At 38.7% G+C, this 53,076-nt stretch overlaps 5 protein-coding genes, 1 long non-coding RNA gene and 1 pseudogene across 6 annotated transcripts; 3 read left to right on the top strand and 4 right to left on the bottom strand.

Moving 5' to 3' along the window:
• Positions 1-222: 222 nt before the first annotated feature.
• Positions 223-4,127, bottom strand: LOC121327390 (uncharacterized protein C2orf72-like). The gene is made up of 4 exons (XM_041271412.1): positions 3,058-4,127; positions 2,542-2,549; positions 1,623-1,735; positions 223-844 (listed from the first exon to the last, which is right to left on the bottom strand). The coding sequence occupies exons 1-4, from the start codon at positions 3,910-3,912 to the stop codon at positions 738-740; spliced, it is 1,083 nt and encodes a 360-aa protein (XP_041127346.1). The 5' UTR covers positions 3,913-4,127; the 3' UTR covers positions 223-737.
• Positions 4,128-5,117: 990 nt separating this feature from the next.
• LOC121326501 (mitochondrial ubiquitin ligase activator of nfkb 1-A) lies at positions 5,118-8,141 on the top strand. Its single transcript, XM_041269806.1, is given in 6 exon segments — positions 5,118-5,236; positions 6,204-6,321; positions 6,454-6,541; positions 6,969-7,089; positions 7,198-7,448; positions 7,451-8,141. Coding segments are annotated over 5 exon segments (822 nt in total). The 5' UTR covers positions 5,118-5,236; position 6,204; the 3' UTR covers positions 7,696-8,141.
• Positions 8,142-10,105: 1,964 nt separating this feature from the next.
• Positions 10,106-17,196, bottom strand: LOC121326611 (annotated as a pseudogene).
• Positions 17,197-18,122: 926 nt separating this feature from the next.
• Positions 18,123-23,268, bottom strand: LOC121326610 (receptor-type tyrosine-protein phosphatase eta-like). Its single transcript, XM_041269939.1, has 12 exons — positions 23,085-23,268; positions 22,614-22,871; positions 22,143-22,400; positions 21,672-21,929; positions 21,191-21,448; positions 20,720-20,977; positions 20,249-20,506; positions 19,778-20,035; positions 19,557-19,564; positions 19,085-19,334; positions 18,864-18,955; positions 18,123-18,453 (listed from the first exon to the last, which is right to left on the bottom strand). The coding sequence occupies exons 1-12, from the start codon at positions 23,266-23,268 to the stop codon at positions 18,373-18,375; spliced, it is 2,421 nt and encodes an 806-aa protein (XP_041125873.1). The 3' UTR covers positions 18,123-18,372.
• Positions 23,269-23,661: 393 nt separating this feature from the next.
• On the bottom strand, positions 23,662-24,710 carry LOC121327044. Its single transcript, XR_005951524.1, has 3 exons — positions 24,493-24,710; positions 24,022-24,279; positions 23,662-23,808 (listed from the first exon to the last, which is right to left on the bottom strand). It is a non-coding gene; the product is annotated as an uncharacterized LOC121327044 (long non-coding RNA).
• A 16,300-nt stretch (positions 24,711-41,010) lies between these two features.
• On the top strand, positions 41,011-42,694 carry LOC121327315 (lysophosphatidic acid receptor 6-like). The gene is made up of 2 exons (XM_041271269.1): positions 41,011-41,039; positions 41,661-42,694. Exon 2 carries the CDS (start codon positions 41,669-41,671, stop codon positions 42,623-42,625), a length of 957 nt encoding a protein of 318 aa, XP_041127203.1. The 5' UTR covers positions 41,011-41,039; positions 41,661-41,668; the 3' UTR covers positions 42,626-42,694.
• A 2,514-nt stretch (positions 42,695-45,208) lies between these two features.
• Positions 45,209-47,208, top strand: LOC121327161 (G-protein coupled receptor 35-like). The gene is made up of 2 exons (XM_041271008.1): positions 45,209-45,854; positions 46,250-47,208. Exon 2 carries the CDS (start codon positions 46,261-46,263, stop codon positions 47,170-47,172), a length of 912 nt encoding a protein of 303 aa, XP_041126942.1. The 5' UTR covers positions 45,209-45,854; positions 46,250-46,260; the 3' UTR covers positions 47,173-47,208.
• The last annotated feature ends 5,868 nt before the right edge of the window (positions 47,209-53,076 follow it).

Raw genomic sequence — 53,076 nt, 5'->3', positions numbered from 1 at the left:
AGATTATTTTGGCCAGCTAAACATGGTAACGTTAAATATTGCATCACAGCACAATAACACAACCTTTACTGTTACCTAAATGTCCGGAACAGAAGAATGCTAGACTCGGTGTAGAGCCGCTATGACAGAAACACAACACATTCCTACTGATAGACCTACCTCACATGTAATCATGATCTGTCTGAACTAATATAGCTCATAAGGAAAACAAGAAACAAAAAGTAGTGCAAATACTTTTATAGACCTCCTCTATGTCACTATTTGATCTAACATTGCTGTTGCTTTTAACAGCATCACTTTACAGTAAATTGACCGGTCCAATGCAGTCTAGTAGTGCACAGTAATTCATAAAACATAAGGCAATCACGGCCACACCAAAACCATGTTTTCCCTTGTAAAAGTTCACCCTGGTAAATCTGCATGGTAAATTTGCAGTTTTCCTATGTTTACAGTATACTATGCATTTATCAAAGTTTCCTATGGTTTGTCCTGGCTTTTAATATGCATAACTATACCTCTCTGGGCTTTACAATGCTTCCCAATGCTTAATCATGCATTCATTATGTGTTGCTACACTTTGCAGTGGGTCATTTTTATAAGGGTTTACTGAGATCTGGGTGATTATCACAGAAAGTTTTAGTACTGCTGCAGGGCTTGGCTCCAGCGGTATGAAGACTGCCAGGAGGCTGGATGATGAGGAAGCAGGCGTGAGAGTGGGAGTGGTGTGGGGAGCTCTATCAGGCCTGGCTCTCTTGCTTGCTCGCGATGCAGGCAGGGTTCAGGGGCTGAGCGACAGGGCTTCTGCTGTGCAAGGGGATGGCTTCTTCCCTGCTCTGCTGTACGCCTGGACAAAGGGACGTGAGACATGTTAATGCTGGTTTCACTCCGAGTCACGTTAATATCAAAGTGAAAAGTTTTACTTAACTTTCAGTCCTGCAAACAAGAGTTCTAGAATATTGATACACATACCTACGTTGCATGTTATAGTGATGGTTGTGAATGATCAACACATGGTATATGCATATTAACTGAAATTAATACATTTCTGTTCAAACGCATTGACGTTGTGAGCTTTACAATGAGAATTAATCCACAAAGATATTTGGTGCGACACAATCACAGGCACAAGCATTAGGGTTAGAGGTTAGGATTACATTACTTGCTGTGCTTAGCAACTAGAGTCCATGTACGTTTGACTAACGATGCCATATTTTTGCTTACAGTATGCTTACAACTTACTAAATATGGGTCCGGAAAGCTTAAAACAATAACCCAGTATCTCTGACCTTTCCATGAAGCACCAGTCATGGTTCCAGTCAAACAGATCCAGAGTATGAAAGAGTAGTAACCCTTTGTGAAGTGTAAAGGCACACTTGGGACTGGGTGCAGGTCTGCACAGCTCTCCCTAGCTACTGGACTTCTTTACCACTCTCTCAAGGGCATGCATTGTACTGCACGGAATAAAGGTTGAAAACCACAAGCTTACACTGAAAAAAAGCAACTACAAAAAAACAGATTTATACTAAACTGTTAGTGTTAAAGAAAGTGGAGAAAGTGAAAGGGCACGCAGCTCCGCACACACACAGCAGGCATGTCTTTATCCCCGTGGTTGAGAGAAGTACCTTGCCGGCTGGAGCTGCAGTTGGGTTGCCGCCTCCTGTTCTCTCGTGCCTGCCAGGGGAAACACTGCCGAACCCAGGACATCGTGCCTCCTCTACCGCTGCTGCCCCCTGTGACACACACACACAGACACACACTCTGTTTGAATAAACAGCAGTTTAGGCAACTCTAAAGCTGAGGGAACACAAAGCCATTTTTTCAGGAACAGTGGCTTGAATCCTGGTACTAAGAGACCTAGTAGGAGATAACTTTACTGTATCAAAATCCAAGTTTCCCTTGGTGTGCCATGCAAAGGCCTGAAACCTAGTCTCCTGAAACCAAATTCCAAGCCACAAAGTGGCTTCGTGTTTGCTCATCTTAATAAAGCAAGTTCCATGCGAACATTATCAGATTTACATTTAAATTCAGACAATTGTGTTCCCCAGTAAACGAGCACCTGTAACTTGAAGGGTAGAGAGTAACTACAACTACTGCAGTAGCATGCCTGTACTCTAAAGCTGGTTCACGGGATAAGACAGTTCAGGCCCCCCTGCTGAACACACTGTGGGTAATGGAACATGGCCCCAGGGATTCAGAGATCACAGCATGCCTTGTGACATAGTGGGTGACTTTCATTATCTTGATGTGGTGATGATGAGTCGGTGAAGTTCTGCATTACTCCCAGAGGTTTGTATGTGTTCAGGCACATACTTACATATTCATCACTAACATTTGCTGAGCCGCATATAAAATGGGGCAAACAACAATGCAAGCTCCCACAATGCAAGCTTGTGCCAACTTCCTGGCAATTATGGAGAATGTGAGAGGCCACGTCTCAACAGGAAATGCTGAGTTGATGGTGCTGCCAATAAATTTACAATTGTTGGATTATTTTCTAATGGCTTTCAACTTTCAGTTCCAATGGCTACCAATCACAAACAGTCTGTGCAGTACACTAATTGCATTATTAAGGGCATGTCGATTTATAATGTACGATTTTTTCCCCCGTCCTATTAATTATTTTGTTATAACTGAATCTTTTTTCTCATATAACGATACCGTTATATTCTTTACTTTACACAGCTACACTGTACAAGCGTCTTAAATGGCCTGATTTTTTTGTCTTGTCATTTATCTACACTGTCACTAGAAAACAGAACTGGAAAGTACTCCTTTAATAACCTAGTTATGCAGTCTGTAAAACATGTTGCGTAGCAACTGATTATAGGCTTACTGTACATTTTCATGATAATTAACTTCAACAGCACAATTAATTCTGGCACATGTGTTTCACTGCTAGCATGAACAAGTGTTATACAAATAAATGTTATTAAATATATTTAAAAAAAAAAAAAAAAAAAAAAAAAAAAAAAACACCACCACAAACATTTTTGGGCGCCTGTTTTAAACCAGTGTAAAAATTTTGTCACACTTCAACCCCAAAAACCGTGGCACCGAAAGCGAGGCTCGGATGGCTTTGCAGGCATTTCTCTTAATTTCAAGTGTGCACGCCGGCTTCTTCGGTATGAAGTGACCAGCCCACATCGCCTCGCCGGGGTGCCCCTTGAAAACTCTCTGCAGCAGCTGCTCCAGCAGCTGCACGGACTGCTGGCTGTCCCCGCTTTCGCTTCTCAAGTGCACCAGCCCGAGCAGAGCCGGCTGGACACCGGCAGCCCGACTGCGACCCCTCACGTCCTTGAGAATCTCCTTCAGACAAACCCTGTTCCGAGGCTGAAGCAAAAAGTCGTGCCTGAAAACAAAAATGATTAACGGGCGGTCTATAGCTCGCTGTGTGCCTTTGCATGCTTTGCCATACGCCCTGCGTGTTTCGACCGCTCCTTGCTGCTGTGAGCACTTAACCAGCCAGGTCGCCGGCGTGGCAGTACGACAGCCGGCGTTGTCCCCGGAACATTGATCTGCTTCGTCTTTAAGTTTTACAGCTGGTTGTATTTCCTCACAAGGAATACCGGCACAGCTGCTTGCACTGACGTTGCAGATAACACTTGGCGTCCCGTCACGTCCCCCTCCTGCTGAAATTGTACCGTTTTTTATCTCAACGCAAGTTTCATCATCACCAGTATCTGCTACAGTATTTAATCCCGGCGGGAACATCTCATTCAAAAACTCTTCTAGCGAACCGGGTTCGCTCCCGTCGCTTTTCTCCAAAACATCGCTCACCAGGAAAACCCTTTCCCTGCCGCCTATATCTTTTAAAACCTGCTGGAATTCCTCCTCTACCGGGTCATCGTCTCGCTGAGATTCACCGAAGATCTCAGACTCCGAGCTGTAACTCTCGCTGTCTTTCTCCCCCATCCCTGTGAAGCAAATGCGCCCTTATTTGCTTAGTCTTACACTGTAGAACCACCGCTACACTCTAACCCTGCACCTCCTCTGGAAAAATGAACGCCTCAGGGAGATCCGAGTCACGAAATCCTAGCTCCCTTGTTCGCGGAGCACCTTACACGTCGCTGGAAATGGCATAATACCTTTTCACAGACAACACAGACACCACCCAATCGCTGACAGACAATTCAGTCAGTTGGGGGGGTGGGGGGGGGGGGGGGGGGGGGGGGGGGGGGGGGGGGGGGGGGGGGGGGGGGGGGGGGGGGTGGGGGGGGGGGGGGGGGGGGGGGTGGGGGGTTGAATGACCAGAGAGGTCTCTCCTCCTAGAGGAGGATCAGATTATGTTAGTCTTTACACAGGCTGGCAAACAAACGATACAAGTTGCACGATTTATTTTTAGTTAAACTTTCATCTTTCGGTGTTGGATTGTTACTCCACAAGCCGGTTTGTCCACATCATGTTTCTAAGTTACTTATATGATAACAACGCAATGTTTTGGCAAAATTTCATTAGAAACGTGGCAGATCTGTAAACAACTGCTGCAAATGATGCGCACGTACGCTTTGTATAAAATGCTATCCCTATCTTTGAATAAGAGTAGCAGAGTATTGTCAGTAGTTAATAATTTACTCTAGGTGGTTCAAGGGCATTGCTGCTTGGCCCAAACCAGCCATACACTGGTTAAATGTCTCATGTCCCACAGCACTGTCTGGAAGAGGGACAGAGATTAGGCAAAGTTTTAGCATGCACTCTCGCGAGAGGAATGTGCTAAGCGTTTGGTTGGTAGCCATCTGATAGAATATACAGCGTCATCAAGACCATGGGGCTCAAGGAAGAACTTAAAAGTTAAAAAAAAGAGAACTAAAATAAAGTTGTTATTCTTATTATTTCTGTATTGTATTCAAGGTTTCCACAAACACACCTTTAGATAGGCGATGAAGGGGCAGGAGAACCAACCACACAGTCTCCGCTCTCCACTACTCTTTATTCTCATTAAACACTGGTGTGCATGCAGGTGGCCTGTGTGGGCGAGGGCAGTTTTACAGGTGAGACCAATATACCTGAATCGTTGCATTATGTGATTTACAGCGATCCCTAGAGGTGAATATATGCTATCCCAACAAGGTCAGTGCTTGTTTTTTTTTTAAAACCTTTTTAAAACCGAAACGAGGAAATGGGAGAGCGGTGTCTGCAAGGGTTATTCAACTTTTAGCTTCGGATACTGCTCGGGAAGGGTCGTTGTTTTGTTACAGTGTTGTTTGACTGCATTTACAGCAATACAAAGAACTTGCACGTAAGTAAATGAAAAAAAACTTGCCTTTTCCCGTTGGGTGTACCGTAGAACACATATTGGGGGATAACCCAGTGATTAAGAGAAATATTTTTCTTGCAAAAGAAATGGGTTTTCTTGCATGTTTTTCCCGTATGGAAAATGAATGCAGTGACCAGCAGTGGTCAGAGCTGGTGCTTTTCAACTGGTCATACTGGTTCGACAAAACAAATAGAATAGACCCACCTAACACCAGTGTAACTCGTTGAACTATAATACATTTTACAGTTTATATTCTATTGTTTTTTGTATCTGTACAGTAAGTGTGTGTGTGTGTGTGTGTGTTTAAATACAGCAGGGACAGTGTGTTTCCGCAGCACCTGTTTGCCACTGAAGTCATTCACAATTGATAGTAATCCAAAATTACTGAATGTTCTTGTGTAGTGGACAGCGTGCTGGCATGCAGAGGGAACAGTTGCATTCCTTAATAAGCATGTAAACATGACGTACAGCGAGACTTCTTTGGTACTGAATCTGTTTAATGAAACAATCCTGTTTGTGCATATTTAATAAACGCAGTATAATGGTTTGCTACTTTTCGATATTAATCGGTAAATCTCTAAATGTCGAATTGCCAAAAATACCTTGTAAAGATAAAGATACTACACAAATGTAAACATTGTTTCAAATAAACCCTAGAAAACGCTCTAACCAAACGTTATTTCAGTTAGAATGTTGACGTTTTTGGAGACGTTTTTCAATGGCATAACTTTTTTTTAAGCATAGAGGTCCATTTTACCCATTCTCTGCTTGAATTGAAAAATAAAGATAACCCACCCCCACCCCCACCCCGGCAAATTCTTTCTAAAATTAATCGTCGATTTGGCAAATAAATAAATAAATAAAAAGGAACAGAAAATCGAATAGTAGCAACCCTAGGTGTAACCCATTAAAAAAGTAAAACAGCTGTTTTGTGATTTTTCTCTGCTAGGATGAGTGATAGTCCGGTTAGTCCCTTGACTCTGATCTGTGTGGGATCCAGCTTTGCATTCTCTGGGCTGTTTTACCATTTGTACCAGCAGAAGAAACAAGAAATACACAAAATTGAGGTAAATACAGTAGTTTGAACATTGTCTCCTCATCCCCACACCCTCAACCCCAGGCCTCTCTGATCCATTATAATTGTCTAAAATTTCATGAGGTGTAATACTTATTATTATTATTATTATTTTCATGGAAAGGAAATCCCGAAGGTTCAGCTGAATAAAGACCTGATAAAGATATTGGCTGCTTCGCGCGGGAAAAGGCTCGGCTATGCAGTCGTAGAAGGTTAGTGATTTATTTACTGACTGATGTTGGTAACATGTTTGTAAAGGAGATTTTTTTACACTGAGGTTCCCAGTGTTCACAAGAACCCACGTGGAGAGCAGCAGTACTCAGGATACGGTATATACACAGAACCGCGTTAGAGGTATTTTGGTCCTTTGTTTGTGTTTTGTCATGGAATTCTGAATATTCAGAGATCTCAATCCCAGTTTTTTTCAATTCCAATTCCTTTTTAAAACCAATTCTCAGTTCCAGTTCCTTCAAAGAAGAATATTTTAGAGACTTAATTGTTGTGATTGTTCATATGCTTCCATTTGAAGTCAATTTCATTGAGCAACGGTGACATAAATGTAAGTAATTTGCTTGTGCTGCTGGGTTGCCCTGGGTAAGAAGGTTAGCTTTTCATTCCTTCGCTTCCCTTCCCTTCCAGGAATCGTTCAGCCACAGGGGGAGCCCCTGGCCAGCCAGTACGTGCCCAGATGCTTCGGAGTCATTCAAAAGGTCATTGTTCAGGAGCACAAGAAGGTCTGGAGCAGCATCACAAACAAGTGGTTAGTGTGTGTGTGTGTTTGTGCTACATGTGGAAATACTAACAGATTATAAAGGAACAAAAGTGAAAATCCTACAATGAACGACATGTTTTGTTTATGCACCCCCAGGAACGACAGAAAGCAGAACACAAAGGAGAGCACCAACACTGTCCCCTTCAGCCTGGTCCCCCGTGGAGGTGACGGAGGAGATGGGGTCTCTATTCAGGTGGTCTCCCCGCTGGAGGCCTCCAACCTCTGCCTCGAACCCGTGTATCGCCGCCTGCGCAAGGCCCAGGAGGGCTTCGTTGACTACATAGCACAGGGGCTGAGTGGGGAGAAGCCAGTCGGGCTGCAGGAGACAGAGGAGATGCTGCGGGTCGGGCCACCCTGACCGGATTCGGGGAGTTGGTCCTGGAGCCTGGGAGAGTCCTGAAGCTGCAGCCCCCGCTGGACGGACAGGAATATCTCCTGCTCCTCTCTGACTACAAGAGCTTCCTACAGCAGCACCAGGCGTCCCTCAGCATGTGGAAGGTTCTAACGGCTCTCTCTGGGCTCGCAGGAGCCACTCTGCTGGCCTACATTATTTATAGGAAGTATTGGAGGCAAAGAGACAACAGCCAAGCCTGAACCCACTGGCTTGTATTTTCCAATCTGTGCAAACTGCAGGCAAATTACCTCTCCTTATTGAACGTATGATATGGGCAGTTTGCACACAGTGGAAAATCAGACCCATCAACTGTATTGCGTCAATTGCAATGGACTTGAGAATTATGACCTTGGTTCTGTATTAAGTTGGGTGCTGGCTGGGAGAGTGTTTAGGTTCATTGCAATTGATAGTTCTGCAGACTGTCATGGGTACTGTCCTCCACCTGCATCAACCCTGTGCTCAAACGTTGGACTGTTTACACCACTGCTGGCTAATGGATAGGACTCCCATTGTGTAGCAGTTTTAAGCCATTTTGCTATAAAGCATAGTCTTCTTTAGGAAAACAATCAGCTGACAAAAATTATACAACAGGGCACAAACAAACATTCTTGTCTAATAAAGGTGTACGTTGTTAACAAAACAAAAACATGGTTTCCTTGCTTTTGTTTTACTTAAAGGTGACTTCTGGTAATATGACAGGTGAGCCTGCCCCTATAATCTCATTGTGTGCATGTTGAGTGACAGAAACGCTCTGCTCATGCTTCACGGAGTGCTTCTCCTCATAGAGTGGTCATGATGACACTCGCACCCTGTAGGGAAACACAATGCAGCTAAACAGGCTATGAAACTCTGTGTTGAAAAGGGTTTATTAAACATGTTACAGCAAACGCCCATTTCCCCCCATGGAAAATATGCAAGTGTGACGCCCACTGTTATATTCTAAATGCACCTGTTCCACAACTCACAAATTAGCTGGCGACTAGGAACACCAATATTCTTTGGAACACATATATAGATATATGTTCCAAAGACATAGACAAAGACTTCTGGTTTCTTTTTAGCACTGCTGTGTGATGGAGTGAAGTCACAGAATGCCATCGTTGTGTTAGATTGCAGGAGCTGCTGTGGTTATCTGACTTGTGCTCACCAGTTACCTTGAGGGAGCATAAAGAAGCAGCCTTGTATACCTCTTAATTATGGGTAGGACTTTGAGTTTAAAACTCTACAGTGCATGTCCTCTACTCTGGTTTGAGAGGGATGGAGAAGCGTGCAGTAATGGTTATGGTTGTGTAGGCTGTGTTTGCTGTCAGCTGAAACATATTTAGAGAAGTGAAATATGGTAGTAATAATAACAAAATAAGTGATGGCTATTCAGTGTACCAATATTAAATAATTAACAAATATGTTTATGATGTGTTCCAGAAGTGCAACCCGTCCAGCTGAATGAAGAGATATTGTACATGAGGCAGTGTAGTCCAGTGGTTAAAGTCCAGGGCTTGTAACCAGAAAGTTGCCAGTTCTAATCCCGCCTCTGCCACTGTGTGACCCTGAGCAAGCCATTTAACCTCCTTTTGCTCCATACTACGGATGAGATCTTAAATCAGCGTTCTATTGTAAGTGACTCTGCATATAATGCACAGTTCACAGCCTACCCCTGTAAAGCACTTTGTGATGGTGGTCCACTATAAAAGTTGCTACATAAAAATATATTATTATTATATATAAAACCTCAGGAACAGGTTATGCTGCTGTCAAAGGTAACATGCTTGCTTCATGTATTTATGGTCCTAAAACTCAAGCCGCCCCAGAGTGGAAAAATTTACATTCTGGTCCTCTCTGACTACAGAACCTCCCTGAGGCAGCACGAGACGCCAGCGACGAAGTGGAAGACTGGTGATTATTTTTGTGCAAGTGCCACTCTGTACAGTATGTGCTTGAGAAAGAAAGCAAGAGGCGGGAGGCAGGGGCTCTGCTAAAATCAGTAGGAACATGCTTATACTGTCGCGATCCCCATGTTTGCTTGTCTCTATAAACTGATGCTGTGTTACAGTCCTGTGCCTCAATGTTTCTCATCACTAGTTAACAAGGTGGCAGAGACACAGTCTGACATTCGTAAAGCTCCCTGCAGTTTGTAATCCTTCATCTGGTGCACTGTACTATGTTTTCATTGAAAGATAACCGCAATAAAATGATACTTTGAACACCTGTCATCGCTTACTGTACAAGTCTGAAACTAGGTCTAGTCTAGAGAAGTTTTTTTCTTTTATTATTATTTTTTGTACTTCTATATGCCATCCATCTGATGCTTGATACTATGGTTTTCATCAATTATAACAAGAATAACATTTAAATTGGGTCTTGTATGCAACCAGTCACTAAAGTTAAGGATTTAATCATGACGAGCAGACTCCAGTTTTGCATTCTTGCTGCTTCGACCATTATCAGCGTAATCACATGGTTCTAAAGTGCTATTCACCCATTAAACTGACTGGCTGTACTGCAGTATTTGAAGGGGCTTTCTCATCTAAAAGCACGATGCAAAATATACAGTATAAAAGAAAAAGACAACACTGCAACAACATTCATTTCAAAGTTTATTTTTTACCGGTGCTTTGCTTTACTGAACTGTCTACAATAATCCAATTTGATAAAGCTATAAACCAAACTATATATAATTGCAAAATAATTAATACAATCATTGCTGATCACACACCACTGTAATAAGGAATGCAGACAGTGACAGTGCATGCTAGTACAGAATTCCCTCATGCATTGTACTGCACGATGTCTGTGGATTGTCCCAGTATGCACTGTACCATGTCCTTCAGTATTATACTAGCATGTATGTTTTGTTTCGTGATGGCAACAATTATTCCACGGTAGCTAGCCAGCTGTGTGAATATAAAGACAGCTCTGACAGGAGACATGCAGTATTATCCAACTGTGTTGGTGGATCTGTACGTTCTCACCAAAGCCATCTAGGATCATTTATTTGATTTACTTTGCAAAGGCACTAAAAATAAATTAATTTGGGGATGGATGGACGGATCTTATAAAATCAAATATTTAAAATAAATAAATAAATAAATAATATGTAATGTATTTTCTGCCACAGCACTGAAATAAGCTTGTTGGTTTCATGGCAGAAGAAAAAACTTCCTGTAAATGACTCAATTCGCAATAAATGATACCAGCACACTGTATTGAAGGCAGATTGGTGTACCGGGCTCAGCTGGGATATTCTCGTCACTTTTCATTTTGTTGTTTACCCCCCATTTTCTCTGCAGGCATGTTTAATTTTTCATATTATTGAAACTTCTGTTTTTATTTTTACTTTGTGCATGTCTTTATTGCAGAAAACAAGACTGGTTCACTGAAGCAGTTTATTTCTCCAAACATTTTTATTTCCTTGTTTAGAAACGCTGCAAATCGAGAGCTGGAGCTTCGGAAACAGGTCCCCTGTTTCATACACAGGATCCTCACTCCCACCCAGCACTGACTTACCCCCTGGTTCTGTACCTTACTATGTGGATCAGAATCCTCACTCCCACCCAGCACTGACTTACCACCTGGTTCTGTACCTTACTGTGTGGATCAGAATCCTCACTCCCACCCAGCGCTGACTTACCACCTGGTTCTGTACCTTACTGTGTGGATCAGAATCCTCACTCCCACCCAGCGCTGACTTACCACCTGGTTCTGTACCTTACTGTGTGGATCAGAATCCTCACTCCCACCCAGCGCTGACTTACCACCTGGTTCTGTACCTTACTGTGTGGATCAGAATCCTCACTCCCACCCAGCACTGACTTACCACCTGGTTCTGTACCTTACTGTGAGGATCAGGACTGTCACTCCCACCCAGCGCTGACTTACCCCCTGGTTCTGTACCTTACTGTGAGGATCAGGACCGTCACTCCCACCCAGCACTGACTTACCCCCTGGTTCTGTACCTTACTGTGAGGATCAGAATCCTCACTCCCACCCAGCACTGACTTACCCCCTGGTTCTGTACCTTACTGTGTGGATCAGAATCCTCACTCCCACCCAGCGCTGACTTACCCCCTGGTTCTGTACCTTACTGTATGGATCAGAATCCTCACTCCCACCCAGCGTTGACTTACCACCTGGTTTTTGCACAGCAGTTTGCTCTTATCTGAAGTTACCCCCTGGGAAAACCATCGGAGAATAGTCTCTTCTGCTAAAATTTCCTGCTGGTAGAAAGCCATTAAAACCTTGCGAAAGAAACAAAAAAAGAAAGCAATAAATCAATCAATCAAAACCTTCATTTATCCAGATGAGTCAATTGAGAATTCTCATTGACAACGATGACCTTGCAAGAGGCTCAGTACACCACCACAGCAAACAATATCAAACACAACAGAATACAAAAAACAAACACATAATCAATCATAAAGCTCAGCAGGGACAGGGCAATGAGTCAGCCCTGCGGCTAAAAGCAACTGCAGTAAGAATTTGTTCTAATTTTAACTGCAAATAATTCTTCTGGGACCTCTGCACCTGTGTGGTATTTATAAAAACACAACTGTTTCAGCCAAGACCAATGAGTAGAAAGGAATAGAAAGCAGGGCTCACTGACCATAGCTGCCCACAGTGCATCTCGCTCCAGCAAAAAGTCTTCAATAGCAGCCAGGCAGTCCATGTGGTCCTGTGCTCTCTTAACATAGTTTTTAAACACAGGGGTCCATCTCTTCAACAGCTGAAGGGATAAAAAGAATCAGTCGAATTAAAAAACGTACACACGATCGGTTCACAGCATTAATTCTGCTAAATGCAGTTTTTTTTTAATGTCAACTTAAGAATGCAGGTTAGAATCATTTGAATTAGAATGTTTCTACACAAATCAAGGAGCTGAAGTGTTCCATCTCAAGTTTGAACTGTAGGGGTGGGGATCTCGCACTCCTCTCTCCAGTCTCGTGGATAGGTACAGGAACAAGGAGGGAGTTGTACCGAGAGGATGTCAGCTCCTGTCCTTGCGGCTGTATCAGAAACTCCAAAACCACTTTAGTGAGGATCTACATCACCTCCTTCAAAGTGATGTTGTAGGCGTACCTAAGATCAAAACAAATACATATATTTGCAGGCACACTACAAATATGGCTCCAGGATTGTTTTATTCAGTCTTTTCATTGTTGCTGAAATACATTTGCAAGGGTGTTATTTTGTCTGTGTGTAGCTCGCCATTTAAACTCTCTTGAATATAAGTTGCAGTTTCATAAGTCTGTACACATCCAAGGACAAGACAGCAGAGCTGTGGGTATTAAAATGGACAGTTCTTTTCAGATTATAGGAATGTAGAAGCCCTGGGACAGGGGCATGGCTTACTTCAGGGAGTTTATCTCCAGTACTAGATTGTCACAGCCACTGCTCTCCTCCATGCCCCTCTGTAGCGTCCCCATCACCTCCACCTGGAAAACTGCAGAGACACACACAAACATGTTTCATTGTTTTCCTTTCCTGTTTTCAATGCAGATGTTCTTGTGCACTGAAATACTGGTGGTTGTGTTGTTCAGCAGATTCCGTGCGCGATCCAATACTTACATTATCTGATCTGGCTCCAAGAATCAGGCGAATAGACACACACCAAAAAGAGATGCCACAAGACACCAGATATGCTATTAAATTAATTCACTATGTAAGTCACTATGCTACCTTCTTAAGGACCAATCAAAAATGTTATTCCAGCTGCTGGTTTCCGTGGACATGAGGACATGTGAATTTCTTTAGGCTAAATATTTACCAAAAAAAAGGTTATGTTAAAATCCAAGACATGTTTATTTGTAACTTTTGAAATGTGTACTTTTTGAAATTCTAAAATATTGAGGGACTGGCCCAATCCTAGCCTCAGTAATCGTAAAGGAGCCTCTGGGATCACCTGGCCCTCCCACCGCTGACATCATCAAGCTCTGGAGATGCGGACCTGCTGTCCTGCTCCTGGGAGCTCTCGCACACTTCACTTTCGATCTCTCTCTGGATCCGGGTGCACCATCAGACCTGCCAGGAAAAGACGCAGCCACAGGACAAAACATTACCTGCTCCAGATCAACGAGGGGAATTACAGGACAGAAAGCTGCAGTACATACTGCAACAGCGGTCAAGGCATTAGCATAGAAATATATCTACTCTGCAGAGAGGTTAAGAAGACTGCAAAACCATTTGAGCCATTCCAGTTTTTACCGGAAGTTTAATTAGAGATACCGGAACTTACCGGTGCACAGTGGCCAATTAAGCTACTACTACTACTACAAAAAAAAAAAAAGCTTTGCCTTTTAAATAGTCCATCCTATCATGCAGATGATATTATTGTATGACATACAAAGCCACCTAATAGCACAAAAGTTTCATGAACAGCATATCGCGATGTTACTGTAACATTACACACTCAGCTCATGTGATATTTCTTACCCCACAAACACTACGATAACTCGTCTTCTGCCTCCAACACATTGGCTCTTCTCCATATGTAACCTTTACCCTCTGACCCCACCTCAGCAGAACTGTACCTTGGGAATAAACAAAAGACCTCAATGTCCAGGCTTCATTCGGCCCATCACCGGCCTCCATCTTAAAATAATCGAAATGATAAAATCAAACCCACAGAGCCGAGTACAGCGTACTGCTGAAGAGTCCAGGCCTGTGCCGTACTGCTCTCCTGTCACGTGGAGGAGGATCTGGTTCCCTAGAATCTGAAGCCCAAGAGAACGAATTGCATTTCAAACAAAAACGCATTACGCTAATGTACCTGCACACTTAAACAAGAGTCGATCTGGAACAAAAGGCCTAGCACAGGTTACTGTTGTGACAATTTGAAAGCAAGTTAAAAGGAGTACCTCTTTATTTTGCATTTATGCAGTGAGCTTCTGTTTCAAGCATCTCTGGTCCTATAATGGAGAGTTCCGCCTCTTGAAGAGGCAGATTTACCTGCGGTGAACAGATGCTAATGTGGCAGTCAAGCAGGTCGAAGCGAATTTCAATCTCATTACTTCCATTGTGGAAAACAGTCTGCAAAAAAGGGGATGAAAAAAAAGAGTGTATCATGACTGATTTGCAGAGAACAAGACAGTGAAGCTCGCTCTACAGTATGAATGTACTGCTTCGGGCTCCTGTGTGGTCAGGCATTTAAAAGCCCTAAATGCACCCCAATGAAGACCGGGCAGGACCCAAGCCCTAAAAGCATGCTTACCGTTGGGAACTGGAGTTTTTTCAGCCCAAGTGTTTTCTGGTAGTGCAGAACCCGATTGGTCTTGCTGTCCACGGCAATGATGATGTCATCTTCCTGACAACAAGATCTGTGACCTGGAAAGGACTCTTTGAAAATCATGGTCATCACAGAAATGTTTTTTTCCTTCTTGCGACGGTTCCTTGGAGAGAATAATAATAATAATAATAATAATAATAATAATAATAATAATAATAATAATAATAAATACAACCCTGCAGGTTGAACAGAGCTGACTGGGGTAGAAGTGTGTGCAACAAGGACGAACACAGCTATTCCCAGCTGCTTTGAGCTCAATTTGCCAATATGCACAGTATAGGAAAAAAAAAAGTCAGGTGTGTCGAAACACAAAAGCTCTTAATAAAACCTAGAACTGACTGAGGTATTATGCAATGGGAGACTATCCCCGAAGACATAATAATCATTGATTAGACAGTCGCATCAGAGACACTGCAGGTGGAAGGGACTCTTGCCAATCTCTCTCTCTCTGCTTCAAGTACACACATCTGATCTGCAGTATGGCAGGAGACAGACATCTGCAAAGAATGGGGCAGTGCTACCCGATATTGAGGCACTGGATGAACTATGATGACCAGTAATTGTACAGGGATGGACATAAGACACATATTGCATAGCAATTACACCCATTCAAGGTTTTACTACAAGCTTGATTAACCACAGTGTATAGGTAACACTCTGGTGTGTCTGACTACACTAGCAGTACTGCTATGCAATAGAGTCTCATTTCTATCCCATCCCGTATCTCAGTAAGACACCTGCAGGGTGGGGCGGTTCACACTCACCTGTGCTCCTGTCAATGTTGGACACAACGTCCCCGCAGACGAGGAGGAAGTCAGAGCGGACAAGTGTTTTGGCGTCGACGTCCCGCAGCACATCCATCAGGGAGCGGTACAGCTCCGAGGTGATGATTTGCACAGTGTTAGGGGAGGTGGGCCGGCACCACTAGGATTTCCTGTACAAAAACAATAAACACATCCGGGATCAATCTGAGGTTTGTTTGTGAAGGAGATACACAAAAGCAATCATACCCCTCCCCCAACTGGAATTACATCTGAGGTAGACTGGCACTGCTCATAGAGAAACGCTTTGGCACCCATGGCTCTCCCAGTGTGTTTCATTGCAAGACTGAACTGATTTTCAGCAGCTGTTAAAAACAGTGCTGCAATGGAAATGGATGGGCTGAGAGAGTCTCATGGATGATCCGTAAAGAGCTGCGTACTGGAGGTGCTCTTTGATTTTATTGGACATCCAGCAGAGGAAGACAAAGGTTTCCTGGATGCCGGCGGCTGTGAGGAACTCCAGGGTGTAGTCGATCATCGCCACGTTGGCCAGTGGGAGTAGAGCCTGGGGGAGCAAAACAAGACATCGGTTTAACTATTCAACTGTTCATACTGTCCAGGGATGGAACTCCCATTGCTTAGCAGTTTGAGCCCTTCCTGGTTTTACTAGGAGTTTAATAAAATACACCAGAGCTTGTTACCTATACACTGTGGCTAATCACGCTCACAGTAAAACCTGGAATGGGTAAAACTGCTATGCAATAGGATTTATTTTTAAGCTGTTCGAGTCTCATTCTGTTTTTTTTTTTTTAGTGCTACACGTCATTTCGGAATGTTACTGTGATGGGGTCGTGCTTCTTAACCTAAACAAACCACCAAAAGAGACCACTGCAGACCACATGTTGTCCCCCTTTAAATGACATTATTCTGACGTGTCATACTGAATAAATGAGTGCTGTCAACCACCAGCAAGCATTACTTAATAGCACGCTTATGTAGTGAGAAGTGTACCGTGATTCTCATACAAAATAAAATAAAATAAAATAACTATAACACAGTTGAAAACTGATGGGAAAATGTAACATCAAATGACAATACTTACCGGGTGGCAGGTTAGTAGTAAAAATTGAAACGATCCTGTCCGATTACGGTACAGTGTGCACAAGTATCGTATGAGATATGATAAGCCACCCCTATACGACTAGTGTCTGCAACTCGGGCTGTCACTGACATGATGAAACAACGTGAAATAGTAAACGCAGGGGTCCAGTTTTTGCAATAGAGGGTAGCATGTAGTACAGTGTGCAATGTGTTAAATCAACAATAGCAAAGTGCCGAAAGACAGCTCGACCGCTTCATACATTACAGTCTGCAGCAAATATTACACACTATATATAATGCGTAGCAACCATAGGGTTACTGACCCTGGGTTTGTCCTTAGAGATGGGGAAAACCCTCCTGCTGAAGCTGTCGGCAATCAGAACTGGCTGCAGCGCCTGCTCCTCTTCATCCTGCCCGACAGGACCCCTCTTGCCCGGATCCCAGTGTTGGGAGTTGATCGGACCTGCTTTGCAGCTCTGCCTGCCATCTTTCTTTGCTCGTGAAACTCTGTGCGCAAGTGACAGTTTGATAGCTTCCTCGTATTCCTCGCCTTTGCATATCCGGGATTAGTGGTGAATTAATTTAAACGCTTCTTCTGACTGAGGACGAATGCAAGGCCCCTTACAATGAAGTGTGGGAAAGGGGAGTTATGGATGGCAGATAAAGCGAGATGAAGGGAAAAGAGAGGGGGAGGATATTATAAAATTAACCAGGGAAGGGAGGAAGTTATGCTAACTAGGTTAATTATTTATAGGTCATTACAGTTTCATTACTACTTCAGTGGACTTGCACAGTGGGAAGGAACTAAGGGCTGCGTAAAAACGAACAGCATTTTCACAAAGGGTACAGAAGTGCACACTTTTTTTTGTTTAAATAAAAAACGATGCCACTTTTATAGGGCTTGAAATGTTCACGTCCCTTCTCAAAATAGCTCTGCAGCCACCAGAGATGTCACTCCATGATATTGTACTCGTGTTTGAGAAAAAGTTTCCTGATCACAGAGGGTACGGAGAGTGAATATTTTGAAAGTCAGTGGTGAGTTAACAAGCTCCGATTATTTTTCTCAGTATATATTTTTTAAATTTTTCTTGGCCTGTCAAGTTCCTTTCTGATGAAATGTGTTTATCAATAAAACATAAGTGTATAATATCATGGACGATCGTTTGAATGGCAAATGGTACGATACCTTACAGTACCACCATCTAACGTTAAATGAAAATATTATAGCTTTCTTGTTTATCCACAAGGGGCACAAAAAAGCTAATTAACGTTTCACTGGTAGGTACGGATGAAACAGCCTAACGAGCAGGACCTGGGACAGACACACAATGAGCCCACAGGTAGAGTAAATAATGTTTTATTTTAAACAATTAAAACGAATAATAATAATAATAATAATAATAATAATAATAATAATAATAATAATAATAATAATAATAATACAATGCACACAGAAGGCTATCATTCACTGCACAGCTTCAAACCAATGCATTCAGTCTGGTTTGGCGTTTTTAAAATTCGCCTCTTTTTAGGTTATTAAGATAGACAGAACCCTCCATGTTAGTGTTACAACATGAATTATATTATTATATTAAAAATAGAAATTAAAGTGAACAGTTTGAAAACATAGAGTAAGAGATCAATAAAATAAATTGTCCATGTGTATTTTCTTGGCACTCTGATAGTGAAGTAATGGTTTTCCTGCGACTGTCCAGTGCTGTAATGTTTGTTGAGGCTCAATTAACTTTTCTTCTTAGTCCTTTCCAATTTAAAGTAAACCTGTTGTCTGCAAGATACTGCTCAATATACCTTTTTATCTGCAATAAAGAAACAACAGCTTTGAAACAGGTCTGGTTATGGCTAGACTTGTTCATTTCACATATGCAACCCATTCAGAAATCAAGCATGCTGTACACATTCTATTGCAGTGAAATTAAGGTAATTTGTAAAATCACAACTTCCATGTATTTGTCTCGGTTCACATACCTTTATCCAGGCTATTTGATTTAAATGGCACTGACTGATATGCACAAATCTACATACATATTTCTACTTAAATCTCAGCCCCTGCTTTCAGTGAGAAATTATGAAATACAATTAAGCAGTGTGTGTGATTTTTAATGATCTGTTTTTTTTTTTTTTTTTTTTTTTAAATGACGAAGTCTGTTGTGACAGGTAGAGTTATGCCACTGAAATTAATTAGATCAAGAATAACCGCCTACAGTACCTTTGGTAAAATAATGCTTTCCAGTTCCTTTTCTTCTTTTGTGGCTGATGCAGAAACAGATAACTGCATTCTCAGAGTAGCATCCAGCCCACCTGCAGAAATCATAAAACAAACCTCTTAAAGCCTGACAGAAAGACTTTTACGTACTTACTGTAAAATAGCCAAATGTTGCAATGGCTGTCTCTTTCGTAGAAGTTTTTTTTTGTTGTCACCAAACTCACTTGTAAATGTCACTATTGTTACTGTGTCTCCTCCTGTTACCCTGTCTGCAGCCAGAGCGATGACCCTCAGGGTGTAATTGCTAAGAGGGAGAAGCCCAGTGATATTAGCGAATAAAGTGTCCACTGTAACAGTTTTGTTTGGAGTTCCTATTGCTTCAACCCTGTATACTTGTGCATGTCCTCGAGGTGCACTCCAGCTGAGGGTTATGTATGTTCTGGTGATGGTGTTAGCAGTCAAGCTGGTAACATCCCCTTCCGTAACATTATCTCCAGCCAGAGCAATAACCCTCAGTGTGTAATTGTTACCAGGTACCAGTCCAGTTATGCCAGTGAATAAAGTGTTCACAGTTAGATTTTTGGCTGGATTGCCTATTGTTTCAACCCTGTAGCCAATGGCATTGCCATTTGGTGCACTCCAACTAAGGGCTATGGATGTTGTGGTGATGGCACTGGTAGTCAAATTGGCAATGATATCAGGCTCTGTAGAAACATAACAGAGAAGTTTCGTTCATTCAAGATATGCTGTGTACAATCATATGCAAACTATGTATAACTATACAAGAAGGAATGATGTTTATTATTTTGTAAAGCAATACATTATAAAATGTTGTCAAATTAGTAAAGATAACAGTTTTAAATTATATTTTTAAAAATCAAGGATGTATTCAGCAATGAAAAGTTTTGTAAACTCACTTGTAAATCTTGAGATTGTCACTGCATCCCCTTCCGTAACATTATCTCCAGCCAGAGCAATAACCCTCAGTGTGTAATTGTTACCAGGTACCAGTCCAGTTATGCCAGTGAATAAAGTGTTCACAGTTAGATTTTTGGCTGGATTGCCTATTGTTTCAACCCTGTAGCCAATGGCATTGCCATTTGGTGCACTCCAACTAAGGGCTATGGATGTTGTGGTGATGGCACTGGTAGTCAAATTGGCAATGATATCAGGCTCTGTAGAAACATAACAGAGAAGTTTCGTTCATTCAAGATATGCTGTGTACAATCATATGCAAACTATGTATAACTATACAAGAAGGAATGATGTTTATTATTTTGTAAAGCAATACATTATAAAATGTTGTCAAATTAGTAAAGATAACAGTTTTAAATTATATTTTTAAAAATCAAGGATGTATTCAGCAATGAAAAGTTTTGTAAACTCACTTGTAAATCTTGAGATTGTCACTGCATCCCCTTCCGTAACATTATCTCCAGCCAGAGCAATAACCCTCAGTGTGTAATTGTTACCAGGTACCAGTCCAGTTATGCCAGTGAATAAAGTGTTCACAGTTAGATTTTTGGCTGGATTGCCTATTGTTTCAACCCTGTAGCCAATGGCATTGCCATTTGGTGCACTCCAACTAAGGGCTATGGATGTTGTGGTGATGGCACTGGTAGTCAAATTGGCAATGATATCAGGCTCTGTAGAAACATAACAGAGAAGTTTCGTTCATTCAAGATATGCTGTGTACAATCATATGCAAACTATGTATAACTATACAAGAAGGAATGATGTTTATTATTTTGTAAAGCAATACATTATAAAATGTTGTCAAATTAGTAAAGATAACAGTTTTAAATTATATTTTTAAAAATCAAGGATGTATTCAGCAATGAAAAGTTTTGTAAACTCACTTGTAAATCTTGAGATTGTCACTGCATCCCCTTCCGTAACATTATCTCCAGCCAGAGCAATAACCCTCAGTGTGTAATTGTTACCAGGTACCAGTCCAGTTATGCCAGTGAATAAAGTGTTCACAGTTAGATTTTTGGCTGGATTGCCTATTGTTTCAACCCTGTAGCCAATGGCATTGCCATTTGGTGCACTCCAACTAAGGGCTATGGATGTTGTGGTGATGGCACTGGTAGTCAAATTGGCAATGATATCAGGCTCTGTAGAAACATAACAGAGAAGTTTCGTTCATTCAAGATATGCTGTGTACAATCATATGCAAACTATGTATAACTATACAAGAAGGAATGATGTTTATTATTTTGTAAAGCAATACATTATAAAATGTTGTCAAATTAGTAAAGATAACAGTTTTAAATTATATTTTTAAAAATCAAGGATGTATTCAGCAATGAAAAGTTTTGTAAACTCACTTGTAAATCTTGAGATTGTCACTGCATCCCCTTCCGTAACATTATCTCCAGCCAGAGCAATAACCCTCAGTGTGTAATTGTTACCAGGTACCAGTCCAGTTATGCCAGTGAATAAAGTGTTCACAGTTAGATTTTTGGCTGGATTGCCTATTGTTTCAACCCTGTAGCCAATGGCATTGCCATTTGGTGCACTCCAACTAAGGGCTATGGATGTTGTGGTGATGGCACTGGTAGTCAAATTGGCAATGATATCAGGCTCTGTAGAAACATAACAGAGAAGTTTCGTTCATTCAAGATATGCTGTGTACAATCATATGCAAACATATGCAAACTATGTATAACTATACAAGAAGGAATGATGTTTATTATTTTGTAAAGCAATACATTATAAAATGTTGTCAAATTAGTAAAGATAACAGTTTTAAATTATATTTTTAAAAATCAAGGATGTATTCAGCAATGAAAAGTTTTGTAAACTCACTTGTAAATCTTGAGATTGTCACTGCATCCCCTTCCGTAACATTATCTCCAGCCAGAGCAATAACCCTCAGTGTGTAATTGTTACCAGGTACCAGTCCAGTTATGCCAGTGAATAAAGTGTTCACAGTTAGATTTTTGGCTGGATTGCCTATTGTTTCAACCCTGTAGCCAATGGCATTGCCATTTGGTGCACTCCAACTAAGGGCTATGGATGTTGTGGTGATGGCACTGGTAGTCAAATTGGCAATGATATCAGGCTCTGTAGAAACATAACAGAGAAGTTTCGTTCATTCAAGATATGCTGTGTACAATCATATGCAAACTATGTATAACTATACAAGAAGGAATGATGTTTATTATTTTGTAAAGCAATACATTATAAAATGTTGTCAAATTAGTAAAGATAACAGTTTTAAATTATATTTTTAAAAATCAAGGATGTATTCAGCAATGAAAAGTTTTGTAAACTCACTTGTAAATCTTGAGATTGTCACTGCATCCCCTTCCGTAACATTATCTCCAGCCAGAGCAATAACCCTCAGTGTGTAATTGTTACCAGGTACCAGTCCAGTTATGCCAGTGAATAAAGTGTTCACAGTTAGATTTTTGGCTGGATTGCCTATTGTTTCAACCCTGTAGCCAATGGCATTGCCATTTGGTGCACTCCAACTAAGGGCTATGGATGTTGTGGTGATGGCACTGGTAGTCAAATTGGCAATGATATCAGGCTCTGTAGAAACATAACAGAGAAGTTTCGTTCATTCAAGATATGCTGTGTACAATCATATGCAAACTATGTATAACTATACAAGAAGGAATGATGTTTATTATTTTGTAAAGCAATACATTATAAAATGTTGTCAAATTAGTAAAGATAACAGTTTTAAATTATATTTTTAAAAATCAAGGATGTATTCAGCAATGAAAAGTTTTGTAAACTCACTTGTAAATCTTGAGATTGTCACTGCATCCCCTTCCGTAACATTATCTCCAGCCAGAGCAATAACCCTCAGTGTGTAATTGTTACCAGGTACCAGTCCAGTTATGCCAGTGAATAAAGTGTTCACAGTTAGATTTTTGGCTGGATTGCCTATTGTTTCAACCCTGTAGCCAATGGCATTGCCATTTGGTGCACTCCAACTAAGGGCTATGGATGTTGTGGTGATGGCACTGGTAGTCAAATTGGCAATGATATCAGGCTCTGTAGAAACATAACAGAGAAGTTTCGTTCATTCAAGATATGCTGTGTACAATCATATGCAAACTATGTATAACTATACAAGAAGGAATGATGTTTATTATTTTGTAAAGCAATACATTATAAAATGTTGTCAAATTAGTAAAGATAACAGTTTTAAATTATATTTTTAAAAATCAAGGATGTATTCAGCAATGAAAAGTTTTGTAAACTCACTTGTAAATCTTGAGATTGTCACTGCATCCCCTTCCGTAACATTATCTCCAGCCAGAGCAATAACCCTCAGTGTGTAATTGTTACCAGGTACCAGTCCAGTTATGCAGTGAATAAAGTGTTCACAGTATAGATTTTTGGCTGGATTGCCTACTGTTTCAAGAAGGAATGATGGCATTAAAGCCATTTGTTGCACCCCTGTAGCCAATTGCACTCCAACTAAGGGCTATGGATGTTGTGGTGATGGCACTAAGTCAAATTGGCAATGATATCAGGCTTTTAAAACATAACAGAGAAGTTTCGTTCATTCAAGATATGCTGTGTACAATCATATGCAAACTATGTATAACTATACAAGAAGGAATGATGTTTATTTTGTAAAGCAATACTTATAAATCTTGAAATTGTCAAAGATAACATCCCCTTTTAAAAATAACATGTATCTCAGCAATGAAGAGCAATAACCCTCAGTGTGTAAATCTTGAGATTGTCACTGCATCCCCTTCCGTAACATTATCTCCAGCCAGAGCAATAACCCTCAGTGTGTAATTGTTACCAGGTACCAGTCCAGTTATAGTGAATAAAGTGTTCACAGTTAGATTTTTGGCTGGATTGCCTATTGTTTCAACCCTGTAGCCAATGGCATTGCCATTTGGTGCACTCCAACTAAGGGCTATGGATGTTGTGGTGATGGCACTGGTAGTCAAATTGGCAATGATATCAGGCTCTGTAGAAACATAACAGAGAAGTTTCGTTCATTCAAGATATGCTGTGTACAATCATATGCAAACTATGTATAACTATACAAGAAGGAATGATGTTTATTATTTTGTAAAGCAATACATTATAAAATGTTGTCAAATTAGTAAAGATAACAGTTTTAAATTATATTTTTAAAAATCAAGGATGTATTCAGCAATGAAAAGTTTTGTAAACTCACTTGTAAATCTTGAGATTGTCACTGCATCCCCTTCCGTAACATTATCTCCAGCCAGAGCAATAACCCTCAGTGTGTAATTGTTACCAGGTACCAGTCCAGTTATGCCAGTGAATAAAGTGTTCACAGTTAGATTTTTGGCTGGATTGCCTATTGTTTCAACCCTGTAGCCAATGGCATTGCCATTTGGTGCACTCCAACTAAGGGCTATGGATGTTGTGGTGATGGCACTGGTAGTCAAATTGGCAATGATATCAGGCTCTGTAGAAACATAACAGAGAAGTTTCGTTCATTCAAGATATGCTGTGTACAATCATATGCAAACTATGTATAACTATACAAGAAGGAATGATGTTTATTATTTTGTAAAGCAATACATTATAAAATGTTGTCAAATTAGTAAAGATAACAGTTTTAAATTATATTTTTAAAAATCAAGGATGTATTCAGCAATGAAAAGTTTTGTAAACTCACTTGTAAATCTTGAGATTGTCACTGCATCCCCTTCCGTAACATTATCTCCAGCCAGAGCAATAACCCTCAGTGTGTAATTGTTACCAGGTACCAGTCCAGTTATGCCAGTGAATAAAGTGTTCACAGTTAGATTTTTGGCTGGATTGCCTATTGTTTCAACCCTGTAGCCAATGGCATTGCCATTTGGTGCACTCCAACTAAGGGCTATGGATGTTGTGGTGATCTCTTTACCAATCAGTTACTGGTTATAGCCTATGCATCAAATGTAGAAAACTTGCAAATACCAGCAATGAGGTATAGTTAAATATAACATTTAGTACAAGGGAGTAACAGTTAGCAGCATCAAGATAATTAAATAGAGAATTCAGGAGGGGGAGTTACAATTAGTAGCAATGGTGTAACAATTAACAGCAATTAGACAGTTAAATATAGAGTTTAGTACAAGGGAGTAACAATTAGCAGCAACAAGATAGTTGAATATAGAGTTCAGCACTATTAAGTTCTAATTGGCCACAACTCATGGAATCAGGATAATGGTGAAACCAGTATTACACTACAAAACTATTACATACTAAACTGGAAACCAATTAGTTGGTTCTAAACCAAGTAAATGTCACACTTCAAACACACACACACACACACACGTCATAATAATAAAATCATAATAATTATGTAATAATAAATTATCATTCAATGATTTTTTTTCTATTTTAACCTACTACAGTATTCTAGTAAGCATTAGGTTACTCGGGTTGACGTTAACACAACAATTTTGTGAGACATATTCCCTGAATATGACAATAATACATGAACGGGTATTGGAAATGTAGCTGGATTAATTAATGAAACTGTGTCTCGAGAAACAGGGCAAACTCCTGTGTCTTGAGAAGAGGACCTCTTTCTTGCAGACATACTGAACTATGTGACCTACTGAACGAGGTAACTGGGGCTAGGTGGCGCCTGAACTGGATTAGGCTGTAAGGACAGTTGAATTATGTACAGATAATTCACATGTGTAACAACAATCATTTTGATGCAAGGAAGACATAAACTGGTGATGTTTCAGTGGAAAAGTACTGGGAGTTTAAAAAAAGGCAAGATACGCAAATGATCTCATGAAAGTGGCTGTTTAGCAGAGTGAAAAGACTATAAATATCCAAGCTAAACATTTTACACAAATCAAATGCTGAACAAGGTGCTGTCACTCTGCCAAGCAAAGCTGCAACTCTGGTACTCTGCCTAAAAACAGACCCAAGACAAGGAAGTAAGCTGCAAGCGAATCAATGACCACAAGCAACGAGACTGAGGCCCGGCTGGATGACTGCCGTAAAACTTCCAGCGACTGTTATCAGACAAACCAGTCTGGGTCTGCTGTACACCCAAAACCACAGTATCCAAAAGAAACCGTGCCCTGCTACCTGCATAACTAAACATTCAGCGAAGAGAACAGAGCAGACGGTGCGCTGTTGTGGATCCTATACTGAGGACTGGAGACTTTATTGCAGCTGTTTGTTGATTCTATCGAGAATTGAAAGCTTTATTGACTTTGTTGAGTTTGATCCAACGTTGGTGTGGCAGAGCACAGCTCTGCTCTTTAGAAATTGGCAGGGATGGGGTTAAATTCCCCTACCTGCCTGGGTTCATTGTGTTCAGGTGGCTGGGGTTGATTAGATGATTAGTTTAACGATCAATCAGCATCCAGCCACCTGACATAAAAGGAGGGCCTCTGCTTCCCATTAAAGAAGAGGGAGCTGAGGAAGCAGGTTGGTTTTTTGGAAAGTTTGAATCCAGTGAAGGCATTGCCCAGCCTAGAAATTGTTATTTTTGTAAGTTTTGTTTTTTTGTCTTTCTTTTTGTGTTTAAATCACTTTGTTTTGGCCCTTGTGCCCTTTCATTTTTGTGTTTATTTATAATAAGTTATTTTTTTGAACTGCAGTCTGTCTCTGGGCCTCTATCCACTTGCAAGCCTGCCACAGTTGGATTGAAGGCTTTGTTGCTGAGAGGTGAGCCTTTTGTATTGGACACTTCAACAGATTAAGCTTCCAAACCAGTGGAAGTCTAAGCTTCAAGGAACCTCTGAGTATAATTCCAGTTGCATTTTCCTTTCACGGTACTAAGTTGTAACACATTCACATAGAATTGAACTGTTAATTATTTAGTTTGCACACTTTGCATGTGAAGTAAGTAATCTACCTCATATTGTTGTATGAAGAACAAGCTTAACTCCCACCCTTGGTTTCCCAACTAAAGTTTAGTTTGTTTACAAGTGCCCGTAGGGAGTGTTAGATACCACGTGATTTCAAGCATCGTTCTTCATACATTATGTACGGGTTGGTTACAACCGCAGACTGCTTAACAGCCTGTACAATGCTTTAAGACAACTACCTGTAGTCAACCTGTTATTACCATGCCGCTGCCTGGCCTTGAGCACAAAATAGCGCAGCTTACCCACTTTCTTTATTTACCACTACACCACTGGCTGAAATTGAAGGGGTTCTTACTATTCCTCACCAAATCTAAAACCTGAATCATTCTCAGTGCTGCCCTTTCTTTAAAGGTACTGTAGAGAGCTTAACTTTTCCCAGATAGACTGTGCCCTGCTTTCAGCACCACTCCCTGCTTCGTTTCATTCTACTCATCGGCTAATTGGCAGGCATCATTCAATTACTGAAACAAGTTTAACCAGCTGGGGACACAATGGGGAGGTTCTGGAAGTTAAATAGCATGGGAGCAGCTTAAAGCAAGCTGGGTTTTACATTTCTTCTCTAACTTTTCTTCTCAGATTATTTGGTGTTGAAAACAAAAGTAAAAGTTTATGTTCATCAACTATATTGTGCAATGCCTTGAATTTAGAGTATGTCTTTGAAAGATGCCGTTCTGTTACACGTACATATCTATGTATGTACAGTGTAATATTATACATAGAAAACATTCCGGATTGGTAATCCAGTAAACAACACGTAACACAGAAGCATGTCCATGGAGATCTGAACAGAAGACAGCACTGTAGACTGTCTCTGATTGGAATCTTTGTATTCTTGAATGAAGCAGAAGTCTAATTGGGGTGTAGCATCTGAAGGTAGCTCTTCAGTGTCGTCTCATTGAGAGTTTACAATGTATTTACTGTTACAGTGCAGTCAACAAGAACACACTTTTGACGGTACGTTGTGCACAAGCACCGCATGATATCAGCCACCACTACTAGTACTTCAGTGTCTACAACTCTGGCAGTGATTGACACGAAAGAATGTGAAATAGTAAACGCAGGGGTCTGGTTTTTACAAGAGAGGGTGGCGTGTAGTGCAGTGTGTTAAAGTTTATGGATGGCAGATAGAGGGAGAGGGTTTTATAAAATTAACCAGGACAAAACAGAAGGGAAGAAGTTATCCTAAGCAGGTTAATTATTTATAGGTCATTGCAATTTAAATTATTACTTCAGTGGACTTGCACAATGGGAAGGAACTAAGCCTATAAATGAGCAGCATTTTCACAAAGCGTGTAAAAGTGTATTCACAACCCTGTCCCCACACTACAAATAAACACAATATACATGTAATATATGCAAAACCGATGAACAAATATGAAAGAATATACAAGAACAGTGTAATTAAATACAAACAGAATAAACCACACCCATATGCATAGTTACAGTTAACGCACAAACCCTTTTGTACCAAATAACCCTAACCCTTTTCTGATACAATTGTGTACTTACATATATCAAGCAAATATTTACACATTGGTACTTTGTAACTATGCCTAATAACATTGTAATTATGTGCAAGCACTCGTGTATTTATTAAGTGGCTACTATGTAAATACACAGTAATTAGAGACCCTTCATACAAAGTGTGACCAGTCCATTGGCAATAGTCTATAAGCAGCATGCACTGCTCGGCCACTGGACTTTTCTTTGATAACACTCTGATTTCAATTCACTCTATATACAGAGAGAAACCAGACACAAAGTGATTGGACAGACGAAACTGATTTCAACTGTCTTGCTTAATAAAAATAAACTGACCTGCACACAGAAGCAGGTCATTCACTGCACAGCTTCAAACCAATGCATTCAGTCTGGTTTGGCGTTTTTAAAATCTGCCTCTTTTTAGGTTATTAAGATAGATAGACCCCTCCATGTTAGTGTTACAACATGAATTATATTATTATATTAAAAATAGAAATTAAAGTGAACAGTTTGAAAACAGAGTAAGAGATCAATAAAATAAATGTCCATGTGTATTTTCTTGGCACTCTGATAGTGAAGTAATGGTTTTCCTGAGACTGTCCAGTGCTGTAATGTTTGTTGAGGCTCAATGATTTTTTCATCTTTGTCCTTTCTAAGTTAAATGGAACCTGTTGTCTGCAAGATACTGCTCAGTATACCTTTTTATCTGCAATAAAGAAACAACAGCTTTGAAACAGGTCTGGTTATGGCTAGACTTGTTCATTTCACATATGCAACCCATTCAGAAATCAAGCATGCTGTAGACATTCTATTGCAGTGAAATTAAGGTAATTTGTAAAATCACAACTTCCATGTATTTGTCTCAGTTCACATACCTTTATCCAGGCTATTTGATTTAAATGGCACTGACTGATATGCACAAATCTACATACATATTTCTACTTAAATCTCAGCCCCTGCTTTGAGTGAGAAATTATGAAATACAATTAAGCAGTGTGTGTGTTTTTTAATGATTTGTTTTTTTCTTTGTTTAAATGAAAGTCTGTTATGACAGGTCGAGTTATGCCACTGAAATTAATTGGGTAAATGTTGCAATGGCTGTCTCTTTCGTAGAAGTTTTTTTTTTTGTTGTCACCAAACTCGCTTGTAAATGTCACTATTGTTACTGTGTCTCCTCCTGTTACCCTGTCTGCAGCCAGAGCGATGACCCTCAGGGTGTAATTGCTAAGAGGGAGAAGCCCAGTGATATTAGCGAATAAAGTGTTCACGGTTAAACTTTTGATTCCGGATCTCTCTGGTATCATAATCATAATCTCTCCTGTAAGATAAGGTATCCAGCAAGTGTTTTTTCTTCTGTTTTTCTAAGTAGCTTAAGGTGGCATTGAGAGAGTGATTATGTGCTTTATTCTGGTCAGTAAGTAAGTCTTTATTGTACTTGATGGGAAGTTAATTGACTCCTTTTTAACTTGTGCCTTTTTAAACATAGCCCTGCTCACACTTGCATTTTTATACTGGTATCGTTGCAGAACAGTATCGCAATGCCTGTTCACGCTGGAGTTGTTACCTGCGTCGTACCAGTATAACTGTATCCATACGAACCAGACGAGCACGTTTCATACTGGTGCAGTGTTATTTTTAGGTACGAGTTTAAAAACTAATACGCAGCGTACTACACTTGCTTGTGGATACCTAGACAACTTCCACTAAGAAAGCAGGGAAGCTCCCTTTCAAATCTGGTACGTTATGCTGTTTTCAGTCTTTTACATCTTTTTAAGATTAATTTATATATTTTTTCCTACATTAACATAAATAGTATGCGAATATTTATCCAATGCAATACATTGGGTCTTTCTGCAACTTTGCGGTGGACTTCTCATTTTGTTGACTGTTTGTTTTTTCTTTTTAGAGAAATTGATTGTCTGTTTCCAGTTTAAGGTTGCAAAAAAAATCTACAATTAATGGCAAATGTACCTCTGTTTGACAATAGGAAAACACAACCCATCAATTGATTGCACCTGTAAACCAAAATCTGACAGGGTACCACTTTCAATGTGAGAGTGTACCACCTTCTAACATTACATGGGTCAAGTTTTGGCACACGTACTACATTGTGACAACATACCATTACAACAGTACAACGGTACAGCTGTGATATGACTCGAACAGAATAAGTGTGCACAGGTGGATCGGTAGTACAATAGAACACATGAGTCTGAGACATGCAACACTTACACAAAGGATATTCTATACCAAGATTCTCAACTCAGCCTTTACTTCTGCCATTCTTGTTTAATTCATGTATTGTTTTCTTATTTACAGATAAGTCACAGTAATAAAAATATACAAACTGATGGCTAATACCAATAAATCTGTTTTATGATTGCACCCGTCTACTCTAGTACTGTGTGAGACGCTCATCTTGTTTTATGAATACACCTATATCATTCAGAAAGTGATTTTCAAAAGATTACTGTGTGTTGTCATTACTATGTTTTTCATCTGGACAAATAGAAATTTGACTTCACAAGTTTTTTATATTTTTAAACATCGATAAAATAAGCTGAAAGCAGCTCAGTCCAACACCCCTCCATGACTGTCAATAGAAAATCTTCTCCCAAGCTCTCTATATCCCACAACCCTTTGTGAGCAGCGTGGCAGAGGTCCCCATAGAGCAGAGGGGTCAAACTCCAGTCCTCGAGGGCCACAGGGTCTTCAGGTTTTCAATCCAACTTCAGCTCTCAGTTAACTTAATTGATCTCATTATTTGTTCAATTGGATGTGTTTAATGTTTTTTCAATGTCTTTACAGTTGATGATTTAAAAAATGCACTTGATTCAAGTTAGACAACCTGTGAAACTGAGGCCTGGAGAGAAGTGTTAAAGCAGTTCAATTAATATAATAATTAGACAAATTAAGTAATTGAGAGCTCGGGTGGAACGAAATTCAGAAGACACTGTGGCCTTCCAGGAGCTGAGTTAGACACCCCGGCCATAGAGAATCAATGGAGTTGAGTATCTTGGTGAAATACAGAAAATCTGACGTATCTTTGTATCGGTATATTCTAAACCGAAAATAATTTTACCAGTATCATTCTGATAAAAGTAATAACATACTTGCTGTAGTATGTTGCTGTAGTTGGTGCAGGTGTTGAATTTCAAAAATGTTTTGACACCTAGGATATATTTTGTTTTTGTTTTACCATGTACTGCACTGTAGGGTTACATTGCAACATTAGACGCTACTCTGACACCAAACTAATCACTGCCATTAACTGTTAACTTGAACATCTTCACTTTAGAGAACAAACCTCTACAATAGCAGAAGCACACATCTTCAGGTAGCAACACTACACTGTTCATGACTACAGGACTGTCTTTGCTGGTACACTGTGTAACTGAGCTTGTCGGCACAGGCAAAATATTACACCTACATTTAAAATGTCTTTCATTCCACTTTTCGCTTTGCAGAGAAAAAAAATCAATATAAACAAAATCAAATAAATCATTTTCATTTTATGAAATGGTAGGTACATCTGTGATTTACAGAACGTACCACTGTAATGTGACACAGCGCCTTGATGTAGACTGCAGTGTTTCCTCCTGCCTTTCAATATAGGGGTGAGAATCTTTCAGGTTTTCTGTCAACAGACGGTAAACATTTCTGGTAAGTTTGATCACAGGAATGTTATTTGCATTTTTTTTTTTTTTTTAACAAGGAAGTAACAAGTCTTTAAATAAAAGTAAGATATTTGTTTGTTGCAATGGGCCTTAAGGTTACCAAAATAAATAAATAGAACCTGTTTCAATTTGTTAAGTATTAAAAAAGTCATTTTTAAACAACAATCATGAGAACATATGAAAGTTTACAAACGAGAGGAGGCCATTCAGCCCATCTTGCTCATTCGGTTGTTAGTAGCTTATTGATCCAAGAATCTCATCAAGCAGCTTCTGAAGGATCCCAGGGTGTCGGCTTCAAAAACTTTACTGGGGAATTGGTTCCAGAGTCTCTCAATTCTCTGTGTAAAAAAAAAAAAAAAAAAAAAAAAAGTGCCTCCTATTTTCTGTTCTGAATGCCCCTTTATCTAATCTCCATTTGTGACCCCTGGTCCTTGTTTCTTTTTTCAGGTCGAAATAGTCCCTTGGGTCGACATTGTCAATACCTTTTAGAATTCTGAATGCTTAAATCAGATCGGCGCGTCGTCTTGTTTTAACTTGTCTGCATATGACATGCCTTTTAATCCTGGAATAATTCTAGTTGCTCTTCTTTGCACTCTTTCTAGAGCAGAAATATCCTTTTTCTAGCAAGGTGACCAGAACTGAACATCGTATTCTAGATGAGGTCTTACTAATGCATTGTAAAGTTTTAACATTACTTCCTTATTTAAATTCAACACTTTTTACTATATAGCTGAGCATTTTGTTAGCTTTTTTTTATAGCTTCCCTACAGTGTCTAGAAGAAAAGTCAGTTCTGAGTCAGCATAAACTCCTAGGTCTTTTTCATAGATTCCTTCTTCAATTTCAGCATCTCCCATATGGTATTTATAATGCACATTTTTATTGCCTTTGCATTTTCACAGTGAATCATTTATATCTTTTAGAACTGCATGACTGTTAAACACAAAGTAATCTTGTTTTAGATTCATATTTCATTGTTGAGAATATTTCATCCTTTTAAAAAAGGCATCCTCTTAGAGAAAGCTGTGTGCTATTGATGTTTCAACAGACCAGTGCTACAGACCTATTCAGAAATATTTTACTTTACAGGGCATGAATAACTAATTGCGATTGTAATAATTGGGACATTACCAATGGTTCCTGCTCTGACATGGTAACTACTGTATAATTACATGAAAACAGCATAAGGCAGTGCCATTTAATTTTACTTACACCAGTTATTGTAATACCTCCTTACTTGCCTAGTTATTGCCATGTTATTACATGGTTATGTAAGCTTTGAATTAAAAGGTTATCAAACTCTCAGACAAGGCTTGCATATAGTTTTCTAATCAGAATGAATTCAGCACATGCCCGGGAATGAATCACAGGTCATAACACTGGGTATGTAAAAGGATAAAATTGACACGGCCTATAAAGTAGATAGTGAGGAGAAGGAGAGAGGAGACAGTAGAGGAAAAGTGATTTAAATATGTTTATTTTTTAAGAGAGCTGTGGTAGGAGAAAACCGGGGTTTTATGGTTTTGGATATAACTGTTACTTGATTTTCTGCACGTAGTTCTTGAAATGTGGTTGTACCAGCTTTCGACTATATATATATATATATTATATATATATTATATAATATATATATATATATATATATCTATATATATATATCTTTGCGTGATCCTCGCACTCGGGGAAAAATTTCTCTCGTGGGTTTTCCGGTAGTCTTGGCCTTACCGAAATCGGAATTGCTTTAGCGCTGACGCGCAATTTGATAAACAAAACAAACACCTAACTCCGTTTTGGAGCTCTCACTATACACCAGCCGATCCCTGACTCACACACAGGACGGCTAAGCCGTTTACCTGACAAACACCAAAACACAAACGGGCTTCTCTCAACACTCTCTTCAATACGACTGGACACACACGCAGTCGGGCTCTTCACTCAGCACTTCACCTTCAATACGACTGGACACACATGCAGTCAGGCTCTTCACTCAGCACTTCACCTTCAATACGACTGGACACACACGCAGTCGGGCTCTTCACTCAGCACTTCACCTTCAATACGACTGGACACACACGCAGTCGGGCTCTTCACTCAGCACTTCACCTTCAATACGACTGGACACACACGCAGTCGGGCTCTTCACTCAGCACTTCACCTTCAATACGACTGGACACACACGCAGTCGGGCTCTTCACTCAGCACTTCACCTTCAATACGACTGGACACACACGCAGTCGGGCTCTTCACTCAGCAGCCCCGATCAGTCTGGCTGCCTCCCCAAATACCCTGCACCTGTCTCTAATTTATAATTACGATCAGGTGCCGAGGATTAACTAAATCATTAAAACAATTACAATTAAACCCCATAACACCCAAATGTGCATTCTCACAAGGTTTTTAGCAGGGAAGGATTTTAACCCCCTCCCTGGTACCTTACAATATATATATATATATATATATATATATATATATATATATATATATATATATATATATATATATATACATATATATATACACACACATATATACACATTTTTTTTCTGTATTCAGGCAAGATCAAGATGTTTGTCCGGTCAAACAAACACATCTTGAATCAGAGACAGGGATCCTGGATACTGTAACAGCCCAGGAATTGTACTATTTAAACAACTGACCTCCTAGTTTATTTGATAGTTTCTGGCTGTTACTCCTCTGAATAATATGCATAGTTACAATGTACTTAATGTGGAAATCATTTTGCCTAATATAACCCTAACCTTAACCCTAGTCCTATCCCTAACTAACCTCAACCCACTTATAACACTAACCTTTTTTTGATACAATTGTGTGCTTATGCATATTGTGCAAAAAGATTAACACATTAAGTACATTGTAACTATGCATTATAACATTGTAATTATGTATAAGTACACATGTATTTAATAAGTAACTCACAAGTAAATAGACAGCAATTAGAGACACTTCATGTAAAGCAGATCAGCAGATTTAAAAAGTTCAGTTTTGTATTGCACAAGCCCAAGTCAATTAACAGTCTCTCTCTAGTCAAAGCCTGCATTCATGTCATAGCCTCCCACCAATTCCCCAAATGTTTTCTGTATATTACAGAAATATGTTGTTACACAGGTATAACAGGAACAATCCATCATTATAAAAAGCTGTCAGATAAGAACTCATTGATTCTCATTGAGCAAAAAAACTGAGCTATTCGGTGAATGTGCTAATGTTCAAAATGTGTTGGTTGGCATACTGGTAACCAATACAGCAGCAGACCACAAACTAATGTACTCTTCCACCTTCTCTTGCATGTCATCATGGTACTGCTCTGCAGCAATCTGGTGCAGAAAACCCCAATCCAATATATGAAGTGTCAGAACCCTCTCTCCTCTCCTCATTCTCTCTAGTCTGTACACCATGCTCCCCTCTTGGAGACTGTCCATGAGCTAACATGATATCCTCAGCAGATCGGTATGAACAGTCCCTGTGGCTGGAATCAAGCCCTGCCCTGGTGGATAGAATCAAGCCCATGAGGATGGAATCAAGCTCCTGTGGATGGAATCAAACCCCTGTGATTGAGATCATGTCTTTAGCTTTTTATTTTCTCTGTTTTGTGTGCTGGTTTGTTTTTAAAACATGCACATGGTGTAGTGCATCAAATTGGTTTGATCTCAACAACAGCCTTGACTAGCTTTACATTCATACTGAGTATAGTATTAAAAAAAAAAAAAAAAAAAAAAGATGAGCCAATAGCCACGTTAATTGTGTTATTTTGACTACGTGACTCTTAGACATCATGCACAGTGGTTTCTGAACCACAGAGAAATGTTGTGTTTCTTTTTTCTGAGGTGTAAACCACAGTTCCATTACCAGCTATACAGATGATGTATGTTAACATACTGGGTCAAACTGGATTGTGTCTTATTAGGAGTTGCAGTCTTGCCATAGACCCTCACCAATCCAAGCTGACACATTTGGGTCTCCCAGGCCAGATTCACATGAGGCACAGCCAAAGGTATTAGTGCCTTTCTAATGTGTTAGTTAATAATGTGTTAGCTTGTGCTAGGCTAACTTTCTAGACTGTACTACTACTATTAACCCAACAGGTGGTGCTATTTATGAATACCTGTTCAGTTTCCCCAGTGATAGACACAATGAACATAAAATCAACAAACAGCCCTAAAATGAAAAGGGCTTGATTTCCTTTTATAAGGGATGATTACACACGCACGCACGCACAGCCATTCACACAACAGCAAGGTGATGGATGAGGAGAAGCTAGTGCGGACACAGGCAGAGCCAGGGTGCCGTGCCTTTACCAGGGCAGGGGGAGGAGTTTAGAGAGGAAATTTTGTACTCATTTTTCTGGACATACTCAGGGGAAGAGAAGGGCAGGTACACAAAAAGACAAGAATGCAGGAAAAAAAGCAAAAGAAATTAAAGATTGCATGCATGCAAAGGGTTATCACCCATCAGGTCCTAGGCACTAAATTAAAGAAAGCAATCCATCAAGCAAAATAGACTTTGGGTGCAGAATTCCTTTATTTGTTTAAAATAAAAGTGTGCTCTGATCTAATAGAATGTAAATGATCTGAAATGGTAATTACCAAAAAATGTGTAATCAACTTACTAAATACATCTTTTTATGAAAGAGAAATCAGTTTTATTTAAATCAGACCTTATAAGATATGTCTACACACCTCTAATTATTGTTTTGCTTCACATGTTCTTGATACTGAAAAACAACAGTGTATCAGTTACGCAGTCTGAGCATGGAAATATCATTTTATTAAGACTTGACAAAAAAAGTATAAAACTGCAGGTACAGCACACAAAATCCATTGGACTGAAACCCACCAAGAGCCTTTAAATAATAACTAGCGATAAGTAACAACCCTAATTGACTCGATTTAGGAACTGCATTGAGTTTTAGATTTATAAACCATTAAACAAAAATACAATTGTAAAAATGTTATTTAGTTTAGCTTTAGTAGTATATATGGTCTCTGTAAATTTCAATAACCTTTATCTACATTGATTGCACTGCAACGAAAGGGATATGGTAAACTGTCTGCAGAAAACCTCAACCACTTTCCACCTGCGTGCAGTTATATAACTTCTGCTTGATAACCTTCAAGTTGTACAGTGTGGTTTCATTTCCAGATTTTCAAAAGTTGTCAAAGCATCAGATGGTGTCATAAAACAATCTTAAAAAAAATAAAGATTATTGCGGCAATGGTGCTTCCTAAATGCGTGTCGACTGTATTTCAAAAAGCTTGCACAATGCCTGCATGTTCTGTAGCCTATTATATCTGCAAATCAATATTGTATTTGCTTCCATATCTAGCTTCTCTTCTTACTCACTAGTACTACATTTCAAACTCCCTGAAGAAACTAAAGAACACTGCAATAACGCCCGGGATGAAAACCCATCACCACCGACTCGAAAAAACCTGACAACCAACACTTTCCTTTTTTTTGTTTGGAATAAAATGTTTTGTTTTACTACATGAAAAGACCCAGAAGAACACAGACTCCAAAACAAGGATTGGCGGGTGATAACTGAGCCGTGGCGCTCAGTATATTTATTAAATGATAAACAGATAATAAAAGATTTAAACGAAACCAACACAAACAAAAGGCGCGTTGGCCAAACAAACAAAATATCATGCTAGTTTTTAGCCAGCACGTACAGCAATTATTTCCTTAGTTTTTAATCCTCATTCACAGACTTAAATCTCTTCTCAAACACTCCTTCCTAATGAGGCTGGAGTGCATCTTTTTATAGCCTTAAATTCCTATTTTGATATAATAATTACCTTTAGGCTCCATCCACATTCCCACGAGGGTATTAGGGAAGGGGTTTTAACCCGATCCCCACAGACTACACAATATAAAGACCAGCTTTTCGCCGGTCTCAAACAGTAAATAAGATGGACGGCGCTTGACCGCCCGCACATAAACAATAATAATAATAATAATAATAATAATAATAATAATAATAATCAAAGGGGCGAGACACTCCACCACAGGGGGAGTTTCTCCACATTTACTGAAAGTATTAACCCCTGAAGGTAAACCAGGGACTAAGCCTGTTGTTCTACAGTTTTTTCTTAAAATACATTTGAGTGACTCAAATATCACAAGGAGGAAACTGACAATTAGGGTGACCAGTCAATACATTTTAAACCCCTTTTCTTGCACCTCATTGCCGAAATAAGAACATTTATTTGTGAGATACATATGTCCCCTAATACCTTAAAGGGTTAAACAGTGAGAGGAACAATAACTACAAAAACCCTTCTAAAGTCCTTTAATTCCTGGTGGTAATGTACATATTGATTCAGGTCTATAGCGTGTTTCTTAATTTTTAGACGTGTTTGTTGAACATTTTCACTTGCTCAGAGGTCAGAAAGTGAACATCACATGAGGGCCACTAAATGTTACAGCGGATTACAATATGGGTTGCATCTGCTTACTCATTCTCATGAGCGCTACTGCATTTCTAGCGCTCAGCAAGAACTTGGTTAACCACATTCCTTGTAAATGCAAACTACCAGCTTGAAAGGACTGTCTTTAACAAACATTTTTAGCCGTCCGTAAATCTGAACTCAGCGTTTATTTTGTAGTAATTTACAGAATTACAAAGCAGCAGCAGAGTCTCTTGCATTGAAGGATCGGAAATCTTTACTGGCATTTTAAATCTAAACTATAACACCCCAGGTTTTCGTCTCTACGTCATTGACACACACACACACACACACACACACACACACACACACAGGCCTAGGTTCTAGGTCATGTTTTTAAAGTGAACTCTGGCACTTGCTCATGCTCACAGATATAAAGAAAGCCATTTAAGATCAGATTTCTTTAATGACTATGCTATAACCCGGGCCATGGCATATTCCCCGTGTATATACATGTGTGTGTAGTTTGGGATCACTGCACATGCAGTGTGCTCCAGAGTATTTTACTTACATTCAAGTTGCAGGTGATGTCTTACATTATGTGATATGATCTCTAACTTATACATTTCCTGCGAGCTCTGATTGATCAGTGGAGAGTCTCTATATTTGGGTTCGTTGTGCCTCTTATCACAGTGGTTTATTGTTCAGCCCAGTCAATCTGTAAGTTGCAAAAAGAACAGCATGTGAGTTACCGGGAGGAGAAAAGGAGAAGTGTTAGTATAATTGCCTCGAATTGGCATTTTTCTTTGCTTTACACCCTTTCATGTCAGGTTCTTACTGAAGTTCTTAATTCAGACTTTGTCTCTTCATGGCTACTGCAGTCTTCTTCAGAAAACACACACCTTCTTTCATGTTGCTGACTGCATTGCCAGTATCAACTGCTGCCTGGGTACAATTGGCTATTACTTTGTGGCTAATGCGTTTTGTACCAACATTGTCTCTCCTGTACAGACAAATGCACAAAGGAACATCCATCAGAACACTTACCCCAGCCAGATAGCTGTAGTCTGAATATTCACAGTGTTGTTATCTTAATATATTAGTGTTAATGTACAGTACATAACCCCCTGCTGTGTTTTCAAGACATGCATTACATCGCTTATGCTGTATCGCTTGCCAAGAGAAGGTGAATTTACTATTATGAATTATGATCTTTCTCCTTTGGCGAATGGTCCTGAATAAAAGTCGAGAAATATATCCCGCCAGCTCATTTCTGACCCACGATGTATGAATAAAAAATGTGTTTTAACATATAGTTCTGTGATAAGGATAAACAGCAAAGGTAAAGTAAGAGTGGAGACGGTTCTGTAACACTGGAAAATCGTGCTTTAAAAATAGTTCTTGGCCGCTTTTGACAGAGTTTATGACTTTGCTCTCTATATTAAATATGGCATTTATTTTATTTTTATTAGATTATCATTTTATCTATACAACACAAACAGAAAACAAATAGCAACAATATCAGAAATAAGCAAAGAGTAAACATGGGACAGAGGGAAGCCGTGTGAATTGATTGAATTGGCAATGGAAAGCAAAAGAAGTAGATCATACTTGGAGTTGGAGTGTGTTCTGGTAGACCAACAAAGCCACCATCTAACTTCGTCTAGCGTGAAGAACAGCACGACACCCATAACCCTGAAGAGACTGGGACAGTTTGCTCCCAGTTAAAGAGAACTTGTCTGAGTTTAAACCCCTTTAAGAAGTAAGGCTTCATTTAAAACTCTTGAATGTAGCAGGTATGATGTATCAGTGTTATTTCTGTATGAGCGCTCTGTTGATGTGTGTTTTGGATTGTAGAGGATGAATAAAGAGTTATTACTAGTCTGGTGGCATTTATTTGGGCAGTTTTAGTTTTTCCATATTACATGTTATGAAAACTTTACCCATTACTCTATTTAAACAACTGACTGGGGAAAATGAGATGTGTGCTGCTACAGCTATGTATATGACTGTATAGCTTCTGAATTACGGTAACATAGTATTTTACTGGCACTAAGTGTATGTGGTGGCAAGGCAAAGCCTTTTTATTATCAATATAGTTTAATAAAAGTCTTGAATGTAACCGCAAAGCATTTCACTAGTCCTTGATTCGGCTTCAAAAATCGTGATCAATAATTTGCCTTTTGAGTCTCATTATATTTATATCAACCTGAAGAAGCATTTACAGTACATTCATTCTGCTCAGTGAAATATCATGTATTACAGTAGGTCACCACTGTGCTGTTTTTATTTACTGCTCATTGATCTTTTTGATTAAAACAATTCATAACAGTTAACAGAATAACTGCGGGGAATGATTTTGTATTTCATTTAATTCATGTCTTCACATGCGCTACCCAATAGACTAGAGAAAGAACATGTTTGGCAACTCGTTTCTGTTTTAGGAAATCAGGAAAAAGGCCATTTTCTCAAATGAACCTCTGTGAATAGCATACAGTATAATTATACAGCGTTATTTTTTTCTGTTGTATACACACACACACACACATATATATATATATATATATATATATATATATATATATATATATATATATATATATATGAAGAAAACATTGTTAACATTAAAAGAAAATAAGTACTTTTTATGCATTTAAAAACTAATTATGCTGTAGGAGGTGTGGTAGATAGCTGGGTTCTTCATTTCCTGTCAAATGTATCAGAAGCAAATGTTAACCTCTTGCCTGGTCATTGAGTACATGAGCTTTGAGGTTGAGGTAAGTAATCTTTTTTGTTATAGCTGACTGACGTTAAAGAAAGTTTCCCAAAGTAAAAGCATAGCAAAATGTAATACAATATAGTGAAAGCATGGTAAAGCATATTTAAACATTGTAAAGAATACAGAGGTATAGTAAAGCTTATTAATAAACATGGCAAGCCAGAGTAAGCTATGGTAAATGCATAGTATAGCAATGGGAAAAGTGTGGGGAAACTGCAAGGAAAAAACTTTTATAAAGGTATAAACAGGCAGATTGTTTGCTCCAGTGGAAAATGTGCCTTTTGTATTAGTTGTGAAACCTGTAATAATACCCATATTGGGTGAAATCAAGAATCAGTAAAATCCTTCTGATAGTTCAGTAGAACATATTGAGAGTGTCCTAATAATACAAAATAAATATTCTGCTAAGAAATAATAATTTTCTAAAATCAATTAAAAAAACAAATCCTTGATGTGCAGGATTTTTTTTTTTTTTTTTTTAAAGGGCCTTTTTGTCCAGCATGCTTTAAATTATTGTTTGATTGTAATTTGGGTTTTTAAGAAGAACAAATAAATCAAATATACTTGATCACAGTTATTATTCTTTTTTTTTTTTTTTTTTTTTTTTTTTTTTTCACAGTCTGCACAATGGTGAATAAAACCTGCAATCTCACGACAGAAATGTGGATAGTCCGGAGTGTAATGTATATACCAGTGTTTGTCATAGGACTCATATTAAACACCATAGCCTTGGGGGTGTTCTGCCGCAAAGGAAGACGGACGGAGACTAAAATATACATGACCAGCTTGGTGATTTCAGACATCCTCCTGTTATTCTTTCTCCCATTCAAGATATACTCCTACAACCACGAGTGGACGTTAGGACCAGACATGTGCAGACTCCTGGTCTCGGTGTACTATGTGAACATGTATGTGAGCATCCTAACAATCACCGCTATAAGCATTGACCGATACATCGCAATTAAACACCCCTTTCGAGCCAAAAGCATCAGATCACCCTTGGAAGCCGGAGTCCTGTGCATTTTAATATGGATAACTGTATGTACACTGAGTGCAGTTTTTTACAAACACAGTTTCCGCTATCATGCAAATAGCGCAGGATTTAAATGTTTCCAAAAGGACGAGGTTTTCTATACGCCTTTTGTTTTCGTTACAGAGATCGTTGGGTTTGTCCTGCCTCTCATCGCAGTGATTTACTGTTCGGCTCAGTCCGTTTATACGTTGCTGAAAAATCAGCACATCAGCCCACAAGGGGAGAACAGCAGAAGCATTCGCATGCTTGTCACCAATGCAGTTGTCTTTGTGGTTTGCTTTACACCTTTCCACATTGGATTTTTACTCAAGTTCTTAGTTCAGATATATTCTAATGATAACTGCAGTCTTGATCAGAAAGTGATTACCTTCTTTCACGCTGCAGACTGGATTGCCAGCACCAACTGCTGCCTGGATGCTGTGTTCTATTACTTTGCAGCAAAGGAGTTCCGTGACAGTGTGCTCTCTCCTGTGCAGAATAATGCACAAGGGAATACCCAACGAGACACTCAGACATTCCAGATGTCTTCAATGTCAGTTCTTGAAACTTAACACAAGAACATAAGAACAAAAGAAATGTTACAAACGAGAGGACGACATTCGGCCCGTCTTGTTCGTTTGGTTGTTAGTAGCTTACTGATTCCAGAATCTCACCAAGCAGCTTCTTGAAGGATCCCAGGGGTGTCAGCTTCAACAAGATTACTGGGGAGTTGGTTCCAGACTCCCACAATTATCTGTGTAAAAATGTGCTTCCTATTTTCTGTTCTGAATTTCCCTTTTTCTAATCTCCTTTTGTGACCCCTGATCCTTGTTTTTTTTCTTTACTTTTTCGTCGAAAAAGTCACCTGGGTCGACACCGTCAATATCTTCCATAAGTTTACATATAATAATAGAAGTTAGGCTAATTGGTCTGTAGTTACCTGGTTCGGTTTTGTCTTCCTTTTTGTGGATCGGTATTACGTTTGCAATTCAGTGTTGTTTTACTCAATGTAAAGGAAGTGTTAGCATTTTAACCCACATTTCATTGATCAGTCGTGGTCCTTGTTGTAAGGTATCAACAAAAACCCTCTAATCTATAAATTGATGAACACACTTTCTCCACATTGATCTCGAATGAGCTCTTATTGGACGCTTATAAATACTGAGAGGGGATGTTTGCTCCATCTTGTTGTTTTAAGCGCCTTGCATACAATACAAGTGTTTTACTGCACGTTGGTGTCGTGTAATACTGTTATACGTGTCCTAGGTAGGAGATACAGAAATCTTGCAAATGTTTGCAAATGCAAGTTCCTGGTTATGCTTGTTTTATTCCATTAGGTGGCAGTATTTTACAAAAAAAGTGTAGTTATAGGTATTGTTTATTGTACATACAAACAGAAAGAAATGATCGCAGGATTTGTTTAAAAAATAGCAACTAATAAAAAAGGCTGCGTAATATTTCCGATTATTATTAACCATTTTAATTTTTTCATCCTTTACTGCGCTTGGTGTTGCTACTTACACACCCACTTAGAAAAAGGTAAGCAATATTTGAAAGTTTTCTAGCCTGCAATGTAGGAAAATGTACGTGGTTATGTGACCTATTGTGAGATCCGCTACACCTGCATAAACTGTTTCAGAGTGCTGTGGAACTAGGCAACTATTCACTCTTTGACTCATATATTTCAGTGGTTAGAAACGTAGGCATTATGTAATAGAGATGTTTACATTTGCATTACTGCTCACATATTATAGCGTATGGGTTGGGTCTTCCATTTCTGTTGGAGGTGCCCTGCATGGTTTCGATTCACCCACTGACTGAGTAAGGCTCCAGCTACATCTAACCCTCCAGAGGTATTGGATTACTATATATATAGTAAAGCATTTGGTGCTACTTCTCTCATCTTGGGTTCTTTTCAGCATGGGTGATTGACCAACACACACAAAATCTTGGTTTCAAATGTGCAATTGTGCACGTCAGAAAGGACCAAGTCCAGATAGCTATTCACAGCACTTCAACTGAAGATTCAATATTATAATGAGTATGGCCTTTTCATGTAAGAAGTGATATGGGGTGTTTTCAGTCCACTGCATTTCCTGCTGTCATGCAGACTTTTTTTTTTTTTTATTTACATATTTAACCACTTTAGACTGACAGCCAATATCTGGTGATTGTGCTTGCCTACATAAAAATGACACAGGTGTGTTAAAGGCTTCTCATCCTTATTAAGCCTGTGAAGCTGGCAGCAGCAGACCACTACAGATCTTTATTCTGTCACAGCTCTATGTCAATTACCGTCATCAGGTAAGGATTTTTAAATGACTAAATCCACTAGGAAAGCTAAAGATTGTAATGTACTAAAAGATGATTTGAAATATATTAATAAGGAAACCAAATTCGCATTTGTACACTAATTAACTGCAAACATAAAAGGTGCTTTTCAGATACCCAGAAACACATTATTCACAGTAGCTGCTTAGGAGGAAACACAGTAAATGATGGAGGAGAGGGGAAACCACCACAGTATTTAATCACTTTAGACTGCCTTGCCAATAAGTTTAGTGATTCTGCTGTGTCTATATGTAAAAATGGCAATCTCTGTTAAAGCCTTTTAGAAGCCCATAGAGCACAACTCTCAGTTGGTTGTTAAATTTCAAATGAGTTAATTTACTCTCGGTTTAGTACTTTCTGTTAGTTATATGAAAATAAATATTTTTTACCACTAACTAAACATCGACATTTTATACTTAAAATTTAACTGCCTAATGATGGATGCATCTAATGAAGTGCTTCTCAGTATAATTAAACAGCTGTTCTCAGAATGCTTATCATTCACAAAACAAAACATTAAACAACGTCAGGTTAAAAGGCCTCTTTTATTTAACAGTTGCCTCCAAGGTATAAGCTACAGGGTTTGTAGATTTGCCAGATGTGCTTTCATATCAAACAGTTCAGCTAGAAAGGACTAGATTGTGGATTTATGTATAATTGACCGTATTGTCCTTTAATGCCAATTGTTATTTTTTATTTTCCATATAGGAGATATATATATATATATCTTATATAATATATATATATATATATATATATTATATATATTAATCAAAAATTTCGCGGATATATAAAATTAAAAATAGATTTTTACACAGTGATTAATAAACTAATAGAATGAGTGCTGCTTGAATCGATAGCCCTATGTTCTTTCTTATTAGCGGATCGCTACCCATATCAAGCCTTGACAGTTTTTGCTTCCAGTTCTGAACACTGGTCATTTTAAGTATGCAAAGAACTCATTATATTTAAACTAACATATCGCCACAAATCAATGGCGTCTGTTATTTACCTAAAAGGTTTTGCACTTGCTCTTTAAATATCTATTCATTACAACAATTCTCATTCAAAAAAATAACATGGATTTTTTTTTTTCAAAATGTGGTTTTCCAATGTTCTTGTCAACAGCTCATCAATTGTTAAAAATAAACTCTTCTAGCTCTGCACTGATAATGTCACCAGAAATCCTGAGCTAGCGCTATTATTATTATTATTATTATTATTATTATTATTATTCAGAAACAATGCAACATTAATTGGGAAGCTGCTGTATTTGAATTTTGTGTATTTGTCTTGTTGTCGCTTTGTCTATTTGGGTCTTTTATATACATATAAAACACTATACATCAGGGCAAGCACCTTCATTAGCACCTTAGAGTTAAATAGAAATGCTGATATATGATATTGTAAATGTTTTTAAATCGCAGTGGTTTCACAGCACTGGCAGCTGAGTGAGTATTCACACCAGAGGTGAGACATTGTATTCTATTATCTTTCAGGTCAACGCAGTGACAACTACAAAGAAATTGCTTGTATTGTACAGCTATGGCCGAAAGTTTAGCATCACTTAAAATTTTAGGATTGAGACATACATAAACAAAAAAATAAAACAACTAACATATATATATATATATATATATATATATATATATATATATATATATATATATATATATATATATATATATATATATATATATTAGTTGTTGGCCATAGCTGTATAGGAAGTCAGCCTTGAATTTCAAAAGCTATCAGTGCCCCATTTGTGAATTGCATCAGATCCCTTAAATTGTCATCATAATCTCTGAACAGTGTCTGCATTAAAGCAACATCCCAATGTTTAATTATCTTTAATCATTTTACAGTTCGCACAACAATGAATAATACAACCTGGCTCTGCAATATCAGCATGCCGAGGGCCGTGGAGACATTCCAGATGGTGCTCACTATACCCGTTTTAATTCTGGGACTCGTATTCAACGCTGCAGCCCTTTTCGTGCTGTGCTGCAAACTGAGAGACTGGACGGAAACCAAAATATACATGACTAACTTGGCAATTGCTGACTTCATCCTTCTCCTTTCCCTGCCATTCAAGATGGCAACATATAATTACAAGTTTGCAAAACAGCTGTGCACACTGTTGGTCTCGGTTTACTACATGAACATGTATGTGAGTATCCTAATAATCACCGCTATAAGCGTTGACCGATACATCGCAATTAAACACCCCTTTCGAGCTAGAACGCTCCGGTCGCCACTGAAAGCAGCAGCCGTATGCCTTACGATATGGCTGGTTATAGTCTCGTTCAGTGTCATGGTTAACACAGACAGCAAGCGCAAGGGCAGCCAACATCAGCAAAAGTGTTTTCATGGGAATGATTCCACAGGTCTCTCACTCAAACCAATTTTGCTCATTGAGATAGCTGGATTTTGCATGCCTCTTGTAATACTGATATTTTGTTCCACGCAAGCTATCTATTCTTTGTCAAAAGACATAAGCTCGGAATGCAGAGATGAAAAACGCAGGGGCATCAATGTCATTGCTACAAATCTGGTTGTCTTTTTCGTTTGCTTTGCCCCCATCCACGTCGCAATGTTTCTCCAGCACCTTATTAAAATTGTAGATCCTTCCAATTGCAGTCTTCAACAGCAACTGGTCAACTTAATGCATGTTTCCAGTTGCATCGCCAATACCAACTGCTGCTTGGACGCAGTGTGCTATTATTTTGTGGCAAAGGAGTTTTTTTTATCATCTTCTGTGCAGACTTCTCCACAAAGGGATAACTAACATGGCAAAAGGGCATCTCCTTGATGAATTTCCTAAAGGATTTCCATTTCCTAAAGGTACTACTGATATATATATATATATATATAGTATATATATATATCTATTATATATATATATATATATATATATATATATATATATTCAAGATTGAGACATAATTAAAAAAAAAAAAATTATATGAACATAATTTAGATCTTCTGTTTAACATCATGTAATCAAAGAAACTACAAAATGATATTGCAAAAGTGTATCAAAATCCATAATAGTAGTACAGTATTTCATGTTAGATTTCAGAATGCCGCAAATTTTAATTTTTGTTTTTCACTAAGTATATGGTAAACTAAAAAGCATTGTGCAGTTCTGTTATTGCAACATTATTCATCAGGCTTCATTCAACTTTATGAAGTAAAATGTGTTAAGTCTATAGGATGATGCAAAACTTTTGGTCAGAGCTGTAGTTAGGAAGAAACAACACTATTTTAAAGATAGCGTGAAATTGAAGATCACAGTTCTTATTTTTAGATTTCTCTTAAGCAGAAGTGTCCTTGTCTTTCAAGCTTATGGCCCCAGCCCTTAGTCTATAGTATTTCAAATTTGAGAAAGTGCACACCTAAACACTTTGTATTTGATCTGAATCCTTTAGTTAGCATTCCCCCTCAGAAGGAAATAACATACCACGAAATAGAATTAAAGCAACATTTGTCAATTTAAGGTTATTAGATGTATTTCTCTTTCACAAAAAATACTGTGTAAATGTTTTTAGTGGGTTTGCAGACCAACGCCTGTGCATGCAAATACTGTATAACTGGGTATTTTAAAGTTATATTTTAAAAGGCATTTTGTTTCTATTGTATATCAGACACTTCAAATTCTGACTGCTTCATGTAATTTATTACAATGATGCATTTCACAGCCTGTGCAAATGCATATAATAGTGTGGCTCCTTTCTTATTATCAGCCTGTCACCTCAGTCTTGTTTCTGTGATGCTACAATAAAACTCCTTTAAACACACACTCTGTCATTCTTGAACCAGGTATCAAGTAAGATAATAATTGATTATCCTCTCTTCAAAAGTACACTGCATCAGTTTTTCATAAATTGTTCTAGTGCAGAACTCTAACAACCATAATTCGAGATGCCTTTATCAGACCAAATATTTCGGTAAGTGTGGTACAGCTTATTCTAGTAACCACTGCTGGGTTAGCACTCACTGTCTAAAAGGAGACAGTGTACATTAAACAGGACTGGGTGGGGCTTCTGCAAAAGTACAAGCCTGTGTAATTACAAATGTACCTTCAACACAGCTTCCTTTCTCATGTATCAAAAGACATCGGCTACATACTGCATGAAGCTGTAAAACTGCATCTCAGTCATATTATATGCCAGTAAATTTCAGGTAAGCAATTTTGCATTGTTTTTCAATAGTTTCGAATGCATAACATATAAACTAAAATCTACGTGTTTGACAGATATACTGGATCTTAATTCCAGACCATGCAGGGCCACAATGTTATACAACTAGTTTTATAAGAAACCACTTATGTGCATCCAACACATAACAATAACACTGTGTAACAATTTTTTTTTTTTTGTTCCTGGGTAGTAAGTGTTATTTCCTAATTGCTTATGCCTCAAAAGTATAGAAAATGACTATTATTCCACACAAACTTTGCTTTTGTGACCAGGACAGTGATATTTCAAAATATCACTATTTCCTTTTCGTTCACATAAAGTCAGAAAAAAACAACATATGCATCCAAATTAACATGTATTTATACTAAAGTAATACAAAAATGACTACAAAAGATTTAGAAGTGAGTAGTTTTTTGAGATTTACGATTATACTGTATTTACAGTATAATCGTAAATCGATGGTTACAAGAAAAGTGTTTCTCTTCCAGCTGGTGATCTACAAACCGATTTTCATCCTGGGACTGGTGTTTAATGCGGCCATCCTGGCTCTGTTGTGCTCTGATTGGAGGTGCTGGAACGACGCTGTAATATCCATCATTAACCCGGTCACTTCTGACTGCACACTGCTGCTTTCCCTCTGTGCAGTATCTATTCCTGTTACAGTCATTGGGATCTGGAGGACTGTCTTTGCTTGTTTCTGGTCTGTTCACTATGTCAAAATGTATGTGAGCATCCTAATAGCAGGGCTTGAAATGAACTTTTCCATGCACTAGCCACCATGACGACAAACAAACAAACAAAAAAAGCAAAAACAAGCAACATTTATGAGCAGTCTCAACAGGGTCTGAAACAATGTGCCTCATGAGTGAAGATATAGCTTCTGAGATGTACTGCCGTGACTGCCATTAGCGTTGTTCGATACATTGCAATCAAGCATCTGTTCAATGCCTCAAACACCAGGTAACTGAAGAAAGCAGTCTGTGTCTGTGTCCTTACATGGCTTGCTGTTTGGTCACTGAGTTCTGTGTTCTTTGAGGAAGATTTTGTTGAAAAGAAAGTGAAAGGAGGAAGCTTTAAATGTTTTCAAAGTAATAACTCCAAACCTGCGCCACTTTCCTTGGTTCTGAAGATCTTTGGATTTTGTTTGCCACTGGCAGTTCTAACTTTCTGTTATGCCCAGAATATCCATGTCCACATGGATGTGAGCTCCCCGGTGGAGAAAAGGACACACATAGGCATGATGGTTGCAAACGTGGTTGTGTTTCTTGTCTGCTTCACTCCTGTCCACGTGGACTTTTCATCAAGTTCTTAACTGAGACTTTCCGTCCTGGGTGTGTCCAGCTACCTCACCAACGCCACCTGCTGCTTGGACATCTGGTGTTACTAATTTGTGGTCAAAGAAATTTTGCGTCAGCGGAAACCATAAACAATATTCCACTGAAAAGCTAAGCTTTCTAGACATTAGTAGAGATTGTAAAAGGGAAACAGAGTATACCGGTACAGGAGTGTATGCACTCTACTGTAAGAGAAAGTCAATGCCTCTGTCATTATATTCAAAGACAACGGACAGTAGCATTGATGTTTTCAGTCACCTGAAACCATGTAGAAAGAACTAACAGCAGCAAATGAGTTGAGATTAAAAATCTTTTCTACAAATGAGACCTGGCCATGGTGGTAGTAAATAAAGACCACCATTGTATAAACAGCACCCAAGCCATTGGTCCCAGAAAGCATAAAAGACATCTTGTAGACTCCAGATAAAACCACTGTACGGCCTACAGAATTAACAAAGCGGAATGAAACCTGCTGAACAATGTTACGCTAACATACTGAATTACATACTGCTTTCTAAATACTTAACAAAAAACCAACAGAAATGACAAAATGTGACATTTTGAAACCTAACATGAAATACTGTGCTGCTTTTACAGCTTCCAGTAGACTTTTGCAAACTCATTTTGTAGTTTATTTAATTTCATGATGTTAAATAAAAGATCTAAATTATGTTCATATAGTTTTTCTTTTTAAATTATGTGTCCATCCTACAATTCTAGGTAATGTAAAACCTTTGGCCTACCCTTACAAACCCGCTGCTTTCCTTGGTAAATGAGTTTTGAAAACTGCAGCGCTCAGTTACTGATAGAAATCTAACACTCAAACAGTTTAACGGTAATCTGATTAATTTAAGACCGCAGATAACAATCAGTAAACTTCAGAAGCGCTTCAGTATCAGCAGACAGAAGATGTTACATCCTTTATGATTCATTTCAAGCTGCATTGGTGTTGAAAAACAACACAGTGGGAGGGGGTCCTTTTTTTAAATTGCTCTGATCCATCATTAAAAGATGCAATTTATATAAATAAATGAAATATGTTATATAGTTAATCCCAATAATATAAATAAAACAATGTGCTGCCACCTAGTGATTTCTCTGCATTATACAATTCATTTAATGGAATCCAAAAGCTTTGTGGTATTAGCTCATGATATTTTATAAAGAGAACTTGGTGTATATGTACCCACTTATCAGTTTTAAAAGTATAAAAGTATTTTTTTTTTTTGTTTCACCCAAAATGTAAATAATCTGCATTTTGTGTGCGGGTGGCAGGCTGTGTAAACACTTTAGTGACATGTTTAATAGAGCCATTTTTTAAGCAGACTCCCTTAACTGAGGGGTTGACTGAGGTATGTTAAGTTGCTTTTTACAAGACCCTTAACCTGAAGAAACACTTAAGAAGAAAAATAAGAGGACATTCAGCTTAAACTGGCCACAAGTTACAGCACCAGGCTTTGAAAATCTGACCCTAAAGAGCAAGAGTTTTTCACAGGCTGATGGCTGGTCAATTATTAAAAGCATTTGCTGTATAGTTCCATTCTGAGTTATGTGTTCTCACATAATTGCAAACTATTTTTTTACATGTCTGTTTTGGAGCAGCTTGTTGAAACAAAAAAAAATACTTTTATACTTTTAAAACTGATAAGTGGGTACATATACACCAAGTTCTCTTTATAAAATATCATGAGCTAATACCACAAAGCTTTTGGATTCCATTAAATGAATTGTATAATGCAGATGAATCACTAGGTGGCAGCACATTGTTTTATTTACATTATTGGGATTAACTATATAATATATTCATTTATTTATATAAATTGCATCTTTTAATGATGGATCAGAGCAATTTAAAAAAAAAGGACCCCCTCCCACTGTGTTGTTTTTTTCCTGTCCAATCTCTCAGCTCTAGACCTTCCTTATGTTGGGCTTCTCTTGTGCCTGAGTGCTTTTTAAAGTCTCTCTTGTGGCCCATTCCACGTTGCGTGTGTTACAGCAACATTAAAGGATTTTTTTTTTTTTTTTTTTTTTTGAATCAAGAAAATGTTTTTGGCTGTATAACTTTTAAAATAACGTGGAACAGGTCATTTTATCTTTAGTTAGAGCTCCTTGACCTTTTTATATGCTCTCCGTCTGTTGTCTCAATATTGCATTTAAAACATTGTATTTCAATGTGTACAACTGACTTTTGGTTTATAATGAAGTGCAAACCCAATAAATATTCAAAAACATCCCCTTCCCTCAATGAATGAACTGTTCCACATTATACGTCCTGCCTACAGTATGTTACACTTAACATAAACATGTTTGGGTTTTTTAGTCAAACTCCTAATAATTAAGAAAATTTAAATAAATGTGTCTAAGGGGGAGCTGAATTCATGTACGATTTCAAGAACTTATATGTAACCTGTTTCTGTATATAAATAGATTCTTAACTGTTAAAATATGAAACATAACGAATAAAACAATTGAATAAAACAATTAAATTGCATTTTGTTTGCTACGTACTGTGGCAAGCCAATAATGGCAGAGCCAGGGATCATACCCTGCTGCTCCCAGGCCTTTTCCTGAACTACCCAAGGAGCTCTCTCCCTCTCTCGCACCCAGATCCTGTTTTATACAGCTGCCCATCCCCAAACTGGCACTCAAAATGAACAGGAATGAGAGACATAAAGATGATACTCAGGTGTCTTATTTCATATTGAAGCTAGCTGGTTCCACACATCCGCCTTGCATAGCACTAATGTTAGAATACAGGTACATTCCTTCACAGTAGCTTAGGTAAGAGCTTTTCTTTAAAAATATTTCACTATATTTATAAAGATAAACCAAAAAACAAACAAACAAAAAAAAATATTGGTTTGGTGGCCTACATTGCTATTTTTATTTAAACAGAAACCTTACTTTAAAATCATTTCTTAATATTTATACCTAAAAGGCCACCAAACTCACAGAAAGGTTTATGGTTTGGAGGTTCGCACTGCACTGCTGTTTTCATTCAGGCTGAAGTCTTCTGGTCAAAAGGACAGTTGTACACAATATTATTTATCTTCTTCAAGCTGGACACAGCAGCATTACCCAATTTAAAAAAAATAAAAAAAAAAAAAAAATAATAATAATAATAATAATAAATAATAATAATAATAATAATAAAAA

The sequence above is a fragment of the Polyodon spathula genome, chromosome 14, assembly GCF_017654505.1.
Source record: "Polyodon spathula isolate WHYD16114869_AA chromosome 14, ASM1765450v1, whole genome shotgun sequence".
NCBI classification, from domain to species: Eukaryota; Metazoa; Chordata; class Actinopteri; order Acipenseriformes; family Polyodontidae; genus Polyodon; species Polyodon spathula.
This window is presented reverse-complemented; position numbering and strand designations above follow the sequence as displayed.

What these genes read in the sequence shown, in the direction of transcription:
- LOC121327315 (XM_041271269.1), top strand. Translation starts at nt 41,669, where the DNA reads ATGGTGAATAAAACCTGCAATCTCACGACAGAAATGTGGATAGTCCGG.
- LOC121326610 (XM_041269939.1), bottom strand. Translation starts at nt 23,268, where the DNA reads ATGGCTTTAATGCCATCATTCCTTCTTGAAACAGTAGGCAATCCAGCC. An exon ending in GACAATCTCAAGATTTACAA is followed by an intron (nt 22,872 to 23,084) that starts GTGAGTTTACAA and finishes ATGTTTCTACAG; the next exon opens with AGCCTGATATCATTGCCAAT. An exon ending in GACAATCTCAAGATTTACAA is followed by an intron (nt 22,401 to 22,613) that starts GTGAGTTTACAA and finishes ATGTTTCTACAG; the next exon opens with AGCCTGATATCATTGCCAAT.
- LOC121327161 (XM_041271008.1), top strand. Translation starts at nt 46,261, where the DNA reads ATGAATAATACAACCTGGCTCTGCAATATCAGCATGCCGAGGGCCGTG.
- LOC121327390 (XM_041271412.1), bottom strand. Translation starts at nt 3,912, where the DNA reads ATGGGGGAGAAAGACAGCGAGAGTTACAGCTCGGAGTCTGAGATCTTC. An exon ending in CTGCAGCTCCAGCCGGCAAG is followed by an intron (nt 845 to 1,622) that starts GTACTTCTCTCA and finishes CCCTTTGTCCAG; the next exon opens with GCGTACAGCAGAGCAGGGAA.